Source organism: Crinia signifera, chromosome 8, assembly GCF_055691185.1.
Source record: "Crinia signifera chromosome 8, ASM5569118v1, whole genome shotgun sequence".
NCBI lineage: Eukaryota > Metazoa > Chordata > Amphibia > Anura > Myobatrachidae > Crinia > Crinia signifera.
The window spans coordinates 161,266,896-161,338,984 of record NC_139224.1 but is presented as its reverse complement, the minus strand read 5'-3'; the positions used below and the strand labels follow the sequence as shown (position 1 = coordinate 161,338,984).

Sequence of the window (72,089 nt, the reverse complement as noted above, 5' to 3'; positions counted from 1 at the left end):
GCCCACTCAGAGGCCACGTCGATGGTGAAGTATGTGCAAGTCAAAAAAATGGAAAAAGAATTCTGAAAAACTCATGTCGATTTTTTCATATGTTGACCTTTTGCTCATGTCCACATTTCCTCAGCGTGGACCGCCTGCATGCCGGCCGTTTGGTGGCGACCTATTGTCGGTCTATCTAGGCACTGTCGACATAACGTTCGTATTCCCTTGTTAGTGCGATGTTCCATGCTGAAATATAACCTATTTATTCTGTATAGAATTCTAGGGCGAAATTTAATAGGATGAGAGATTCAGACCGTAAGAGATTTGGATCTCTCATCCTATTAAATTTCCGCCATTTTTTTTTGTTCTGTATATAATTATTATTTTTGTTCTGTATATAATATATTTTTATTTTTTTTCCTGTATATAAATTATTGTATATTGTTCTGTATTTTAATTATTATTTTTATTATCCTGGCAGCTTGTATCTGCATTTATCAAGGTTTTTCCAGACTTAGCGGGGGTAAAGGTTGTCAACTTAAGGTTAGTTTCTGAACTCCATATTATAACTCCCGGGCATACATTAGATATACTTAATACTTAACGCAATGTTTTTAAGCTGTTGTTTTGATAGAGGAATATGCATTTCTTATTTGACTTCATTGAAATGGAAAAACATTCTTCTGAATACATAACGGACCTTATTCGCCTCCATATGCAATGCTGTGAAATTCGCAGCTTTGCTTGTGGATGTAACACCGCGCACCGCTCGCACGGCCGCCTGCACCACCCCTCGCTGACATAGCATAAACATTCATTCGCAGCCTTGGGTGCGGGGGTCACATCATTCGATGGTTGCCGACGGAAGGTGCACGCAAAACTAAGACACTCTCTGGTGCCTTAGCTTTGCGTGCTCCCTGTACAAGGAAGACGGCGGGCAACTGACATCCACTTACGCCAGCCGCCCGTCCCCGGAACCTACGTCACTGCCTAATTTCCATGGGGACACCCAGCGTGTTCCCATGAAACACTGGGCGTGAGCATGAGCGCAGCAAGACGACGACACCCGCACTGCTAGGCGCAAACTGGAATGTGAACTAGCAGTTCGCACTGCCCGCTTGCACATAGTGTCTGCACATGCGCAGAAATAAGCATGCGCCAAACATCACTCCCCCCGTGTTTGGGGGAGCGATGGAATCAGAATAAGGCCCTAGGCGCAATGCTCTGTCTACAATCAATTACATTACAAACTCATTAGATCAATTGGAAACAAATATACAAAGCGGAACATTTCTTATACAAATGATAAAATGTCCAATAATGATAAATAATGATACAGTTCATTTGATTCAATAACAAGATGGGTGCTCTATTGAAGATAAGATAGTTCTCAACTTAAAAATGGTATAGTTTAGAACAGTGATGGTTAACCTTGACTCTCCAGCTGTTTGGGCATGCTGGGATGTGTAGTTCAACCACAGCTTGAATGTCAAGGTTAGCCATCACTGGTTTAGAACATTATTAGGTGCACAATAAAGTCAATACTGGCCATGGCAATGCACCTTTGGGAACTGGTGCTTAACCAGGGGACGGAGCTCACCAGGAAAAGGAAGCAGGCTGGCTGAGGCTTGCAGCATGTTGCGCTGGTGGGGTGCAGTCCGGGCAGTGTGCCGATGACTGTATTGGCGGGTGCGATACTGCTGTGCGCTCCTTAGGGCAGGCGCCAAGCGCGGCCGCTTTAACCGAGTGTGTCTGCCAGCCATGGTCATAGCGCACAGGTGGAGGGCAGCGGGCCAGTCCGGATCTGGTTGCGGGCCACGTCAGGCCCTCGGGCCGTAGTTTGCCCACCCCTGGATTAGAGAAATGGTCAAGGTCATGGCATACCTCCCAACTGTCCCGCTAAACGCGGGAACGTCCCGGTTTTTGGGGACATTCCCGTGTCCCTCCTGCGGCCGGCAGGGTCCCACTGCGGGGGGGGGGGGGGGGGGGGAGTTGGGAGTTCCCCCCCAATCTGACAGAATAGACAATGTACGCATGCGCACAGCGTCTATTCGCGACCGAAAACGGAGGCACGGCTAATTAGCATAAGCCACACCCTAATTTACATACAGCACGCCCCCTTTTCGGATGCTCGTCCCTATTCTGAAATTCACAAAGTTGGGAGGTATGTCATGGCAACTACAGTATAATGCCAAAAAATGCTAAATCATGCACTTGGGTCTCAAAAATCCTAAGACTAAATACAGCTGTGCTCATAAGTTTACATACCCTAGCAGAGTTTGTGATTTTGTGGCCATTTGAATATGAATGATAACTCAGAAACTTTTCTTTCCCTCGTGGTTAGTGGTTGGGTGAAGCCATTTATTGTCAAACAACTCTTTACTCTTTGTAAATCATAATGACTACAGAAACTACCAACATGACCCTGATCAAAAGTTTACATACCCCAGTTCTTAACCCCTTGAAAGGTGGGTTTTGCTGGGGCAGGACAAACCTACCAGGGCAGGTTTATCCTGCCCCAGCAAAACCCACCACAGAAAGCTGGAAAGCCCCCCCCTCCCCTCCGGCGTTAGTACGCCGGAGCTTCCCTGCTGCCGCTCTCACCCCTCTCCTCAGCCGCCTGTCACATTGAGCAGTGACGTGGGCGGCAGGCTGGGGAATGTTCGCGGCTCTGGTGCCTGAGCGCTCCCGAGCCGCTCCGATGCCGACGCCATGAGTGACGGGCTGGCTGGCAGGACAGGGGACCTCCGGCGCACCGATCGCCGGAGGAAAGGTGATGGGGGGACGACGACTGGGGGATTTGTGTGTGTGTAGGGGGGTGCTCCAGAGGTGCTGCGCCAGTGGTGCACACCTGGACACCACTGGCGCACACCTATTCTATATAAGTAGTATGCCCGGAAATTTTCCGGGACAGCCCGCTGCGGCAGCACAGCTGAGCCCGGAAAATTTCCGGGCATACCACTCAAGGGGTTAATACAGTGTATTGCCCCCTTTAACATCAATGACAGGTTGAAGTCTTTTGTGGTAGTTGTGGATGAGGCTCTTTATTTTCTCAGGTGGTAAAGCTGCCCATTCTTCTTGGCAAAAAGCCTCCAGTTCCTGTCAATTTTTGGCTTTCTTGCATGAACTGCACGTTTGACATCTCCCCAGAGTGGCTCAATGATATTGAGGTCAGGAGACTGAGATGTCCACTCCAGAACCTTCGCTTTATTCTGCTGTAGCCAATGACAGGTCGACTTGGCCTTGTGTTTTGGATCATTGTCATGTTGGAACGTCTCTTCTAACATGACTGTTGTTAGTCAGCGTTCCCCATTGTATCATCAGAAAAAGATTTACAGTAATTCCATTCTCCTCATTTCACTGTTTGCTTGAAAAGAAAATGGATGCAAAATCCGTTTAAAAAACATGCTCAGAAAATAAACTAACTTTCATTTAATTTTGACAGACCTGGGTCAGTAACATTCTACGCAGTGCCGCTCTTTACAAATACTCCTCCATCTAACAAGGAAATTGCAAACGCGTTGGGGGAATCTGTGAGAGCAGACAATAATACAATTGCCGGGATGGCGATAGATCCTACAAGTATTCAGTCCGGGGGTAAGTGAATTCTGAAATGACTCAAACAACTTAAAGAGAACATGGCACCTTTATAATGGCTGTGGTATAGCGGGTCGACATGGTTTTGCCTTGTAAGTGATTGTCCATTTGAAAAACGCCCGAGATTGTCCAGCATCCCGCACTGCCGCCAAACTCAGTCGGCATTACATTCCGCCCCTAGTGTTGTTGCACAGATTGTACTGAAGTCAGGAGTCATGGGGGTAAATTTACTAAGATGGGAGTGAAGATGGAATGTGGCTCAGAATCAATCTATTATCTTCTAGATGGTGCAAAATAAAAATTAAGAAGGATCTGATTGGTTGCGATGGGCAACTTCCCATCTTCTATAAAACTCCCTTTTGTAAATTTCTCCCAAAGGCCTATGTTCATATCTAATCGCAGTACAAATTTGTTTGGAAAATGGGCAAAACCATGTGCACTGCAGGAGAGGCAGATATAACAGAGAGAGTAAAGGTGCCCATACACTAGTAAGATTTATCTTCAGATCTGGCTGGTTGGAACAAAAACATGGCTATGGATGAGTGACAGTTTGTCAGTTTTCCAGCATTTCCAAGCAAATGGTCAACTGTCATTTGCTCTCATCCATAACCATGTTTTTGTTCCAACCAGCCAGATCTGAAGATAAATCTGCATGTGTATGGCCACCTTTAGATTTGTGTGAGTTATTTTGTTTCCACCCCAGGCCCCTCAAATAAGCCCAGTGGCGTAACTAGTGTAAGGCAGCCCCCGCTGCTGCTTGGGGGAGCGGGGGCTGCCTGGGCGCCGGAGTGAGTGTGACAGACATTCATCTCTGAGTCTGTCACACTGCACCAGGGATGCGGCCCGCGACGCCATCCGGACCGCTCCGTACTGTGCGCTGTGTTAGGAGCGGAGTGCTCGGCATCCGTCTCCTAGCAACAGCCAGCCCCCGGCAGCAGCCCCTGGACTGTGCGCTCCATCGGCAGACTGACAGCGCGCTCAGCGTATAGCGCAGCTGCGCGCCTTCCCCACTGCCCGTGTCAGCTTCCTCCCGCCTGCAGTTCGACTAGTCTGCAGCGGTTCTCAAGTTATTGCCTATTATTCTTGGCAGCCGGAAGAGCTCGGGGATCTCGTGTCTGGGTAGCGCCACCCTGTGACACTTAACTTGTTGTAGCTCAGGCTGCCGGATAGTGTCCTGCTGCAGATGCTAAGTCCTGATCCATTGCTGCAGGTGAGGGGACATGATGCGGATGTGGGACCTATGCTGTGGGGTGTTTAAAGTTGGAGAAGGAGCAGCAGTATGGGGAGCACTGACCACAGACAGTGGTCAGTATGGGACTTGTCTGTGGAGGGGGAACACACATTAAGCACCCACTGCCTCTTCCTATTCACCTAACGTTACCATCTGCCTCTCACTGACACTTTCTTTTCATCTACCTGTCACGCTCTTCCTCCCCTGACACCCTTTGGGCTATTTCACATTCGCACACTCCGGCTCCTGCCGGACGTGGTCAGTGTGAGGAGCATTATGGTGTTTGGATAATGTGTACTGGGCATTGTGGTGTATTGTGTAATGTGTAAGTGGCATTACAGCATGTGGCATATACTGTAGTGTAAGTGGCATTACGGTGCGTGGCGCAATGCGTAAGGGGCATTATGGGGGGGGGGCGCCCCAAACTATTTTGGCTTGGGGGAGCAAAATTTATAGTTACGCCACTGAATAAGCCCATGACCAGGTAAGTAGTACCTCTTCCCCCTCTTTCTCTTCACCCCTGTACCCATGTCCAAGTTTGTTTGGGGGGTATGGAAGGGGCTCTGACAAGCCTTTAAGTCACACCTACTCCCCCCAATCTTCCCCAGAGATGGTATTTAAATTTTAAAGCTAGCATGGCCACACCCCTGTGTTTAGGAATGCCTTCCCTCTCTTACATCCATTCCTGCAAAGTGTCGCCACAGCCTTGTCCAGATCTTTATATAGAATATCTCATCCCCTAAAAGTCTATGGTCCTCTGTGAGGTGGTATGGTCTATCTGTTGCTACAAGTCCTACACCTAGGCATCACAAAAAAAATGGGTGCCCCTCCGAAATAGTTCTGCGCCCCCGACACAAAAGCAAGATTAATATATGTGTGTGTTTTTCACAATCTTTAAGAATGTGTGGATCCCCATGAAATGGATCTTAGATGCGTCTTGATTTAATCTCCTACTATAAAAACTCAGTGAGTTCTAGAAACGAAACAAGGGGTTATTCAACATATACAACCATATTTCTACCTGTGCGATTGGAAAAAAGTTATTTTTGTGTGCAAAAGCAAGATTATAAATAATAGTAGGTATAAAACACTTCAATATTCCAACAATAATAATATTCTGTGATTATTTTACAGATGCCGCAGCAGATACACCTACAACCACATCACCTCCAGTGTCTACTTCAGGAGCTTCTACTACTACTGCGATAAACACGGGTTCCACCGTCACCTCCAGCTCAGTGTCTAATTCAGGAGCTTCTACTACTATGGGAGTAAACACGGGTTCCACCGTCACCTCCAGCTCAGTGTCTAATTCAGGAGCTTCTACTACTATGGGAGTAAACACGGGTTCCACCGTCACCTCCAGCTCAGTGTCTAATTCAGGAGCTTCTACTACTATGGGAGTAAACACGGGTTCCACCGTCACCGTCAGCACAGTGTCTAATTCAGGAGCTTCTACTACTATGGGAGTAAACACGGGTTCCACCGTCACCGTCAGCGCAGTGTCTAATTCAGGAGCTTCTACTACTATGGGAGTAAACACGGGTTCCACCGTCACCTCCAGCTCAGTGTCTAATTCAGGAGCGTCAACTATTATGACAACACACACAGGTTCTGCGGCCACCTCCAGCAATGGGGTAACAAGCTCTACATCTTCTGAAGGTAACACGGGAACTGGTCATTTAATAACTGTATAGCCTATGATCATTATGACCTGTTATGTTATAGTTGGTAGACAATGTCTAGGTCGACAGTCACTAGGTCAACAGAGACTACTGTAGGTCAACACCTGAAAATGTTTGACATACCATAGGTTGACATTGTCAGCAGGTCGACATTAGTGGTCAATCTAGACATTGTTGTCCCAGGGGCCGCATACCGTTATGACCACCAGAGCATATCCCTGTATGAGATGTTTCCCAATGTAGGCAAGCATACCTCCCAACTTCTTTAGCAGGGAAATAGGGACACTCGCGCGGTGGAGCCACAATCTGAAAAGGGGGCATGGCCTATGCTAATGAGGGCACTGCATATGCAATTGAGCTGCCATTGGGCCACACCCCCATTTATCGCCCTCTGCGACGCCCTTTATTCACTTCAGGCGTGGGGGGGGGGGGCGGCTCCAAACTGCCCCCCCCCCACCGCGGGATGCTGCCGGTCCTGGGCGGGACGCTGCCGGCCCTGGGCGGGATGCAGGACCGTCCCCAAAAAAACAGGATGGTCCTGCGAAAAATGGGACAGTTGTGAGGTATGGGCAGGTATAGTAAGTGGTAAATTTACTAAGATGGGAGTTCTACTGATGGGATGTTACCCATAGCAACCAATCAGTTTCTACTTCTTGTTTATTTAGCACCGTCTAGAAGATAATAGAAAGAATCTGATGCATGCGAGGAGAGGGTGCAGGGTTAGGGTAGTGTAGATGCGGGGAGGAGGTGCACAGCAAAGGTAGTGAAGGACAGTATAGTGCATGCAGAGAGGGGGTGCAGGGCTAGGGTAGTGTAGTGCAGTAGATCGGATGCAGGAAGGGAGTGCATGGTGAGTAGTAGTGTAGTACAGTAAGGTGGGAGGGAGAGGGTGCAGGGTTAGAGTAGTGTTGTAGATTTGAGGAGGAGATGCATGGTGTGTGATAGTGTAGTACAGTAAGGTACATGGGGGAGATGTGCAGGGTTAGGGTAGTGTAGTTTGTAGATCTGAGGAGGAGATGCACGTGAATGGTAGTGTAGTACAGTAAGGTACATGGGGAGATGTGCAGGGTTAGGGTAGTGTAGTTTGTAGATTTGAGGAGGAGATGCACGTGAATGGTAGTGTAGTACAGTAAGGTACATGGGGAGATGGTGCAGGGTTAAGGTAGTGAAGTGTAGCAGATGTGGGAAGGAGGTGCACAGTGAGTGGTAGTGTAGTACAGTAAGGTGCATGATGGGGAGAAGGTGGAGGGTTAGGGTAGTGTAGTGCAGGGGATGAGGGGGGGGGCGCACGGTGAGTGGTAGTGTTGTACAGTATAGTGCATGTGGGGAGAGGGTGTAGGTTTAGGGACAGGTAGTGTAGTGCAATGGATACGGGGAGGAGGTGCAGGGTTAGGGTAGTGTAGTGGATGTGGGGGGGGGGGTGCACGTTGAGCGGTAGTGTAGTACAGTAATGTGCATACGGGGAGAAGGTGAGGGTAGTGTAGTGCAGTAATGTGCATGCGGGGAGAAGGTGCAGGGTGAGGGTAGTGTAGTGCAGTAGATGTGGGAAGGAGGTGCACAGAGAGTGGTAGTGTAGTACAGTAAGGTGCATGCAGGGAGAAGGTGCAGGGTTAAGGTAGTGTAGTGCAGTGGATGTGGAGGGGCAGGGTGAGTGGTAGTGTAGTACAGTATAGTGCATGTGGGGAGAGGGTGAAGGGTTATGGTAGTGTAGTGGATGTGGGGAGGGAGTGCACGGTGAGCAATAATACTGTACATGTGCCAACCTTTTCTGCCTGCAAAAATGCATAAGAAATGACTTTGGGAAGTGGAGGAGGATATCAGCACTGATGAAGGTGAGTAATTATGTACAAATTAAGCTAATTGAAAACTTCCAATTGCATAATTAGTTTTTTGTATTATCTGCAGCAACGGAAGAAAATGATACCTTTAATGTAGATACAAACAATTCATACAGGTGTTTGAAAGGGAAACGGTCACAAGATAAGCATTAGGTCGACACCACTAGGTCGACATGCAGAAAGGTCGAAATGACTGAAGGTCGACATGGGGTTAGGTCAACAGGGTCATTAGGTGGACACAAGCATTAGGTTGACATGGGCAAGATCGACAGTCAAAACGTAGACTCAGGGTTTTTCAGGTTTTTTGCTGTCAGCATGTGCCGACAGGTCGGTATTTCCTGCCCTACCATCCACTAGGGTGTGGCGGTGATTATAATTAGGCACCGAGCATGAAGCATGACAAGTGAAGTTAGCCATGTGAGGGGATGCAATTCACTTTTTCCTGTGTCCATGTTGACTGTGTCGACATTCATGCCAAAAAAAGGTGCAAAACGATGTGTCAACCTTTTGACTGTCGACCTTACATATAGTTACATAGTAGGTGAGGCTGAATAAAGTCTTGCGTCCATCTAGTTCAACCTATGTTTATAGTAGCTTATCCCTTGTTGTATAGTATGTTCCGATATTTTAAAGACAGATTATGTTACTTATTTGTACCCATGGATGTTTTTAACCAATAAATGTTTATCCAACCTTATTTTCAACGTATTTATAGTGTCTGCCGACACCACTTCTCCAGGAAGAGAGTTCCAAAGTTTGACTGCTCTGACTGTAAAGAAATTTTTTCTTCTAGATGAACAAAATCTTTTTTCTTCTAATCTAAACTCGTGCCCTTGCGTCTTAGATTCCTTTCTAGTAGAAAAAAGGGTGTTTGACAGTTCCTTATATTGGCCCCTAATATATTTATACATGTTGAGCATATCCCCCCTTAAACGTCTCTTCTCTATTGTAAATAGTACCAAATTGTTTAATCTTTCATCGTAGCTTAAATTCTCCATTCCCCTAATAAGCTTTGTTGCTCTTCTTTGGATTTTTTCTAATTCTATAATGTCCTTTTTATAGTGCGGGGCCCAGAACTGCACTGCGTATTCGAGGTGCGGCCTAACCAATGATTTGTACAGAGGCATAATTACTTTTGACTCTCTAGTTTCCATGCCCCTTTTAATACATGCAATAATTTTGTCTGCCTTTTTTGTTGCTATATTACATTGAGCACTACACCCCAGTTTGTTGTCTATTTGGACTCCTAGATCCTTTTCGAGTACTGAATTACCCAATTCATCCCAGCTTAGGTTATAACTAGCACACTGGTTATGTCTCCCAAGGTGCATGACCTTGCATTTGTCCACATTGAACCTCATCTTCCACTTTTTTTGCCCACTCATCTAGATTGTCAAGATCATTTTGAAGCGTGGTGACATCTTCTGATGATTTAATAACTCTGCTCAGTTTTGTATCGTCCGCAAAGATGGATACATTGCTGAGTAACCCCATCCCAATATCGTTAATAAAAATGTTAAACAAAATCGGCCCAAGAACCGCACCCTGTGGCACTCCACTTAGTACTGGTATCATATTTGATACGGCACTGTTCACGACCACTCTTTGTTCTCTATTACACAGCCAGTTCCCTACCCATCTACAGATATTTGCCCCTAATCCCATGTCCTCCATTTTATTTATCAACCTCTTGTGTGGTACTGTGTCAATGGCTTTAGCAAAATCTAGGAAAATCACATCTACAGCATTTCCATTATCAAGGTTTTTGCTAACCTCTTCATAGAAACCAAGTAGATTAGTTTGGCATGAACGATTTTTCACGAACCCATGCTGGTTATTACTGAGTAAACTATGAAGGTCTAAATATTCCTGGATACCATCTCTTAAAAATCCTTCAAATAGTTTACCCACTATTGATGTTAAACTAACAGGTCTGTAATTAGCGGGATCCTCCTTTTTTCCTTTTTTGAATAATGGCACTACCGCTGCTATTCTCCAGTCTTTTGGTACCTTTCCTGATGATAGTGAATTATCAAAGATCTAATGTAGAGGGGAAGCTAATTACTACCGTAAGTCCATTAGTACTCTAGGATGAATCCCATCTGGCCCAGGTGATTTATTTGTTTCGATTTTGCTGAGCCTCAATATTATTTCCTCGGTAGAGAAATCAATATTGAGGTCCGGCTTGTTCATCCCATTTTTGGTATGTGTGTGTTCCACAGTCTGCTCTCCCTTAGTAAACACTGATGAGAAGAACTCATTTAACAGTTCTGCTTTTCCCTTGTCCTCCGTAAAACTTTTTCCATTGATATCGGTTAGTGGGCCTATGTTGTCCTTAATTATACGTTTAGTATTTATGTACCGTATTTATCGGCGTATAACACGCACAGGCGTATAACACGCATCTTCATTTTAAGAGGGAAATTTCAGGAAAAAAATAAGGGTAGCTCAGAACTTTTTTTTAATTAATATTATTACCACTTATAAGGTAAATAATGTAAAAGGACAGTAAAAGCAACTGTTTTAACAAAAGAAACTTGGATATTTTGTTTTTACAAAAGTTTACTCAGAAATCACTATCTGGGAAACCAAGAAACTAACCTAAGTTTAAATTTAAAAAAAGAGTAAGGTACCGTAGTATCAGGGGGGTGTAAATTTACATTCTGTACAACGCCAATCATAAGCACATACAGTAAACTTGTACCTGACAGGTACAAGTTCTCCTACCTCAGCCAGCGGTGCAGAGCGTTGCCGTGGTTACGCTCCGACTGCCGCGAGAATTAGACGTGAGGAAGGCGCGGCTTGCCGTTGCCTACTGATTGCCTCACAGGCTCACACTCCACACACGCTGCTACTGATCCACGCTGCTATCGGCGGTGTATACGGTAAAACATGGCTTCTTAACATTATATCGGCGTATAACACGCATACATCATTTGCCCCCTATTTTCAGGGGGGAAAAAGTGCGTGTTATACGCCGATAAATACGGTATTTGAAAAACTTCTTGGGGTTGGTTTTGCTTTCAGTGGCTATGCGCTCTTCATAATCCCTTTTAGCTACTTTGATTGCCCCTTTGCAAATTTTGTTTGATTCTTTGTATTTGGTGAACGCCTCCTCATTTAAGTTATTTTTATAGAATTTAAATGCTCTTGTTTTATTGTTGATGGCTGACCTAACCTTGTCCATGTTGACCTAATGCTTGTGTCAACCTAATGCCTGCCGACCTAACCCCATGTCAACCTTCGGCCATGTTGACCTAGTTGCTGTCTATCCAATGACCCATATCCATTTGAAATAGGACAATTACTTCATTATAAACAACAACAGAATTAGAATTAGATTCCACAGCTTAAAGGAGAAACCATCAAGTACAACTTAACCCTGGGTGATGTAACAAAGTTCCAGCTTCAGGAGCAACAGACATTCAAGCTCCAGAATTGACAAGCCGAGAAGCAGTAAAGGTGCCCATACACGGTACAATTGCTGGGTGCGATGAGATGCGCTCTCCCGTCACACATCTCATCGCACAGATCAGAGAGTATGTGCTGCACATACATTTTGTACAAGATCTTATCTCATTGCATTGCAAAACCTATGCGATTCGATGAGATGCAAATATTGTATACAATCATTGTACAGTGTATGGGCACCTTCAGATAGCCGTTTATTTATTTATTAAAAATATACATATCCCGCAACGCTTTACAGAGTATAGTAGAACATTCACATCAGTCCCTGCCCCAGTGGAGCTAGGGTTCAATTTTGTTGGAAGCTAATTGACCTACCAGTATATTTTTGGATTGAGGGAGGAAACCGGAGTACCCGGAGGAAACCCACGCAAACACAGGGAGAATATACAAACTCCAAACAGTTAGGGCCAAGGTGAACATCGAACCCATGACCTCAGTGCTGTGAGGCAGTAATGCTAACCATCACTGTCCATGATGCTAGGATAGCATAACAGCCTGTATGGAACACGACCCCCCCCCCCATTGACTGCTAAAAGCTAGGAGAATGTCTTATGGACTGATGAACCAAAATTTTTGGGGCGTGGCCTAATTTGGGGCGTGGCCTATAATCGCTGCTCTCCCGCGAGGCCACGCCCCCATTTTGCCGCTATGGGGGCATGACCCAGAGGCTCTGTGAGCCTCTAGCCATGCCCCCAGCCCCCTGGCTGCGGGAATAGACGCTGTGCGCATGCGCACAGCGTTTATTCCCCGCTGCTTAGTTAGCAGCTGACAGGGGGGACCGACCAAATGACGCCTTGTCCCTGGCGCCGGAGACCCCCCCCTCCCCGCACAGTCCTCTCACCGTTGAAGCCGCAGCCGCATCTTACTTTGACTTCGTCCGTCTCCTACTAGCGCTGCGGCGGGAAGCGCTGATGACTTCAAAAAGACTTGCCGGACGCTGATTGGCTGAATTCAGCCAATCAGCGTCCGGCAAGTCTTTTCGAAGTCATCAGCGCTTCCTGCAGCCGCGCTAGTAGGAGATGGACGGAGTCAAAGTAACATGCCGCTACAGCGTCCACATACCTGTCACCGGACCTCACAGCGCCCCTCACCTCCAGCGCCCGGTGCGCGTGACCCCCCAGCCCCCCCCTAGTTACGGCCCTGTAGAAATGATGTATAGAATCTGATTGGTGATTATAGGCAACACCTCCGCTTTTCACTTTGTAGAAGCTGTAGCAAATCTACCTATGGAGAAAGAAGTGTGATGGTCTGGAGATTTTCTGCTGCATCCTGAGATGACAGACCTCATGGGGTGCCTGGTATCCTGAGACAAAATGGCTACCACAGCATGATGCAGTACCCCCTAGTCTATGCTTAGTTGGTCAAAGGTTCGGGTCATGGAATTTCGGCATAGTAGACTCAGGCTGGTATAGAAGGAACTGGACGGAAAGATGTAGAAAAGCAAATTTAAACCCCTTACGCCCTTGGGCGACTGCAGTATACACACGGAGTGATCCATGCTTTATTTCTAACCAATCTCGTGTGATCGTTCAGAAATAGGGCTAACACCGCTCCGCCCCGTGTGTAAATGTGCAGCACGTATGTGGGAACTTTTGGTACAGTGTTGTGAAGAACTGCCCATGACAATATTTAATTCCATTGTAGAAAGCATGCATGGGTTTCATCAGTTACATCTGCAAAATGATCTGGTCTGTTCGTTGTATACTTGCATTTCAGAGTACAATAACAGATCATTTCATGAAGTGGTGAAAAGAGCGGGAAAGTCAGGCAGTGGAGAAGTTTGCCACGGCAACCAATCAGCTGCTACTGTACAAATAATTTTATAAGATGCACTTGATAAATGTTATGTCAGAGCTGATTGGCTTCTCTTTTTCCTCTTTGCTTCATGAAGACACCCATAAGTCATTAAACGGCAATACAGGGGGTGTTCTAAAGGTTTTGAGCCAGATAATAATGATCAGTGCACATTTATAGCACTTCTCCCACTCCCCCACAAATATATATTTTTGTGTGTGTGTATAGAGAGAGAGAGAGAGCAAGACAGTTAAGGCCCCCATACACTAGCCGATTTTGGTCAGATTTCAGCCAGATCAGTCGGATCTGGCCAAAATCGGCTAGTTTTGATGTCCCCTCAGATCCGATGCGCGGTCCCGTGCGCATCGGATCTGCGTCGGGTGGTCGGACCTGCTGCACGTCCGACCACCCGACTTGGGACCTATTGGGGCGGCGCGGCGGTAGAGGGAGCAGGGGGGGCTGGGGACGCTGCGAGGGACACAGGCGGCATAGAGCCGGGCAGGGGGAGCCGGTGGGAGCTGTCAGTATTGAATAAAAAAAAAAAAGCCCATACAATGCATGGGCTGCCTGTGATTGGCTGAGCGCTCTCTCAGCCAGTCAGCAATTGGCTGAGAGAGCACTCAGCCAATCACAGGCTGCCCATTCATTGTATAGGCTTTTTTTTTTCTAGCACTGACAGCTCCCGCCGGCTCCCCCTGCCCGGCTCTATGCCGCCTGTGTCCCCCGCAGCGTCTGTGTCCCCCGCAGCGTCCCCAGCAGCGGGGGACACAGACACTGTCCCCCGCAGCGTCCCCAGCAGCGGGGGACACAGCTGTCCCCCGCAGCGTCCCCAGCCCCCCTGCTCCCACCAGCTCCCACCTCTGTAGCCCCCCCCCCCCCCCCCTGCTCCCTGGGTTTTTTACATGTGATAAATCGAGACGATTTATCACATGTAAAAAATGGGACATCAATGGGAGCAGCCGGGGTAGCTCAGGGGGAAGTCGGGGGCGACTTGTCCTAAGGACAAGTCGCCCTAGTGTATGGGGGCCTTTAGAGAGCAAGAGAGTGAGAGAGCTTTGTTTGGGCCCCCACACCCTTACATTTAGACGTACAGATGGAGCCATCCTCATCTAGCCCTTTAATAGGATTAAGTGAGTAATGGGATTACTCTGCTGATCCCCTACTGCAGTGTTTTTCAACCTTTTTACCTTGGGGCACACTAAATAAGTTTTAAAAAATCCCAAGGCACACTATGATCCCCACAGGGCAAAACACATTGGCCCCCACAAGAAAAACAAACAAACCTATTGGTCCCCATATAAAAAACAATCATATTGGTCCCCACAGGTAACAAAAATAAAATACATTGGCCCTTTACATGAAAAGAAGAGACCAGTTGAACTGGTGGTGACTGTAAACTGGTTTAGGCATCTCTAGATCTGGGGGCACACTTGAGAACAGCTCAAGGCACACTAGTGTGCCACGGCACAGTGGTTGAAAAACACTGCCCTACTGTATTGTATTGCAGCTGAGAACAATAGGCCTTGTATAGCTATGGCTCACCATGGCTATCCAGGGATGGCTAGATGAGGATGGCTCCATCTGTACCGTTCATTTCTTCATAGATTACCAACATTGATGAATTATGTGAAGGTAGATATCGTATATAATTTTACTGCATTCCCCTGTAGAAATTAAAAGATGAATTTAAGATGGTCAATATACAATTATTGGTACTTATATGTTAGTTGGGCGCCCAATTAGCATACGGACGGTAACGTAGGGAAATCGCATCGCATCGCATGGACCATTTTAAGGGCATGCGATGCAATTTTTTCATGTAATTATTTTTTACAATATTTTACAATAGCTTTTACGCACCCCCTCACTATTCACGCCACCCCGAAGCGTGGCGAGCGGCGTCAGAACGCGTCCTCCGACCTTTTCATACCCCCACTATCCACGTCGGCGTGGAGTTGATTTTATATAGTGTGGCGAGCGCAGCGAGCAACCGAGCCCAAAGCGTGGCGAGCGAGCCCCACGAGGGAACGCGGATTACTTTACATGTATTCCGCATGCACTCGCCACACTTCGGGGTGGTGTGGATAGTGGGGGGTGCGTAAAAGCTATTTTTAGGACATACAATCATATTATTGTATACCGAATGTCATGGCATCGCACACCCTATAAAATCGCGGCAGATGCAATGCGATGGCCTGGGGCTGAGAGAGCAGTGAATAAATTACATAGGAAAATCGCATCGCACATCGCATGGCCCTAAAATGGCCCAAGCGATGCGATGCAATTTCACTATGCAGAATAGCCCACTAAGAAAATTGCTTAGAGGGCGCCCAACATATATATAAGTACCCAATTATTTTATTGTGATGTTGGATATACCCAATTTACAACTTGTATATCTTGTCTCTATCTCAGAAACAGCAACATCTGCTGCAATAAACACAGGTTCCACAGCCAGCGCTAAATCTGGACCAACCAGTGTATCTGAAGCTCCTTCAGCTGGAGGAAACACAGGATCTCCTGCAACTGGAGCTTCTACAACTGGTTTAAAAGTAACAGGGACACAGACAACCGAAATAAAAACAACTTCTCCAACAGACTCAGGAAAAATGACAACCACAGAAGCAAATACTATATCTGAAGCTGTTATTGTGCCCAAAACATCACTACCACTCGGTTCTGCAACCGGCGCTTCTACAAGTGGACCAGGGACAACCAAACCTAACTCAAAAGTAACAGCTGTTTCTACAGGGACAGGATCAAAAATATCAACTACTGCTGCAATAAACACAGGTTCCACAGTCAGCTCTAAATCTGAACCAACCAGTGTATCTGAAGTTCCCTCAACTGGAGAAAACACAGGATCTTCGGCAACTGGGGCATCTTCAAGTGGATCAAGTGTAACAGGCACAGGAACAACCAAACCTAACTCTGAAATAACAACAGTTTCCATGGGAACAGGATCAGAAACAGCAACTACTGGTGCAATTAACACAGGTTCCACAGCCAGCCCTAAATCTGAACCAACCAGTGTATCTGAAGCTCCTTCAGCTGGAGGAAACACAGGCTCTACTGCAACTGGGGCTTCTTCAAGTGAATCAAGTGTAACAGGCACAGGGACAACCAAACCTAACTCTGAAATAACAACAGTTTCCATGGGAACAGGATCAGAAACAGCAACTACTGGTGCAATTAACACAGGTTCCACAGCCAGCCCTAAATCTGGACTAACCAGTGTATCTGAAGCTCCTTCAGCTGGAGGAAACACAGGAACTTCTGCAACTGGGGCTTCTTCAAGTGAATCAAGTGTAACAGGCACAGGGACGACCAAACCTAACTCTGATATAACAGCAGTTTCTATGGGAACAGGATCAGAAACAACAACTACTGGTGCAATAAACACAGGTTCCACAGCCAGCCCTAAATCTGGACTAACCAGTGTATCTGGAGCTCCTTCAGCTGGAGGAAACACAGGAACTTCTGCAACTGGGGCTTCTTCAAGTGAATCAAGTGTAACAGGAACAGGGACAACCAAACCTAACTCTGAAATAACAACAGTTTCCATGGGAACAGGATCAGAAACAGCAAATACTGGTGCAATAAACACAGGTTCCACAGCCAGCCCTAAATCTGGACCAACTAGTGTATCTGAATCTCCTTCAGCTGGAGGAAACACAGGAACTTCTGCAACTGGGGCTTCTTCAAGTGAATCAAGTGTAACAGGCACAGGGACAACCAAACCTAACTCTGAAATAACAACAGTTTCCATGGGAACAGGATCAGAAACAGCAAATACTGGTGCAATAAACACAGGTTCCACAGCCAGCCCTAAATCTGGACCAACTAGTGTATCTGAAGCTCCTTCAGCTGGAGGAAACACACGATCTTCTGCAACTGGGGCTTCTTCAAGTGAATCAAGTGTAACAGGCACAGGGACAACCAAACCTAACTCTGAAATAACAACAGTTTCCATGGGAACAGGATCAGAAACAGCAAATACTGGTGCAATAAACACAGGTTCCACAGCCAGCCCTAAATCTGGACCAACTAGTGTATCTGAAGCTCCTTCAGCTGGAGGAAACACAGGATCTTCTGCAACTGGGGCTTTTGCAACTGGATCAAGCGTAACAGGCACAGGGACAACCAAACATATCTCCGAAATAACGGCAGTTTCCACACAGACAGGATTAACTGTAACTAAACCAATGTCTATTACCGGTAAGATTATAGCGGGCAGAAATTATAAAGTTCATTGTCTACCACAGCATCAGTTTTAACCAGATTTCCATTTGGTGATAGAAAACAATATCGATGTACCCACATGTAGATGTGCAATTTGCACTTGGTTAGCGGGCAACATAGACGCATACAGTAAGGCCCGATTTAGCATTGCATTCAATGCAGATGAGCAATGCTACAGTATGGTACATAGGTTATACAGTGCATACGCACAAAAGCATAGATGCACGGTATCATATGTATTGGAAAGGGTCTGGAACTGGAAGATCCTGGGAGGTGATAATGCGCAACAATGGTCTGTCTAATTGGCATATCACTGTCTTATACAGTATTTTCAGTAGAGCAAGAAATTATAAATGTAAAATAGGTATAAAAATACATCTGTGATTATTTTGCTGATTTTAGACAAAAAGTGTCACTATTAACAGTTCTGTAACTAGACTTTTTGGTGCCCTGTGCCAGATAGAGAACTGGCACCCGCCCCCCGCCCTTTTTTTTTTCCCATGGAGAAGTGGCATGACAAATCAGATCCCAGAGAAAGCCCAGCCAATGCTATGATGCCCCTTCACACACACACACACACACACACACACACACACACACAAACACACACAGATGGAGCCCTCCTCATTTAGCCTTTTACTTGGATTAAGTGAGTAATAGGATTACTATGATAATCCCTACTGTATTGGTCTATGTATTGTATTGCTGCTGAGAACAATAGTATAGCCTTGGCTAGCCATGGTGAGCCACGACCTAAGGAACAAAGATGACAGGGGCTCCAACTGTACATATATATATATTTATATATATATATATATATATATATATATATATAGCTGTAGTCACACTTATGCATATGCATCACAGCATGGATGGCTCCGCCAACAGTGCCTCTTCCCTGTAGCGCTGCGTGTGGTGGCACAACCCGCACCACCATAGTTGTATATAGCTGAATATTACTGTAACAACACTACTTTCTATTTCAGAAACACCATCTACTGGTGCACTAAACACAGGTTCCACAGCCAGCCCTATATCTGGACCAATCACAGGATCTTCTGCAACTGGGGCTTCGACAGGTGGACCAAGGGTAACAGGGACAGGGACAACCAAACCTAACTCCGAAATAACATCAGGTCCTAAAGGGACAGGATCAACAATAACTAAGCCAATGTCAGATACTGGTAAGTGGAAAGAAGACAGATAATGGCAATCATTGCAAAAAAAAAAGTAGCATAAAATTTCAACAAACATTAAGCTATCTTATCCTGTGAAAAAAACTATGGGGTTTCCAGTTACAGTATATGAAGCTACTTGTACTTTGTATAAAATGATCAGCATTGCAGTTGAGCAGATCTATGTCGTGTGCAGCCAGCCACACACTACATAGATCTGTTCAGCTGAAACACAGATCATTCATACATTTTTATCTACAAGGTGAGCTCAAATAGTTAGAATTATCAAGCCTTTGATGCAAGACTAGATAGCTTAATGGATAGAGTGTATAGCTGTAATGTCACAGGCGATGTGTTCGGATCACGGGTATGTCAGCATTTTGAAATGTAATAAACTACCATGTGACTGAGTAACAAAGAGCTCTGAAGTTAAGTTCATAAATGTTGTAAAGGAATTAGCTATAGAAGGGATAGGGGAAGGAAACAGGGGCAGCCAACGGAATATGCTGCACTATATAAGAAACTGTTAACCCCTTCACGACATATGACGTATATATACGTCATATGTCGGTTGCGGGGGAATCAAGCCAGCTCACGGAGTGAGCTGGCTTGAAAGAGAGCAGGTAATGGCTGTATATTACAGCCAGGTCCCTGCTCTCACGGCCACGAGCGGCGAGTTCGCCGATCGTGGCCGTTTAACCCTTTAAGCACCGCGGGCAAAGCGCCCGCAGTGCTTAAATAGCTGATCGGAGGGGGGGCGCCCCCCTCCGGCGCCGATCGGGGCCCCCCGCAGCGAGATCGGAGGGTGCCGATCGGTTGCCATGGTAGCCAGGGGTCTAATGTAGACCCCTGTGCTGGCCGTGTATGCATACCTATTACATCCTGCCTCAGGCAGGATGTAATAGGAAGTGCATAAAATCACTACGTTCAGCCATAGAGCTCTATGGCTGAACCTAGTACAGGCGATCGCGCCCCCTAGTGGTCAAGTACACTAGGGGGCCTTGTAGTAAAAGTAAAAAAAAAAATAAAGTTTAAAAATAAAAAAAAAATAAAAAAATATTAAAAGTTCAAATCACCCCCCTTTCCCCATTTCCCAAATAAAAATAAATAAAAAATAAAAAAAATAAACATATTTGGTATCGCCGCGTTCCTAAAAGTCCGATCTATTAAAATATAACATTAGTTATCCCGCACGGTTAAAGGCGTAAATGGAAAATAATCCCCAACGCCAAAACTACGTTTTTTGGTCGCATCGCCTACCCAAAAAAAAATAGCTAAAAGAGATCAGAAAGTCGCCCATATCCCATAATGGTATTAATTAAAAAGTACACTTCAGCCCGCAAAAAATGAGCCCTCACCCAGGTCCGTAGGTGGAAAAATAAAAAAGTTATAAGCCGCAGAACATGGCGACGTGACGCAAATTCGAAAAACCGTAACATATTCTATTTTTTTTTTTAGTCGTAAAACGTAACGAAAACTATATAAGTTTGGTATCACCGGAATCGTAACGACCCATAGAATAAAGATAACCCATCATTTTAAACGAACTATGAACTCCAAAAAAACCGTAACCAGCGCAAAATTGTGGAATTGCGTTTTTTTTTCTTTTTACCCCACATTGAATTATTTCCTGATTCCCCAGAATATTATACGGTATAGTAAATGGTACCATTAAAAAGTACAACTTGTCCCGCAAAAAAAAAGCCCTCATGTGTCTATATAGCCGGAAAATTAAAAAAGTTACGCTTATTTGAACGCAAGGAGGAAAAAAAAAAAAAATTACCTTAAAAGGCAATGTCGTGAAGGGGTTAATAAATAAATAACAGGTGTTGGACCCCAAAGAGGAGGGAAGATACAAGAGAAAGTAACAAAAAAACAGATTGACAAGCTCCCCCAACAACGCCTCTTACCCTTCAGCGCTGTATGTGGTGGCACACTCCGTACCATCATATTTACGGCCCTGACTATTAACAACCCCTTTTTCTATTTCATAAACACCATCTACTGGTGCAATAAAACACAGGTTCCACAGCCAGCTCTATATCTGGATCAATCACAGGATCTTCTGCGACTGGGGCTTTGACAGGTGGACCAAGGGTAACAGGGACAGGGACAACCAAACCTAACTCTGAAATAACATCAGGTTCTAAAGGGACAGGATCAACAATGACTAAGCCAATGTCAGCTACTGGTAAGTGGAAAGAAGGCAGATAATGACAATCATTGCAAAAATGTTGCATATTATTTCTTCTAACATTAAACCTATAACATGTTGCATTCCCAACACCCTACTCATTGAGCTATTTGATTCTGTGTAAAAACTATGGCATGTATAGCTAAAGTACATGTAGCTACTTCTACTTTGTATAAAATAATCAACATTACCATTGAGCAGATCTATGTGTTATGCACCAACACATCCAATCCTATGCAGCCACACACTACATAGATCTGTTCAGCTGCAACACTGATCATTTTTTCATTTCTATATACAATGTGCGCTTCAAATAGTTAAAATTCTCAAGCCATCAGTGCAAGACTAGATAGCTCATTGAATAGAGTGTCTCACTGTAACATCACAGGCGATGTGCTTGAATCCTGGGTATGTCAGCGTATTGAAATGCAATAAAGGGCTGTGTGGCTGAATAACAAAGAGCTCTTAATGCTTTGTGTGCCAACATCTCTGTGAGAGATGTGCAAAATATTTGCTAAAAATACCAGAGTTGCTCCAATTTGTTATATAAATTCAAATAAAAAATATTATACTTCCTATATTAGTTAACATTACAGGTCATTATAATGAATACAAATGTTTGCTTGGCAAATTTCACAACTATATTGAAGAATTCACTTGGCACTCAAAGGGTTAAGTCCATGAACGTTGTATAGGTATTAGCGAAAGAAGACATAGGAGAAGGAAACAGGGGCAGTCAGGAGGTGTTGGACCCCCCCAAAAAGGGAAGCTACAAGTGAAAGTAACTAAAAACAGATAATTGACAAGCTCCGCCAACAGCGCCTCTTACCCTGCAGCGCTGCATGTGGTGGCACATTCCGTACCACCATAGTTCATACTATAGTTCATAGTTAAAGCCCTGACTATTAGCAACCCTTTGTCTATTTCAGGAACACCCTCTACTGGTGAAATAAACACAGGTTCCACCGCCAGCTCTATATCTGGACAAACTAGCGAATCTCATGTTACTGCACCTGGGGGAAACACAGGATCTTCTGCAACTGGGGCATCCCCAAGTGGACCAAGAGTAACAGGGACAGGGACAACCAAACCTAACTCTGAAATAACATCAGGTTCTAAACGGACAGGATCAACAATGACTAAGCCAATGTCAGCTACTGGTAAGTGTAAAGAAGGCAGAAAATGACAATCATTGCAAAAATGTTGCATATTATTTCTTCTAACATTAAACCTATAACATGGTACATTCCCAACACCCTACTCATTGAGCTATTGGATTTTGTGTAAAAACTATGGCATTTATAGCTACAGTACATGTAGCTACTTCTACTTTGTATAAAATAATCAACATTGTCATTGAGCAGATCTATGTGGTATGCACCCACACATCCAATCCTGTGCAGCCACACACTCAGGGCCGCACTGGCCATCTGGCACTTCTGGCAAATGCCAGAAGGGCCGATGGCCTTGTGGGCCAATTTTGTGAGCTGAGCCGGCCGCTGCCTCGATTACTGGGCTTCAATCACTGTGCGCCGTGCCACCCCCGCGTGACGTCATGATGCCTGGTGTGGCTGAGCCCGTCCTGCTGCCTCCTGGCCGTCACTATCTAGGCTGTGCTCGGGCACATGCAAGCGCTGCCTGGGAAACGTGGAAACACAGATCTGCTGCCGAAGGGAAGGCGGAAGTGCGGGCGGTGGTTGTAGCACTGGGACTCGGGAGGATCGCAGCGACAAGCGCTGCCGGGGAAGTGTGAAGACACAGAGCTGCTGCCAGAGGGAAGGCGGAAGTGTGGGCGGAGATTGTAGCACCGGTACTCGGGAGGATCACAGCGACGTAGGGCAGCTGTCAGCGATCGGCTGGAGACGAGTGGCCAATATGCAGAACCAAAAGCCTTCCCAAAGGTCAGTGTGATGCCCGGCACCTGCTGCTCTGCCTGTCACCTTGGGGCTGGCTCAAAAAGCCATGGCTGGGGCTTAACACTGCGAGCATGACATGGCCGCACCTGACCCGCCGGCACCACCGCCATCCAGTCAGAGGGGGGAGCTGAGGGGCTGGCAACATGAGTCATCATGCATCAATAATTTCCCCATGCATTACGGTGTGTGCCATAATAATGTGTAACGGGCATAAGGTTTGTGTAATATTCTGTAATGGGCATTACGGTGTGTGCCAATGCCAAAATGTGTAATGGGCATAACTGATTGTGTCGAATTCTGTAATGGGCATTACGTTGTGTTCCATAATGTGTATTGGGCATTACGGTGTGTTCCATAATATGTAATGCCTCCTTTTTCTGATGCCACGCCTCCTTTCCAGGAGGCAACATCCCCTTTTCTCTGCGCAAGGGTCCCACCTAGTACAAGTGGGCCTGTGTGCTGAAAATGCCAGGGCTGAATTTTGGTTCCAGTCTGGCCCTGCACACACTACCTAGATCTGTTCAGCTGCAACAATGATCATTTTTTTATTTCTATCTACAGTGTGAGCTTCAAATAGTTAAAATTCTCAAGCAATCAGTGCAAGACTAGATAGCTCATTGAACAGAGTGTCTCACTGTAACATCACAGGCGATGTGCTTGAATCCTGGGTATGTCAGCGTATTGAAATGCAATAAAGGGCTGTGTGGCTGAATAACAAAGAGCTCTTAACCCTTTGTGTGCCAACATCTATGTGAGAGATGTGCAAAATATTTGCTAAAAATACCAGCCCATTTGTTATATAAATTCAAATAAAAAATGTTATGTAAAAAAAATATTATACTTCCTATATTAGGTAACATTACAGGTCATTATAATGAATACAAATGTTTGCTTTGCAATTTTCACAACTATATTGAAGAATTCACTTGGCACTCAAAGGGTTAAGTCCATGAACGTTGTATAGGTATTAGCGAAAGAAGACATAGGAGAAGGAAACAGGGGCAGTCAGGAGGTGTTGGACCCCCAAAAAAGGGAAGCTACAAGTGAAAGTAACTAAAAACAGATAATTGACAAGCTCCGCCAACAGCGCCTCTTACCCTGCAGCGCTGTATGTGGTGGCACATTCCGTACCACCATAGTTACAGTCCTGACTATTAGCAACCCTTCTTCTATTTCAGGAACACCATCTACTGGTGCAATAAACACAGGTTCCACCGCCAGCTCTATATCTGGACAAACCAGCGAATCTCATGTTACTGCACCTGGGGGAAACACAGGATCTTCTGCAACTGGGGCATCCCCAAGTGGACCAAGGGTAACAGGGACAGGGACAACCAAACCTAACTCTGAAATAACATCAGGTTCTAAAGGGACAGGATCAACAATAACTAAGCCAATGTCAGCTACTGGTAAGTAGAAAGAAGCCAGAAAATGGCAATCATTGCAAAAATTCAGCATAAATATACGTCCAACATTGATTGTTTCTTTACCGATGTGAGGACTGCATAAGCCCGGGAATAGTTCCCAGGCTTCCAAAACAACAATTTCTGGAGATAGCCATATTTGTGTAACCACACTTAAGGTGCCCATACACTGAGGCGATTTGGTCCGATTTCGGACGATTCCGACCAATCGGGCCGTTATATCGGACCAACTCTCCTCTCCCTGACATGCAGTCGGGTCCGATGCGAGGTCCCATGTGCATCGGACCCCACCAGGTGGTCGGACCAGCTGGCCATCCGACCACCCATTCTGGGACCTCCCTCCAGGCGGCGAGGCAGGCAGGAAGCAGGGACACATGCGATTCATCACAACGGATTGCATGCGTCCCTGCTGCCGGAAAGGTCCCGGCGGCTTGCAGGGTATCGGGTGTCCGAACACTGCTGTGAGACGTCGCAGCAGTGTATGGGCACCTTTAGATGTGGATATTACACTTGGTTAATGACCAACATAAACACACATACAGTAGGGCCTGATTCTGAGTCGCACACTATGGTGACAATGGACAATTATTTTAATCTATGTCTCCATGCATTCCCTGGTATCCCTTCTTAAAAGACCTACCCTTGCATCTATTACTTTCTCCAACTACTGATACATCTCTCCCTTACCTTTTGCCTCCAAACTCCTTGAGCATATTGTCTACCGGCACCTAACCTTTCTTTCCTCCCACACTCTTCTTGACCCATTCCAGTCTTGATTCTGTCCTCTCCACTCCACTGAAACTGCCTTCACAAATGTCAGCAATGACCTCCATGTTGCCAAATCTAAGGACCACTGCTCTCTGCTTATTCTCCTTGACCCCTCTGCTGTTTTTAACACTGTGCAAATTCTTTACTCCCCTGGTTTGAATTTTGCTACCCTCTCCTGGCTCATTGACAATCCTACCTCTTTGACAGTTCCTTCTCTGTCTCCCCACATGACTCCACCCCACCCCCCCTAATTCCACAAGTTCTAGTATTTTACCTCACCTATCCATCCTCTATCAATCCTCTTTATGCCAATGATAATGAGATCCACCGTTTTTCTCTCACCTCTCCCTTTCACTCCTATCTCCAACTGTCTCTCTGCTGTCTCTTGCTAGATGTCCCTGCGTTTTCTAAAAATTAACATATCAAGAAGGCCGATCATCTTCCCACTCTACTGGATAACCTCACCTCCAACAACTTTGTTATATATTGACAGCTCAGCTATCATCTCTAGCCCCCAATAACACTCTCGTGGAGTTATGTTTGATGCCTCCCTCTCCTTCAGACCATACATTCAGTACCTATCACAGTCCTGCCATTTTTCTCTCAAAAATATTTCCAGGATCAGACCCTTTCTCACCCACGATGCTACTAAGATCCTCGTCCACTCACTAGTTGTTATCCCTAGATTGGATGACTGTAACCTTATCCTATGTGGCCTCTTTGACTAACACCTATATCCACTCCAACCTGTCCTCAGTACCGCTGCCTAGCTCATCTTCCTCTCTAAGCATACAATGTCCACCTCCCCTTACCCACACAGGCTCCTCTTCCCCTTCAGAATCCAATTCAAGCTTCTCTCACTGATAAAGCATTCCTCTCCCATTTACATCTCTCACTTTATCTCCCTTCATACTCCCATCCATCATTTTTGGTCCTCAGATGCATGTTGCCTTTCCTGCCTACTGATTACATCCTCCCACTCCTGCTTCTGAGATTTTCCCTGTGGTGCTCCCTATTTCTGAAATTCTCTCCTTTTCCATATTAGATGCTTCACCTCTACAAAACTTCAAATGGGCCCTCGAGACCCATTTCTTCATCAAGCTCAGCCACCTTCCATATTAACTCTCTGTTCCATTCTCCCTGTCTACCCCATCTGTATCACCCCTGTCTGTCTGCCCCTCTCCTTTTATAATTCTTGCTCTCACGAGCAGGGCCCTCTTCCCTCAGGTGCTTCTTCTCTCTCTTACCTAGACTATCATCTGCTCCTTATAATGGCACTTAACCCTTAGTTTCTGCCTCCCTACTGCTTATTTCAAGGTCATAACCACTTATGGTACTGTAAGTTGCTGTTTTCTTGTTTTGCGTCTTAGTTTATGTACTTTTTAGGCAATGTATAACCCCTATGGTGCAATATATATATATATATACAATATAATGTACATTTGAAAAAGCCGCGCCACGGTAGGATGGACCTGCTCTGAGACAGCCAGGTTTCCCACCACTCTGCCTGGCTATCTCCTTTAACGAAACAGGCAGGGCACAGAGTAACTCCCCCTGGCACTGTGCATGTAACCCTTGGCACTGAGCATCTTACCCCTGGCACTCTGCATGAAACCCCTGGCCAAAGAGCATGAAACCCCTGGCATCAAGTATGAAACTCCTGGCATTGAGCAAGAAACCCCTGACACTGAGCATGTAATCCCTGGCATCGAGCAAGAAAACCATAGCAATGAGCATGTAGGTAAGCGGCACTTATGTGCCATAATATGTAATGGGCATTAAGGTGTGTGGCATAATGTGTAATGGGCATTAAGGTGTGTGGCATAATGTGTAATGGGCATTACGGTGTGTAGCATAATGTGTAATGGGCATTACGGTGTGTGGCATAATGTGTAATGGGCATTATGGTGTGTGGCATAATGTGTAATGGGGATTACAGTGTGCCTAATCCAACGCCATTCCCTAAATTTTAGGTGTTGGGTTGTTGTGCACTGTGGGGCATCATTTGAATTAGGGGTGGTATTATGTGGCCTGCATTATTCTTGACATGGGTGTGTGGGATAGGCCATAAATTTAAAGCTTGCAAGGGGCCCTGAACACCATAGAACCCACCCTTGCTGTGACATATGGGGGGAGAGGCGGGGGTAAGGGAGTTCGACCACCTCTCCAGGACCACTTTAAGCACTGATAAATTATCTGTATGTGTGTTTTAGTTGCATCCCGCTTGTGTGCCCACATAGACACTACAGATTCAGACACCTGGTGGCATGAGTGTTCCTGGACGGCGATTGGGTGGTAACATGGGGGGAGGATAATCTGACACATGTTTTGTCTAATGGGAATGTCACGGGCATTCAGCTAAACAATCAACCAGACAAAGATACCTACAGCGTGGAAGCATGAAATTAAAAGAAAGTAAGGGAGACTATCTGCATGTGAAAGAACAGTGTCCAGAGTGAAAAACTGCACTACAGAGATTGCTGAGACTGGTGGCACCAGAGCAAGCATCCCAGTGGAAAGGAAAGGTCCAGTCATCCCAGAGTGACAAGAACTGGAGGACACCATTGATTTGGTGAGAGAGAACCATGCGGTACTGTATTGGCATTCACCATCCTTAATGTATGTGCTAGACATTGTTCCCAATACATAATAAACCGCTACAATGCTACCATTTAAATCCAGATCTATTTGTATGCAGGTAAGGGTCCCAGCTATGCACATGAAGATCCCCCCCAAACTGGTTTAAAATGAATAAAGCTACTTATTTGCCATCTAGTGTGAGGGACCATTCATCTGTTTAAGGAGAACTGATCGTTCATTGCTACGTAGATATGATTGTGAGCAGTTATGTAGAAATGTTTGGGAACCATTAAGCTGGCATCAGTGGAACCTGTATTTTGATAGATTTTAAAAAATGTATGCCATCTGTACCCTTGATTAATGTGACTCATTCAAGCCTTTATTTGAGGTCTTTAGTAATATGTATAAAACCCATTGCATACTGTAGATTCTGTCTAACAATTTGTCTGTCTAGATAAGAGATAGGTTTCCTTGCCACTCTTCTGTGGTGTGAGGGATCGAAGAAGCATCAATGCTACTGAGGACACAATGCCGGACGAACTATGGATTCCTGCCACCAACCCAGGAACATCAGACCTGTGATAACCAGGAAAACTTTGATATCTGCTATAAATGTATTTACCACAGCTGGGAAAGGCTTTGTGGCATAAAGTCACAGATATGACTGAGGCAAAATAAGCAGTAGAAACTGTGTATGACTCAGAATCAGATCCACAATGTGAGAGTAGACAATTATTTTACTTTATTCTATTTTTGTTCGACCAGGAAAAGATAGGGGGAAGATATCAATAAATGTATAACGATGTGATTATTTTGCAGGTTTAACAACTACCAGTAATTAACCATGTTTGTATTTCAGAAACAGCAAATACTGCTGAAATAAACACAGGTTCCGCAGCCAGTCCTAAATCCGGACCAACCAGTGTATCCGAAAATCCTTCAGCTGGAGGAAACACAGGATCTCCTGCTTCTGGGGTTTCTACAAGTGGAACAGGAACAGGGACAACCAAAACTAACTCAGAAATAACAGCGGTTTCTACAAGGACAGGATCAGAAATACCAACTACTGCTGCAATCAACACAGGTTCCACAGCCAGTACTAAATCTGGACCAACCAGTGTATCCGAAAATCCTTCAGCTGGAGGAAACACAGGATCTTCTGCTTCTGGGTTTTCTACAAGTGGACCAAGTGGAGCAGGAACAGGGACAACCAAACCTAACTCAGTAATAACAGCGGTTTCTACAAGGACAGGATCCGAAATATCAACTACTGCTGCAATCAACACAGGTTCCACAGCCAGTACTAAATCTGGACCAACCAGTGTATCCGAAAATCCTTCAGCTGGAGGAAACACAGGATCTTCTGCTTCTGGGGTTTCTACAAGTGGACCAAGTGGAACAGGGACAACCAAACCTAACACAGAAATAACAGCGGTTTCTACAAGGACAGGATCGGAAATACCAACTACTGCTGCAATCAACACAGGTTCCACAGCCAGTACTAAATCTGGACCAACTAGTGTATCCGAAAATCCTTCAGCTGGAGGAAACACAGGATCTCCTGCTTCTGGGGTTTCTACAAGTGGACCAAGTAGAGCAGGAACAGAGACAACCAAACCTAACTCAGAAATAACAGCGGTTTCTACAAGGACAGGATCAGAAATACCAACTACTGCTGCAATCAACACAGGTTCCACAGCTAGTCCTGGATCTGGACCAACCAGTGTATCTGAAAATCCTTCAGCTGGAGGAAACACAGGATCTCCTGCTCCTGGGGTTTCTACAAGTGGACCAAGTCAAACAGGAACAGGGACAACCAAACCTAACTCAGAAATAACAGCGGTTTCTACAAGGACAGGATCAGAAATATCAACTACTGCTGCAATCAACACAGGTTCCACAGCCAGTACTAAATCTGGACCAACCAGTGTATCCGAAAATCCTTCAGCTGGAGGAAACACAGGATCTTTTGCTTCTGAGGTTTCTACAAGTGGACCAAGTGGAACAGGAACAGGGACAACCAAACCTAACTCAGCAGTAACATCAGTTTCTACAGGAACAGGATCAGAAATACCATCTACTGCGGCAATCAACACAGGTTCCACCGCTAACCCTAAATCTGGACCAACCAGTGTATCTGAAGCTTCTTCAGCTGGAGGAAACACAGGAAAAGTGGCAACTGCAGCTACAAAAACTATAACTACATCTGAAACTGGTATTGTGGCCAAAACTTCGCTACCACTCTCAGGATCTGGTAGTTTGGGAACTCCAGCAAGTTCTGCAACTGTGGCTTCTACAAATGGACCGAGCACAAGAACAGGTACAGGTACAACCAAACCTAACTCAGACATAACAGCAGAGTCTACCAGGACAGGATCAAAAACACAAACTACTGGCATAGGAAAAACAGGTTCCACAACCAGCTCTAAATCTGGACCAACTAGCAAATCTGAAGTTCCTACAGCTGGAGGAAACACAGGATTTTCTGCAACAGGGGCTTCTACAACTGAAGCAAGTGTAACAAGAACAGGAACAGGGAAAACCAAACCTAACTCCGAAATAACAGCAGTTTCTACAGGAACAGGATCAGAAACAGCAACTTCTACTGCAATAAACACAGGATCCACAGCCAGCACTAAATCTGGTCCAACCAGCGTATCTGGAGCTACATCAGCTGGAAGAAACACTGGATCTTCTGCAACTGGGGCTTCTGCAAGTGGACCAAGTGTAACAGGCACAGGGACAACCAAATCTAACTCCGAAATAACAGCAGGTTCCACAGGGACAGGATCAAAAATACCCACTACTTCTGCAATAAACACAGGTTCCACAGCCAGTTCTGAATCTGGACCAACCAGCAAATCTGAAGCTACTACACCTGGAGGAAACACAGGATCTTCTGCAACTGGAGCTTCTACAACTGAACCAAGTGTAACAAGAACAGGCACAGGGACAACCAAACCTAACTCCGAAATAACAGCAGGTTCCACAGGGACAGGATCAGAAACAGCAACTTCTAGAGCAATAAACACAGGATCCACAGCCAGTGCTAAATCTGGCCCAACCAGCGTATCTGGAGCTACTTCAACTGGAAGAAACACAGGATCTTCTGCAACTGGGGCTTCTGCAAGTGGACCAAGTGTAACAGGCACAGGGACAACTAAACCTAACTCCGAAATAACAGCAGGTTCCACAGGGACAGGATCAAAAATATCCACTACTTCTGCAATAAACACAGGTTCCACAGCCAGTTCTGAATCTGGACCAACCAGCAAATCTGAAGCTACTTCACCTGGAGGAAACACAGGATCTTCTGCAACTGGAGCTTCTACAACTGAAGCAAGTGTAACAAGAACAGGCACAGGAACAACCAAACCTAACTCCGAAATAACAGCAGTTTCCACAAGGACAGGATCATCAATAACGAATCCAATGTCTGGTAAATCAAAAGAATTCAGAAATTACAGCCATCTCAGGGCCATATTAGCAATGGGGCAGACTGAGCTACAGCTCCAGGCCTCCACATATCAGTAGACCCATCATGATGGTGGCATGATAATGACCAGCTGTTTAACTGGCCACACAGTCAGCTATAAATCACTGTATTGTATTACAATTGTATTTCTATGTTTCTTATAAAATTATGACATATTTATATTTGTATTTAAGGCAATATTGGGGGGTGGTAGTGCAGGGAGTGTGTACACACCCATGTGGCTCTGGCCACAACCAAACAACACTGGTCACTCTCTTCTCTGTATAGGCCCTTGAACATTTTTGTTTATCTTCAGGCCCATGTGGCTCTTAATTTGGTCCCTAAAAACGTCCAGAAAATCCTCTCAGCTAAAAATTGTTGCTGTATCCACATTTTGGCTTTGAGAGTTCTAAAAAAAATTTGGGGTGATGGAGAACCATATTTGTAGACCACATTTAAATGCACAGTTGGCAGGTGGTTAATTACTTTCAGACAGATTATGTGATGGTAGATTGTTATTCTAAAAACAACATAAATGTAAGCTGGTTAAGAAATAAACCGATCCTTCTGTGATTCCTTTGCTGAGATGAAACATGAACATCTACCAACTGTAAAGTGTCCCTGTTTCAATTTCAGGAACACCAACTACTACAACAATAAACACAGGTTCCACAGCCAGCTCTAAATCTGAACCAACCAACGTATCTGGTGGTCAGACAGCTGGTGGAAACACAGGATCTTCTGCAACTGGGGCTTCTGCAACTGGATCAAGTGTAACAGGGACAACCAAACCTAACACAAAAATAACTTCAGTTTCTGCAGGAACAGGATCATCAATAACTAAGCCGATGTCTGGTACTGGTAAGATAATAGAGGTCATAAAATTACGACACACTCAAACATTCAACACCTCATTTCCCCTAACATCAGTTGTTGATATATTCATCTCAGTGCCTTTTAAGGCCGGGGATAGTTCCCAGAGTTCCAAAATAAACAACTTTTGGTAACAGAGCCATATTTGTGCGGGTGCCGGACGACGCTCCGACAGGGAGGATCCCGACAGTCAGTATCCTGACGTCGGGATCCTGACTACCGGTGCTCCAACAAGGAGGATCCCGACTCACAGGCACTAGTCTTCCTTGTGGAGAACCAGGCCCGCAGTATCCCGACGTTGGGAAACTGACTGTCGGGATCCCCACTGTCGGAGCCCCATACTACACCCTATTTGTGTATCCACAATTAGATGTACATTTGGTGCATGGTAAATATTTAACAAACTGTAGACCACCTTTTTGGGGAGAAGATGGTTTCCATTGACTTGTCAACATTCAGAAGGGTGAGAATATAAACCATTTCTGGAATATCGACATGAACCATTAGCTTGGCAACCAAAATATCAGTAGTTTGACAATACGACACCAAAATGTTAGAATTGTTTTGTTTGTTGGTTTTCAGTGTTAGGCGCTAGTAGTCATATTATATAGTATTGCTACAGTATTGTTGTCATCATTTTAGCCACTAAGAGCAGGAAACCTACTCTTACTGTTCAGTTTTCAAATTCATTTTCCAATGCGAGATGGATGTAAAGTTTTCCTTCTGTCATAAATGATGCTATTCCCAGACTTTCGGGCACACAATATTTTTTGTCTTCTCGCCTCCATTTTTGTCATTTATCTTAGTTCATTGATTCAAATCAATTAAATATGGTCATACCTGCCAGTTAAAGATTTCATCCAAATCTGAAATGGCCCAGAACCGATTGTGTGTGAAAGTATACAGTTTACACCAATGGGAAGTTTGACCGCACTCCAACCCCCCCCCTAAACCCTCCTAACATGTCAACTGAGATCCAATGTTACCACTCTGAAGGTTTTATCCAAATCCATCCAGTGAAAGGCCCAGAACAAGCTCCTGGGGTCAAAAAAAAAGATAACTGTCAGCTGGTTAAGAAATAAACCGATCATGCTGTGATTACTTTGCCGAGATGAAACATGAACATCTACCAACTCTAACTGTCCCTGTTTCAATTTCAGGAACACCAACTACTACAACAATAAACACAGGTTCCACAGCCAGCTCTAAATCTGAACCAACCAACGTATCTGGTGGTCAGACAGCTGGTGGAAACACAGGATCTTCTGCAACTGGGGCTTCTGCAACTGGATCAAGTGTAACAGGGACAGGGACAACCAAACCTAACACAAAAATAACTTCAGTTTCTGCAGGAACAGGATCATCAATAACTAAGCCAATGTCTGGTACTGGTAAGATAATAGAGATCATAAAATTACGACACACTCAAACATTCAACACCTCATTTCCCCTAACATCAGTTGTTGGTATATTCATCTCAGTGCCTTGTAAGGCCGGGGATAGTTCCCAGAGTTCCAAAATAACAACTTTTGGTAACAGAGCCATATTTGTGCGGGTGCCGGACGACGCTCCGACAGCGAGGATCCCGACAGTCAGTATCCTGAAGTCGGGATCCCGACTGCTGGTGCACCAACAACCAATGGGAAGTTTGACCGCACTCCAACCCCCCCCCCCCCTCCCTCAACCCTCCTAACATGTCTACTGAGATCCAATGTTACCACTCTGATGGTTTTATCCAAATCCATCCAGTGAAAGGCCCAGAACAAGCTCCTGGGGTCAAAGTTCAGGTCAGCATAAACCAACAGGGACCCCAACTCCTAGTATGTATACTGGTATCCAATATTACCACTTTGTGACGTTTTCATTTAAATTCATCCAGTAACAGGCCCAAAACAGACTTCTTGGGTCACAGTTCTACTGTTGTATTCCACCGTTAGGTCTGACCAACACCAACCCCCTAGTACAGTATGTCTTCTGGAATGCAATTTTTCCACTGTGTGAAGTTTTCTTTCAAATCCATCCAGTGTCTGAACCAGAACAGGTTCCTCAGGTCTAAGTTTTGGGCAATATGCACCAATAGATGAGAATTCATAGAATCTATGATAAATTCATGGACTTCAGTGTTTTTTGCAGCCCTGATTGCGGAAACAGGGCACTTATTCAAGATTTTTACACTGGAAAAAAACAAGATATTCCGTGATAAGTGCCGGGGTCTGGCTGACTTTGGGGGTTATTGGATATCCCTGGGGATCAATTAACCTACAATAAATTATGGCAGGCAATTTTATTTAAAAAAAAAGAAAACTGTCAGCTGGTTAAGAAATAAACCGATCATGCTGTGATTACTTTGCCGAGATGAAACATGAACATCTACCAACTCTAACTGTCCCTGTTTCAATTTCAGGAACACCAACTACTACAACAATAAACACAGGTTCCACAGCCAGCTCTAAATCTGAACCAACCAACGTATCTGGTGGTCAGACAGCTGGTGGAAACACAGGATCTTCTGCAACTGGGGCTTCTGCAACTGGATCAAGTGTAACAGGGACAGGGACAACCAAACCTAACACAAAAATAACTTCAGTTTCTGCAGGAACAGGATCATCAATAACTAAGCCGATGTCTGGTACTGGTAAGATAATAGAGGTCATAAAATTACGACACACTCAAACATTCAACACCTCATTTCCCCTAACATCAGTTGTTGGTATATTCATCTCAGTGCCTTGTAAGGCCGGGGATAGTTCCCAGAGTTCCAAAATAACAACTTTTGGTAACAGAGCCATATTTGTGCGGGTGCCGGACGACGCTCCGACAGGGAGGATCCCGACAGTCAGTATCCTGACGTCGGGATCCTGACTGCCGGTGCTCCAACAAGGGGGATCCCGACTCACAGGCACTAGTCTCCCTTGTGGAGAACCAGGCCCACAGTATCCCGGCATCGGGAAACTGACTGTCGGGATCCCCACTGTCGGAGCCCCATGTGTGAAGGTTATGCCCAGTTTACACCAATGGGAAGTTTGACCGCACTCCAAACCCCCCCTCCCCTCCCGCCCTCAATCCTCCTAACATGTCTGCTGAGATCCAATGTTACCAATTTTTTATCCAGATCCATCCAGTGAAAGGCCCAGAACAAGCTCCTGGGGTCAAAGTTCTGGTCAGCATAAACCAACAGGGACCCCAACTCCTAGTATGTATACTGGGATCCAGCATTACCACTTTGTGGAGTTTTCATTTAAATTCATCCAGTAACAGCCCCAAAACAGACTTCTTGGGTGACATTTATTAGGATGTGATTTTTTCGCACTTTCAAAATCGCCCATTATCGCACTTTTTGAAATCAAAATTTTTTGCTGCGAATTCGCATATTTAATGAGGTGCGTATTCCGGAAAAAAAGGGCGATTAAGTGCAATAATGTGCGATTTTTAGGCATGAAAATGTGCGATTTTTAGGCATGAAAATGTGCGAATTTGATGTAATGTGCAAATTTGTGTTTATAAAAAAAAAAAAATGGCGTGAGGTCCCCCCTCCTGAGCATAACCAGGCCCGGGCTCATTGAGCCGGACCTGGTTCCAAAAATACGGGGGACAAAAAGCATAGGGTCCCCCGTATTTCTGAAACCAGCCCCGGACTCTTGGACAGGTCCTGGTTCCAAAAATACGGGGTACAAAAAATCTGTGGGTCCCCGTATTTTGAAACCAGCACAAGGCTCCAACAGCCTGCGGTGTCATGCCACAGCCGGGGGACACTTTTTATATAAGGTCCCTCAGTCGAAACATGAGCACCGTGGCTGGTCAACCTTGGACGGGGTACCTGGAGGAGTGGGGAACCCCCCCAATAAAGAGGTTGCGGAAACAGCGCACTTATTCAAGATTTTTACACTGGACAAAAAAAGATATTCCGTGATAAGTGCGGGGTCTGGCTGACTTTGGGGGTTATTGGATATCCCTGGGGATCAATTAACCTGCAATAAATTATGGCAGGCAATTTTATAAAAAAAAAAAGAAAACTGTCAGCTGGTTAAGAAATAAACCGATCATTCTGTGATTACTTTGCCGAGATGAAACATGAACATCTACCAACTCTAACTGTCCCTGTTTCAATTTCAGGAACACCAACTACTACAACAATAAACACAGGTTCCACAGCCAGCTCTAAATCTGAACCAACCAACGTATCTGGTGGTCAGACAGCTGGTGGAAACACAGGATCTTCTGCAACTGGGGCTTCTGCAACTGGATCAAGTGTAACAGGGACAGGGAAAACCAAACCTAACACAAAAATAACTTCAGTTTCTACAGGAACAGGATCATCAATAACTAAGCCGATGTCTGGTACTGGTAAGATAATAGAGGTCATAAAATTACGACACACTCAAACATTCAACACCTCATTTCCCCTAACATCAGTTGTTGGTATATTCATCTCAGTGCCTTGTAAGGCCGGGGATAGTTCCCAGAGTTCCAAAATAACAACTTTTGGTAACAGAGCCATATTTGTGCGGGTGCCGGACGACGCTCCGACAGCAAGGATCCCGACAGTCAGTATCCTGACGTTTGGATCCTGACTGCCGGTGCTCCAACAAGGGGGATCCCGACTCACAGGCACTAGTCTCCCTTGTGGAGAACCAGGCCCGCAGTATCCCGACGTCGGAATACTGACTGTCGGGATCCCCACTGTCGGAGCCCCATTTGTGAAGGTTATGCCCAGTTTATATCAATGGGAAGTTTGACCACACTCCAAACCCCCCCTTCCCCTCCCTCAACCCTCCTAACATGTCTGCTGAGATCCAATGTTACCAATTTTTTATCCAGATCCATCCAGTGAAAGGCCCAGAACAAGCTCCTGGGGTCAAAGTTCTGGTCAGCATAAACCAACAGGGACCCCAACTCCTAGTATGTATACTGGGATCCAACATTACCACTTTGTGAAGTTTTCATTTAAATTCATCCAGTAACAGCCCCAAAACAGACTTCTTGGGTGACATTTAATAGGATGTGATTTTTTCGCACTTTCAAAATCGCCCATTATCGCACTTTTTTAAATCAAAATTTTTTGCTGCGAATTCGCATATTTAATGAGGTGCGTATTCCGGAAAAAAAGGGCGATTAAGTGCAATAATGTGCGATTTTTAGGCATGAAAATGTGCGATTTTTAGGCATGAAAATGTGCGAATTTGATTTAATGTGCAAATTTGTGTTTATATAAAAAAAAAAAATGGCGTGAGGTCCCCCTTCCTGAGCATAACCAGCCCCGGGCTCATTGAGCCGGACCTGGTTCCAAAAATACGGGGGACAAAAAGCATAGGGTCCCCCGTATTTCTGAAACCAGCCCCGGACTCTTGGACAGGTCCTGGTTCCAAAAATACGGGGTACAAAAAATCTGTGGGTCCCCGTATTTTGAAACCAGCAAAAGGCTCCAACAGCCTGCGGTGTCATGCCACAGCCGGGGGACACTTTTTATATAAGGTCCCTCAGTCGAAACATGAGCACCGTTGCTGGTCAGCCTTGGATGGGGTACCTGGAGGAGTGGGGAACCCCCCCAATAAAGGGGTTGCGGAAACAGCGCACTTATTCAAGATTTTTACACTGGACAAAAAAAGATATTCCGTGATAAGTGCCGGGGTCTGGCTGACTATGGGGGTAATTGGATATCCCTGGGGATCAATTAACCTGTAATAAATTATGGCAGGCAATTTAATTTAAAAAAAAGATAATAAATAAACCGATCATTCTGTGATTACTTTGCCGAGATGAAACATGAACATCTACCAACTCTAACTGTCCCTGTTTCAATTTCAGGAACACCAACTACTACAACAATAAACACAGGTTCCACAGCCAGCTCTAAATCTGAACCAACCAACGTATCTGGTGGTCAGACAGCTGGTGGAAACACAGGATCTTCTGCAACTGGGGCTTCTGCAACTGGATCAAGTGTAACAGGGACAGGGACAACAAAAGCTAACACAAAAATAACTTCAGTTTCTGCAGGAACAGGATCATCAATAACTAAGCCGATGTCTGGTACTGGTAAGATAATAGAGGTCATAAAATTACGACACACTCAAACATTCAACACCTCATTTCCCCTAACATCAGTTGTTGATATATTCATCTCAGTGCCTTGTAAGGCCGGGGATAGTTCCCAGAGTTCCAAAATAACAACTTTTGGTAACAGAGCCATATTTGTGCGGGTGCCGGACGACGCTCCGACAGGGAGGATCCCGACAGTCAGTATCCTGACATTGGGATCCTGACTGCCGGTGCTCCAACAAGGGGGATCCCGACTCACAGGCACTAGACTCCCTTGTGGAGAACCAGGCCTGCAGTATCCCGAAGTCGGGATATTGACTGTCGGGATCCCCACTGTGGGAGCCCCATTGTGTATCCACAATTAGATGTACATTTGGTGCATGGTAAATATTTAACATAGACCACCTTTTTTGAGCGTAGATGGTTTCCATTGACTTGTCAACATTCAGAAGGGTGAGAATATAAACCATTAGGTTGGCAACCAAAATATCAGTATAGAATGTCAAAGTTTGACAATACGACACCAAAATGTTAGAATTGTTTTCTTTGTTGGTTTTCAGGGCTAGGCTCTAGTAGTCATATTATATAGTATTGCTACAGGATTGTTGTCATAATTTTAGCCACTACTGTTCAGTTTTCGAATTCATTTTCCATTGCGAGATGGATGTAAAGTTTTCCATCTGTCATAAATTATGCTATTCCCAGACTTTCGGGCAGACAATAATTTTTGTCTTCTCGCCTCCATTTTTGACATGTATCTTAGTTTATTGATTCAAATCAATTAAATATGGTCATTCCTGCCCCCGGCTGTGGAATGACACCGCGGGCTGTTATAGCCCGGTGCTGGTTTCAAAATACGGGAGACACCCAGATTTTTTGTCCCCCGTATTTTTGGAACCAGGACCAGTCCAAGAATCTGGGGCTGTTTCAGAAATACGGGGGACCCCTATGCTTTTTGTCCCCCGTATTTTTGGAACCAGGTCCGGCTCAATGAGCCCGGGGCTGGTTATGCTCAGGAGAGGGGACCCCACGCCGTTTATAAAAGAAAAAAAACAAACTTGGTACTTGTGTAATAACTGGGCGCCCGATTTTAAGATCGGGACGGAAAATCGCACCGCATCGCATGCAATATCTTATATCGATGCGATTTTCCATAGGATTCACTGTTAACATGGTCCTGTTCATTTCCCCACTATCCAAGTGGGCATAGAGTTGATTTTATATAGCGTGGCAAGCACAGCGAGCCACCGAGCCCGAAGTGTGGCGAGCATAGCGAGCCCCGCGGGGGGCCGCGGATTACTTAAAATGTATTATGCGTCCCCTCGCGGGGCTCACTGCGCTTGCCACGCTACGGGCTCAGTGGCTCGCTGCATAATAAAATTAACTCAACGCCGACATGGATAGTGGGGGTATGAAAAGGTCGTAGGACGCGTGCCACCGTTCACGTTTATAGTGGGGGGTGGCGTGGGGGTGCATTTAACATTGTAAGCACCCATTAGGGTGCTTATACAATTTTTAATCGAATAGGGGTCTAAAATCGCGTTGCATCGAATGCCATCGGTTGTATGGCATGCGATGCGATAAAACCATTGTGCAATCGATATCGGGGGCGCCGTGATAATACACAAGTACCCATTTTTTTTAACACAGGACCATGCACAGATCACAATGATCTGTGCAGGGTTCTGGCCAATTCGCATATCAGAACCTGGTCTAAATGTTTGGCGATTTTTAGACACATTTTCCCGAATTCGCATTTCATTAAATATGCGAATTGTATACTGAAAACATCTGAATGCGAGTTCCGGCGCGACTAAAAATCGCACTTTCAGAAAGTGCGATTTTGCGGCAAAATCTGCGTTTTTTGCCGTTTTCGCATCTCATTAAATATGGGAATTCGGGGAAAAAGTGCGATTTCGCCCGTTTTTGGCGAAAATATCGCAAAAATCACATTTTGCATCTCATTAAATATCAACCCTTGGGTCATAGTTCTATTGTTGCATTCCGCCGTTAGGTCTGACCGACACCAACCCCCTAGTACAGTATGTCTTCTGGAATTCAATGTTTCCACTGTGTGAAGTTCTTTCAAATCCATCCAGTGTCTGAACCAGAACAGGTTCCTCAGGTCAAAGTTTTGGGCAATATGCACCAATAGATGAGAATTCATAGAATCTACTGTATGATAAATTCATGGACTTCAGTGTTTTTTGCAGCCCTGATTGCGGAAACAGGGCACTTATTAAAGATTAATACACTGGACAAACAAAGATATTCCGTGATAAGTGCCGGGGTCTGGCTGACTTTGGGGGTAATTGGATATCCCTGGGGATCGATTAACCTGTAATAAATGATGGCAGGCAATTTAATTCCCCACATAATCACCTACTAACTATAAATATCCCTGTGTCTATTTCAGGAAAGTCAACTACTGTTACAATAAACACAGGTCCCACAGCCAGCTCTAAATCTGCATCTAATGCATCGAATGCTCCTTCAGCTGGAGGTAGCACGGTATCTTCTGCCACCGGAACTTCTATAACTGGTTCAAAAGTAACTGGGACACAGAATACCGAATCAAAAACTACTTCAGCAAACTCAGGAAAAGTGGCGACGACGACAACAACGACGACAACGACTACAAGTGGTATTGTGGCCAAAACTTCGCTACCACTGTCAGGTTCTGGTAAGCCGATACTTTCAGCAAGTTACAACCATTCTGCAGCTCAGTCACACAAAGCTTTATCTCTGCTCTTGTCAGGGTTTTGTATGGGCTTAGATAAGTCACATTTAGAAATTACACATGATAGAGTATAATGCTTCAACACCCACTACCACCTATCTATACAGGTCCCTTATTAGTTGTAGTTACAGATCCCCATCACCTCTGTAAAGGCCCCCATACACTATGCGATTTGGGTACGATTTCACCCGATTCGGATGAATCGGGTCGTGAAATCGGCCCAAATCGCACTTGCAGACACCCCGTCCGATCCGATGCGCGGTCCCGTGCGCATCGGATCGGGGTCGGACGGGCTGCACATAAGATTTGCTAAATCTTATGTGCAGCCCAGCCACAGAGCCATGCGGGGGATGACAGCGGGCGGGGGATGCCGGCTATTGAGAGCCGAGCAGGGGGAGGCTGCATAGGGAGCCGGGCAGGAGGCACTTGAAGCTGTTGTGGTGGGGTGACAGTGGGAGCAGGGCGCCGGGCAGGGAGGATGACGCTGGCTGCCTGGCTGCGGCGGGAGCAAGGAGGAACACAGATAACTTAAAAAAAAATAAGCCCATACAGATGACTAGCAAGCCATTGATTGGCTGAGACCTCTCTCAGCCAATCGCTGATTGGCGAGAGAGATCTCAGCCAATCAATGGCTTGCTAGTCATCTGTATGTTTTTTTTTTTTTCAAGTTATCTGTTCCTCCCGGCTCCCGCCGCTGCCCGGCAGCCAGCGTCATCCTCCCTGCCCGGCTGTCACCCCACCGCAACAGCCTCCTCCTGCCCGGCTCCCTATGCAGCCTCCCCCTGCTCGTCTCTCTATTAGCCGGCATCCCCCACCCGCTGATGTCCCCCGCATGGCTCCCTCCTCCTGCAGCTCCCCGGGGACTGCATATGATAAATCCATGCGATTTATCATATGCAAACCTTGGCACATCAAGTGCCTAATCGTGTGTCCCCCTCCCGGGGAGCTGCAGGATGAAATCAGGTCCGACTTGTCCCTAGGATCGTCCCTTTTGCCAGGTTATTGTTGGCACAGTGACAATTCGTCATAAGCGCCCCCCCCCCCATCTATATCTAAATATCCAGAAATAGGATTCCCCCTAGAAACTTACTCTACCCTGCAGTGTTAGTTTACCCCTCCTGCAATCTGATGTTTCTGGACCCCATCCTAACTCAGCCCGGACCCCTGCAGTCTAACTAAGCCCCTCGCTGCCAAGCCCCAATCACCTCTGTGGTAACACATTCCTCTAATCAGCCTTGCAACAATATATGGGCATTCACACAGGGGAATGATATTTGCATCTGTGCAGGTGCAGGGTGCGAGCAGTGCGGCCGGGTGGCATGGGGTGGCGGCAGCATTCCCATAGTAATCGCCTGGTAACGCAGGGGGAGAGCAGCTTACATCACCAAATGTCACTAGGGTGCTCGGAGTACAAAGACACCAGATCTTTGATCTGGAGAAATCATTGGATGGTCACCGGCCATCGAATGATTTGTCCCCGGCTGCAAAATGGACGATTATGCAAATCATCCATTTACAGCCTGCTGGATTGTGGGAGGAAACCGGAGCACCCGGATGAAATCCGCGCAAGCAACATTCACATCAATCCCTGCCCCAGAAGAGCTTACAATCTATATTCTAGGGTAATTTTTTTGTTAGAAGCCAAATAACCTACCAGTATACTGTATTTTTGGATTGTGGGAGGAAACCGGAGCACCCGGAGGAAACCCACACAAGCACAGGGAGAATATACAAATTCCAGACAGTTAGGCCCATGGTGGGAATTGAACCCATGACCTCAGTGCTGTGAGGCAGTAGCGCTAACCATTACACCACCCGTACTGCCCTTTTCTGTTATAATAACACTGATAAGTGGTAGTAGATTTTTACACTTTATTTTTTATTAGATTTTCTTTCTAAAAGGAAATTTACAAGAAAAAAAAAATACAGAAAATGTTTCTTATATCTATGTAGGCTGAATGAAATAACTAAAAACTATGCATCAACAGGTTTTTTAAGAAGTGTATTGAAAGGGGATGGGAGAAATAGTGTTATGAAGAATGTAAAAGTATCTATCTGTTTATCTAATTTTCCTCTTTAACAGATACGACTGCAGGAGATGGCACGATGCCTCTCTACGCCAAAGTGATACTCGGGTTATTAGTGACAATAATGGTCCTGGGTGCCCTGGTCATCTGTGTAGTAAGTAACCTGCTACAATAACTCATGTATAATATATGACATACTATATTGATATAGTATAGATACTGCATTTTATTATTACCATTCCAGATTAGAATTCTAATAACCAGTGAATAAAGGTATGCATTAAGCAATGGTTCTCAAACTCGGTCCTCAGGACCCCACACAGTTCACGTTTTCCTGGTCAACCTACTCATTACTGGCTGCCACTTTTTAAAAGATCCACAGGTGGAGTGAATTATTTTCACTTGATTCTGTGAGAAGACCCGAGGATCCTGTGCATTAAGGTCACAAAAAAGGCATGTATTCCACTAAAAAGAAAAAACAACATGCAATAAAACACATATTCCCTCATATAACGGACCTGGTTCAGAGTTGTGTGATACTCAGGGTTGCCTGCCCTCCCGGAATGGAAGGGAGGCTCCCTCTCCCAACCCCCCTGGAAAGCTGGGCAACCCTCCTGGATACCGGGGAAACACCCCCCCCCCCCCCCTACACCTCCTTGGATGCAGTGGAAAATTACCACCAATCGCGGCTTTTCGGCGAGGGGCTAAAGATGTAAATTGTGTCTTTTTGCCTCTTCACCTCCTCGAAGACCCGGAATTTGCAGTACTGGGGGTGGGGCTTGATGACATTTACATCAGGCCCCGCCCCCTGAAGTGCTGCTGACAGTCTCCTGTCCAGGTTTCTCCCAGACAGGAGATTTTGAAATTAGGCATGGCAAGGATGTCCTTAAACTGCGTGGTTCACCACAAATGTGCATTTTGAGGCGAGCCCCGCTGTTTTAATGGACACACTCGCCTTTCCACCTCGCCTCAGGGAGCAGGCGAGGTGGAAACAGCTAGTGAAGGGGTGTGAATTGAATACACTGACGTCGAGCTATCGGCACTTGTCGCCCTCAGGTCATTGAATATACCCCATTTTATTTGCCAAATTCCCTATTAGCAATCAAAAAAATCTCAGACCATCCACCGCTCTGTCTTGTGTACATAAAAAAAATAAAAAGAATTAAATGTGGCTAAAACATGCAAACAAATCCATAATATACACATTAGGAATCAGCCAATCAGCAGCTGATCGCTAGCGCTGACACTCATCAGTACATTAGCATGTAAATCATATGGGTTTGTCAGTCATATATACACATCACATGCTTTATATTTAATATTGATAAGTTTAGCAAGTCCACTTGTAGTATGTCTATATACACAATGTCAACACTTAAAACTTAACTGTAAATGTAACTCCATACCTCCCAACATATGTAAAGTTAAAATGAGACACTCGCGCGGCAGGTGTGGCCTAGGGAAAAGGGGGCATGGCCTCATCCCCACCTGCAATGCTGAATAGACACTGCGTCTATTCCGTTCAGGCTGGGGAGATTTCCAACCCCCCCCCCCCCCCGCCGAGGGACACTTGCGGCCACGGATGGGAGGCGGGACCACCCAAAATACAGCGAATCGTGGAGTGTGTGTGTGTTGTGGGGGCGGGCTTGGTGACGTCATCCTTGTTCCCTTCCCCCGCAATGTGTGATACCTGGTCTCCTTTCCAGGCTTCACCCACATAGGCAAAGGCAGGCAACTATGAAATAAAAGTGTTGTCACTCTGGCTGTCGACCTTTACAATATGGACATTCTTTAGTAATTATGCCCCTTATTCTAAAAATGCCGGCTGTCTTCTAAAAAATATACAGCATTTACATTAACAAAGTGCAACATATAGTGGAACATGCAGATGGCTAATAATGTGTCCTTCTTTTGTAGGTCTCATATACTGGAGTGTTCTCTTTTGGTTCATAAACTGGGTGAGTACAGAACCTGCAGTGTCAGCCTGTGTTGTTGTGAGGTTGCAGTGTTAAGGTGCCCATACACTGCCAGCGATGTCTCGCAGCCTATACGGACACCCGACAGAGTGCGAGCTGCCGGGACCTTCCCAGCGGCAGGGACACATGCGATCCGTTGTGATGGATCGCATGCGTCCCTGCTTCCCGCCCGCCTCGCCGCCTGGAGGAACGGGTGGTCGGACGGCCTGCCAGTCCGACCACCTGGTCGGGTCCGATGCAAGGGACCGCGCATCGGACCCGACGGCATGTCAGGAAGAGGCGATTTGGTCCGATTTAACGGCCCGATTGGTCGCAATCGGCCGAAATTGGACCAAATCGCCTCGATGTATGGGGGCCTTTAGCCTGTGTTGTTGTGAGGTTGCAGTGTCAGCCTGTGTTGTTGTGAGGTTGCAGTGTCAGCCTGTGTTGTTGTGAGGTTGCAGTGTCAGCCTGTGTTGTTGTGAGGTTGCAGTGTCAGCCTGTGTTGTTGTGAGGTTGCAGTGTCAGCCTGTGTTGTTGTGAGGTCGCAGTGTCAGCATGTGTTGTTATGAGGTCGCAGTGTCAGCCTGTGTTGTTGTGAGGTTGCAGTGTCAGCCTGTGTTGTTGTGAGGTTGCAGTGTCAGCCTGTGTTGTTGTGAGGTTGCAGGGTTAGCCTGTGTTGTTGTGAGGTCGCAGTGTCAGCCTGTGTGGTTGTGAGGTCGCAGTGTCAGCCTGTGTTGTTGTGAGGTCGCAGTGTCAGCCTGTGTTGTTGTGAGGTTGCAGTGTCAGCCTGTGTTGTTGTGAGGTTGCAGTGTGAGCCTGTGTTGTTGTGAGGTTGCAGTGTCAGCCTATGTTGTTGGGAGGTTGCAGTGTCAGCCTATGTTGTTGGGAGGTGCCAGTCCGACCACCTGGTCGGGTCCGATGCAAGGGACCGCGCATCGGACCCGACGGCATGTCAGGAAGAGGCGATTTGGTCCGATTTAACGGCCCGATTGGTCGCAATCGGCCGAAATTGGACCAAATCGCCTCGATGTATGGGGGCCTTTAGCCTGTGTTGTTGTGAGGTTGCAGTGTCAGCCTGTGTTGTTGTGAGGTTGCAGTGTCAGCCTGTGTTGTTGTGAGGTTGCAGTGTCAGCCTGTGTTGTTATGAGGTCGCAGTGTCAGCCTGTGTTGTTGTGAGGTTGCAGTGTCAGCCTGTGTTGTTGTGAGGTTGCAGTGTCAGCCTGTGTTGTTGTGAGGTTGCAGGGTGAGCCTGTGTTGTTGTGAGGTCGCAGTGTCAGCCTGTGTGGTTGTGAGGTCGCAGTGTCAGCCTGTGTTGTTGTGAGGTCGCAGTGTCAGCCTGTGTGGTTGTGAGGTTGCAGTGTCAGCCTGTGTTGTTGTGAGGTTGCAGCAGCAGTGTCAGCCTGTGTGGTTGTGAGGTTGCAGTGTCAGCCTGTGTTGTTGTGAGGTTGCAGTGTCAGCCTGTGTTGTTGTGAGGTTGCAGTGTCAGCCTGTGTTGTTGTGAGGTTGCAGTGTCAGCCTGTGTTGTGAGGTTGCAGTGTCAGCCTGTGTTGTTGTGAGGTTGCAGTGTCAGCCTGTGTTGTTGTGAGGTTGCAGTGTCAGCCTGTGTTGTTGTGAGGTTGCAGTGTCAGCCTGTGTTGTTGTGAGGTTGCAGTGTCAGCCTGTGTTGTTTGTGAGGTTGCAGTGTAAGCCTGTGTTGTTGTGAGGTTGCAGTGTCAGCCTGTGTTGTTGTGAGGTTGCAGTGTCAGCCTGTGTTGTTGTGAGGTTGCAGTGTCAGCCTGTGTTGTTGTGAGGTTGCAGTGTCAGCCTGTGTTGTTGTGAGGTCGCAGTGTCAACCTGTGTTGTTGTGAGGTCGCAGTGTCAGCCTGTGTTGTTGTGAGGTCGCAGTGTCAGCCTGTCTTGTTGTGAGGTTGCAGTGTCAGCCTGTGTTGTTATGAGGTCGCAGTGTCAGCCTGTGTTGTTGTGAGGTTGCAGTGTCAGCCTGTGTTGTTGTGAGGTTGCAGTGTCAGCCTGTGTTGTTGTGAGGTTGCAGTGTCAGCCTGTGTTGTTATGAGGTCGCAGTGTCAGCCTGTGTTGTTGTGAGGTTGCAGTGTCAGCCTGTGTTGTTGTGAGGTTGCAGTGTCAGCCTGTGTTGTTGTGAGGTTGCAGGGTGAGCCTGTGTTGTTGTGAGGTCACAGTGTCAGCCTGTGTGGTTGTGAGGTCGCAGTGTCAGCCTGTGTTGTTGTGAGGTCGCAGTGTCAGCCTGTGTGGTTGTGAGGTTGCAGTGTCAGCCTGTTTTGTTGTGAGGTTGCAGCAGCAGTGTCAGCCTGTGTGGTTGTGAGGTTGCAGTGTCAGCCTGTGTTGTTGTGAGGTTGCAGTGTCAGCCTGTGTTGTTGTGAGGTTGCAGGGTGAGCCTGTGTTGTTGTGAGGTCACAGTGTCAGCCTGTGTGGTTGTGAGGTCGCAGTGTCAGCCTGTGTTGTTGTGAGGTCGCAGTGTCAGCCTGTGTGGTTGTGAGGTTGCAGTGTCAGCCTGTTTTGTTGTGAGGTTGCAGCAGCAGTGTCAGCCTGTGTGGTTGTGAGGTTGCAGTGTCAGCCTGTGTTGTTGTGAGGTTGCAGTGTCAGCCTGTGTTGTTGTGAGGTTGCAGGGTGAGCCTGTGTTGTTGTGAGGTCACAGTGTCAGCCTTTGTGGTTGTGAGGTCGCAGTGTCAGCCTGTGTTGTTGTGAGGTCGCAGTGTCAGCCTGTGTGGTTGTGAGGTTGCAGTGTCAGCCTGTTTTGTTGTGAGGTTGCAGCAGCAGTGTCAGCCTGTGTGGTTGTGAGGTTGCAGTGTCAGCCTGTGTTGTTGTGAGGTTGCAGTGTCAGCCTGTGTTGTTGTGAGGTTGCAGTGTCAGCCTCTGTTGTTGTGAGGTTGCAGTGTCAGCCTGTGTTGTTGTGAGGTTGCAGTGTCAGCCTGTGTTGTTGTGAGGTTGCAGTGTCAGTCTGTGTTGTTGTGAGGCTGCAGTGTCAGCCTGTGTTGTTGTGAGGTTGCAGTGTCAGCCTGTGTTGTTGTGAGGTCGCAGTGTCAGCCTGTGTGGTTGTGAGGTTGCAGTGTCAGCCTGTGTTGTTGTGAGGTTGCAGCAGCAGTGTCAGCCTGTGTGGTTGTGAGGTTGCAGTGTCAGCCTGTGTTGTTGTGAGGTTGCAGTGTCAGCCTGTGTTGTTGTGAGGTTGCAGTGTCAGCCTGTGTTGTTGTGAGGTTGCAGTGTCAGCCTGTGTTGTTGTGAGGTTGCAGTGTCAGCCTGTGTTGTTGTGAGGTTGCAGTGTCAGCCTGTGTTGTTGTGAGGTCGCAGTGTCAGCCTGTGTTGTTGTGAGGTCGCAGTGTCAGCCTGTGTTGTTGTGAGGTTGCAGTGTCAGCCTGTGTTGTTGTGAGGTTGCAGTGTCAGCCTGTGTTGTTGTGAGGTTGCAGTGTAAGCCTGTGTTGTTGTGAGGTTGCAGTGTCAGCCTGTGTTGTTGTGAGGTTGCAGTGTAAGCCTGTGTTGTTGTGAGGTTGCAGTGTCAGCCTGTGTTGTTGTGAGGTTGCAGTGTCAGCCTGTGTTGTTGTGAGGTTGCAGTGTCAACCTGTGTTGTTGTGAGGTCGCAGTGTCAGCCTGTGTTGTTGTGAGGTCGCAGTGTCAGCCTGTGTTGTTGTGAGGTCGCAGTGTCAGCCTGTCTTGTTGTGAGGTCGCAGTGTCAGTCTGTGTTGTTGTGAGGTCGCAGTGTCAGCCTGTGTTGTTGTGAGGTCGCAGTGTCAGCCTGTCTTGTTGTGAGGTTGCAGTGTCAGCCTGTGTTGTTGTGAGGTCGCAGTGTCAGCCTGTGTTGTTGTGAGGTTGCAGTGTCAGCCTGTGTTGTTGTGGGGTCTCAGTGTCAGCCTGTGTTGTTGTGAGGTTGCAGTGTCAGCCTGTGTTGTTGTGAGGTCTCAGTGTCAGCCTGTGTTGTTGTGAGGTCGCAGTGTCAGCCTGTCTTGTTGTGAGGTTATGCAGAATAAATCTGCCATTTCTGACTTGTCTTTGCATGTAGAACTGAAGGGCAGAGACTCGTTATTACTTGTTATGAATGATACTGTAAATGGTGCTAAAGCCAATCAACTCCTAATTGTCATGTTTTGAATAATGGCAGTGAGGGGCTGATTGGCTGGAGCACAATGGGCAAGATGTAATAGGGTTCGATTTTTTTAAGGTGTCTAACAAAATCGCACCAAATCGCATCTCTCATTTGCGATTTTCGGCCGATATAAATACCGGCTGCTTTATTTTAAAAATGCATTATTTCCCTCCAGCCATTTTTGACCTGAATCCCCATGTTGCTATTCAAGGGGAGCAAATACATTTATATTGTTTCTGTGCAGGGTAAATACTGGCTGCTTTTGCATGAGACCCACAGATGGTAGACAGCTTTATTTTTACACTGTAGCTTATATTTCTTTTTGAATACACCCTGCCCAAATCAACTTTCCCAGCCTAAGTTACATCTACCCCACCAGCCGCACAATGGCTTTTGCCTATTTGTGCACTTTTTTTCCTAACAAAGCTGAATCAGGCCTACTGTAAATGTTATCTGCTTTATAAGATATAGAAACACAGAATGCTGATTAAGCAATGAGGTGAACATAAACCGGTACTTGTTTCCTAGCACGGCGCCCACGATATTAAGTTGTATGACATCGCATCGCATGCCATATGCCCGCATGCTATGCGATTTTAAATTGTATAAGCCCCTATACGATTTTTAATTGTATAAGCACTGTAATGGGTGCTTACAATGTAAAATGCACCCCCACGCCACCCCCACTATCAACGCCAAACCGAAGCGTGGCGAGCGCAGTGAGCCCGCGAGGGGCGGCGGTACGCGTCCTCCGACCTTTTCATACCCCACTATCCACGTCGGCGTGGAGTTTAACTTATATAGTGTGTTGAGTGCAGCGAGCCACCGAGCCCAAAGCGTGGTGAGCGCAGCGAGCCACCGAGCCCAAAGCGTGGCGAGTGCAGCGAGGGGACGCGTATTACTTTACATGTATTCCGCGTCTGCTCGCAACGCTTCGGGCTCGGTGGCTCGCTGCGCTCGCCACACTATATAAAATAAACTCCATGCCGAAGTGGATAGTGGGGGGTGGCTTTGGGGGTGCTTTTAACATAGCAAGCACCCATTACGGTGCATATACAATTAATTATCTTATAGGGGGCACATTTAACATTGAAAACACCCATTAGGGCACTTATACAATTTTAAATCGTATCGCATACCATCGTATGCCTTATGGTCTACGTGCTAGTAAACAAGTACCCATAAACCACTGAGGGGTTCCTGCAGGCTGCACTTTGTAGCTAGTCAGGTGTTATGTTAATGAAGGTGGGCATAAGGCCTATCAGTGCAGGGGGAGGGTTTTGGCAGGGGAAAGATCACGTGTTATGCTGGCCACACATCAGACCAACTTTCCTCCAACCATCCAACTAGTTGGTTGGTTGGACTGAAAATCTGGTACTGTATGGGGGCAAATGCCAATAAGCAATTTGCTCACAAACTCAGGAGAATGGACAAAAACATTCAGTGAAATTGTTTAAATCAAATAGCTCCAACTATAGTACATGGTCTGAGTGACAGTTGTGTGTGTGTGTGTAGATAGTGGAGTGCACTCTCCCTTGACATCAATTGTCATGGGCCATGCTTCTGCACAGGGGATGGGTGGCTGACCAGGGAGAGTGATCACCAGTGACGTGTGTATGCATAGTGATCTTTAACCCCACTTTTCCTCTAGTGACCGTTCTTTAGTGCCGCCACCATTTAGAGTCATATAGTTTAATTGTCAAAATAAATTTGACATTCTTTTCGAAACGCCAGCATTTGTGTCCGTGTCTTTATTTTAGGTTAAGTCAGTTAAGTTAAGGTTAAGTTATGGTTAAGTGTGTTTAATTTGTAAAGTGTGGGCCTGGGGATACCCGATGGTGAGTTTAATATTTTTTCAATATAATTTAAACTATACATAAATTTTCTTTACAGAATAACCGGATGGCCTTCAGGTGAAACCAGATGCTGAGAAATTACAGGTCATTCAAATAAGGATTTCAATTTGTTCACCCGGTCCTAAATTAAGCACAACGAGGCTCTCAGGTTCCCGAATCTAGATCATTGGTGCTTTGTGCAGCGTGTAATTATAGGACAAGATCTAGATGCGTTATTCAGCCAGAGGAGGCATGAATCAACCTCAGTGCCAGTGAGTCCCATCGGTGCACAAAATGCAAGGCAAGGAGAGAGCTGCAGAAGTAATGTACCTTCAGGACACTGTGGGAATTAGTCACTGGCATCCGGCCAGAATGAACATTCATTTTATCTATGCAGTTTTGTGCATTTATTTTAGTTACCAATGATCAGTCTGTTCTGGATATGGTCACTAAGTCCACATACATTGGGTTGACCATACCTCCCAACATCTGGGGCTTGGAAAGCGGGACACTTGTGCGGCTGGAGCCGTGCCCGCGTGCCCAGAAAGGGGGCATGGCCTAGGGAAAGGGGCAGGGCCTTGCAGGACGATGCTTCCTAAGGCCACGCCCCCAATTTCCGTCCCTCTGCAGCGCTGAATAGACGCTGTGCGCCTGCACACAGCATCTATTCCCTTCAGGCTGGGGGGACTCCCAACTGCCCCCCGCCGCGGGATACTGGCGGGCCTGGGCGGGACGCGGGAACATCCCCAAAAACTGGGACATTCCTGCGGAAAAAGGGACAGTTGGGAGGTATGGGTTGAGCACTGAAGGTTGACATCTGAAATAGGTCGACATGACTAAGTTCAACAGGGAAAGTCAACAATGGCAAGGTAGACAGTTAAAAGGTCGACATGAGTTGTTCATGGTTTTTTTTCTTGAGCCGACATGTGCCGACAGGTGGTATTTCATGCCCTACCATCCACTACATCATGGTGGGAGAATAAAGTAGTGTGTCCGAAGCATTTGCGAGCTCAGCGAACCATGCGAGGGGACGCGGGACACTTTGACAGTGTCCATGTCGACATTTGGAACAAAAAATCATGTCGACCTTTTGTCTGTCGATGTTGCCATTGTCGACCTAATGCTTGTGTCGTCCTTCTAACCCTGTTGAGCTATTTCAGGTGTAGACCTTCCTTCAGTGGTCCTCCCAATGCATGTCAATCTAAATTTGGTCGACTCAGTGACCTATGCCCGTCTGTTCAGTGTTATTGTAATCCATGAATCAGTCTCCGCTCGTAAATTCAGCCGTTAATGGAAGGTGTGACTGTCACGGAATCAGAATTGCTACAGTATCTTGTTCAGTTATAGAAGCTATTTTATCGTGTATTATATATAAATTATTTTATTGCTATTCGTTTTAGCTGTGGAAACAATAATTATATCTGTTGATGCAGATTCTAATAATAAAAAGAAAAATCTAATAAATAATGTCTGTATTTGTATTGGGCATCAATTTGTTTAAACAATGCTTAGTCCTGTTGATGCTGCTGAATATATATATATTTATTTATATACTGTACACTTGTGTAAGGGTGTCCCATTTTCAGCTGTGAGATGCAGCCAGGGCCGGATTTGTGCCTAGGCCCGTGAGGCACCGGCCTCAGGGCGGCACCAATTAAGGGCGGCAGGCTGAAATTCTGTTAAATAGCAGCATGGCAGAGCGGGTGGGTAGCGGCGAGTGACGAGCGCCGCCGCCGCAGACATGAATCATATGTCGGCGGCAGCGCCGCTCGTCACCAGCCACTGCCCACCCACTCTGCCATGCACATTACATCACCGCTTAGTGGCTGGGTCCGAGGGTCCCCCTGCGCGTCCGGAAATAGCTCCGGCTCACTGCTGCCGGCTCCCGCCCATTGGCTACTCTACACACATACACACACACACAAACAGTCTATTGGCTGCTGTGTATCCAGCAGCTGAGCTGAGCGGCGCGCAGATCCTCCCTGCACTCAGTCAGTCACAGTGTGTGAGCCGGAGAGAGACTGATGGAGACACTGTGCTAATCACTGTACTAATAAATGCCTCCCTCCCTCCAGGTCCTCCGTACAGTGAGCAGTCCAGAACGCTTAAAAAAATATTAAGGTGGGCTACAGTTACATTTTAATGAAATATATAAATGTATATACATATATGATTACATATATGATTACATTAAAATAGGGTTAAAGAGGGGGGGGGGGGGCACAAAAATGTTGTGCCTAGGGGCGGCCTGAACCCTAAATTCGCCCCTGGATGCAGCCTCTCAGGATGAGAGATTTGGTAAGAAATCCCCAGTTTTTTTAAAGCGGCAATCATTTACACTACACAACCAGTTGGATTTTACGGTGTAAATGATTGCCGCTTTAAAAAACCTGGAGAGGTGGAACTTGTGAGTGGTTGCCACAGTGCAAATGTATCATTTAGGCCCCCATCCTCCACACCAAATCAAGTGTATGATATACCACACAGCAGTGGGTGGCAGCAGTGGGCCCCTTAGTCCCCAGGGGCCCCAGTGCAATGCACCTGCTGCACCGATGGTAGATCCACCTCTGTAACCTAGCATAGGTCAGTTCCTAGGTGTACAATATAAACCAGCAGCTGCCATAGTCACATTCTGTGTGAGGAGATACAGTATGACAGCATATTACATTCACCTCAGCTGAGATATGTGTACTGAAGGGCTATACAGCTTTTATCAGCACCAGACATAAATAGCATCTGTCTGATATGCAGCAATAAATCACCTGTCCTGTCTATGGAGCCAAGTCCTCTGTCAGATCTCAGATCCCCTGTACATGAGATGGAGGTGTGAGGCTCACTGGCCACTCCTCCTGGCTGCCTTCGCTGACAGCAATCACTGCACCTTTGTGTTTCCTCTTAATTCCTCTTTTTTGAACAGGACCAATAACACAGAGCTGTATCACTCCGCCCCTCTCCCTGACAGGACTAATTACACCTAGCTGTATTACTCCGCCTCTCTCCCTTACAGGACCAATATCACAGAGCTGTAACACTCCGCCCCTCTCCCTGACAGGACTAATAACTCCCAGCTGTGTCACTCCGCCCCTCTGCCTGACAGGACTAATTACACCCAGCTGTGTCACTCCGCCCCTCTTCCTGACAGGACTAATTACACCCAGCTGTATCACTCCGCCCCTCTCCCTGACAGGGCTAATTACACCTGGCTGTATCACTCCATCCCTCACTCTTAAGGGGCTCATACACTAGATTTGGACCGATTTTGTCATGCAATTATCTGATCCCACACACAGACATACATCTGATGATACATGCGATGTGCGATAGATAAATTGCATGCAATGACTCCGCCCTCTGGTGTATCTTATTACACCACTGTTTTGAGGATCAATGGCACTGTGTACATCGGTCACCCAGGAATCAGTATAACCCCTCACAAGATCTTTCTAAGCCCAACCCCTCACAAGCATAGGCAAATCTAGGGGGTGGTCCGGGGGTGCACAGGACCACCCATTAGCCCATTTTGTAGCTGAGGGATGGGGCTTTCGAACGAGCCCAGCCCTGTGTCCCTAGCCCTCTGGGAACCAGAAATACTGCCAGGCAAAGCTGGAACGTTTTCCCTATAGGATAACATGGGACCCGCTAATTCCGACCCCCACCCAGTTCAACGGCTGCCAGTTCCCCCTTTGGCATCACTGAAGCTCAGTCGAACCCAAATCGCTGGGCCTTCAATCTGATACCAGACTGGATCCATATGGGTTAATTGGTTCTAGGGATATTGAGGTTAAACCGTTTTTTTTTTTATTTCTTAAATGTAATTTCATTACTGTTTATGTTCTTTGAGGGCAGATTTCTCTGGAACCAAATAGCCCAGTTTCACTGGACCAAAATCATTTGAAGCCAACTCAAAAGTTCTTCAATATGATACTGGTCTCATGTAAATGGGTCAGTTGGTTCTGAAGATATAGCTGGTTGGTTAAAGGGGGGTAGAGAGAGGGCAGTGGAAAATGCAGGGACTAGGCTGGTATATAAGGGGGCAGCCTGGGAATGTCCCTGCATGATCCTGGGACCATATTCCCGGGTAAATCCCTGCATTTTCTGTTGTGAAAGAGGTATTATTTCAAACAGCCGTGACCTGCAGTGCTCTGAATACAGCCGGGCCGCCCCCTGCTCTCTGCTTAGCTGTCAATAACTGTCACCCCTGCAGCTTCCGCTCCAATTCTTCTCCCCACTTTCACCTCAGCCCCCCCCCCCCCCTTTAATCATGTGGTGCCCGCGCCCGGCGTGCTCCCCCGACGTCACGCACAACAACAACAACGTGCACAATATTTCAAATGTCCACTCGGCTAGAGGGGACACCAGGAGGGGAGTGGGAGCGTGCCCTGCGCTGCACTCGGCTCCTCTCCCCATAGATGCAGCTGCACCGCTCTCCATCTCTCCCTGCAGCAGCAGCGAAGGCTCATATAAAAATTTACAGTAAGTGGCACTTTTGGGGACATTGCTTAAGGGACGCTACAAGTGGCGGTATGTGGGGGCATTACGCATAATGTGTGGCTTAATGTGTAAGGGCATTACGGTGTGCAGCATCATGTGTAAAGGGCATTATGTGTGCAGCATCATGTGTAAGGGACATTATGTGGTGCGCGGCATCATGTGTAATGGGTACTATGGTGCGCGGCATCATGTTTAATGGGTACTATGGTGTGCGGCATCATGTGTAATGGGTACTATGGTGTGTGGCATCATGTGATGTGTAATGGGTACTATGGTGCCATCAAGCAAGAACCCCCTAGCAATGAGCACGTAGGTAAGCAGCACTTATGTGGCAAATATGTAATGGGCATTACGGTTTGTTATATAGTATGTAATGGGCATCATGATGTGTGGCACAATGTGTAATGGGCATTATGGTGTGTGGCCTTATGTTTAATGGGTATTACGGCGTGTGGCTTTATGTGTAATGGGTATTACGGAGTTTGCTAAAATGTGTAATGGGCATTACTGTGTATGGTCTAAAGTGTAATACCACACCCCTTTTTGTGATGCCACGCCTCCTTCCCATGAGGCCATGCCCCCTTTTTTACACGCGGCTATGCCGCGCAAAGGTCCCCCTGCTATTATGACTAAATCTGGGACCACCCATTACCATAATTCTAGATTCGCCTATGCTCACAAGATCTTTCTAAGCCCATCCACCACAGTCCTGCATAGTACAATCATTTCAACAGAAAATCCTGGCAGCTATACTATGGTCCATTGTGATGTTTGAGGTAACAGATCCACACATAGGCCATTTTGTAATCCATTTTGATTTGCCGCCTGTTCCACTGTGCACCCTATTCAACGCCTCAGGGGCTCGCTGCCCCTGACAGCGAATGTCACCCAGAGTGGCGACACGGCGGCAGCAGGTATGATGGCGCACCCGCCAGCGTGCAGAAAAGCAGGAGGGGGACAGGGCAGGGGGCGACAGAGGGCTGCAGGGACCCCCTGCCTGCTGGTGAGTGGCATGCAGTGGGTCTGGCCAGGGCCGGATTAACAATGGGCCTGATGGAGCTACAGCTCCAGGCCCACTCTCCAAATAGGCCCATTTTGTAGCTGAGGGCCAGGGCTTTCCAACGACCCCAGCCCCGCGTCGCTGACCCCCGGGAACTGGAGATACCACTAGGCAAATCTGGAACGTTTTCCCCATAGGATAACATGGGACCCGCTAATTCCGACCCTCACCCGGTTCCAACGGCTGCCAGTTCCCCCTCCAGCATCACAGAAGCTCAAGGTTGATCTCAGACTAAATCAAATCGCTGGGCCTTCAATCTGATATGAGGCTGGTCCATATGGGTTAATTGGTTCCAGGGATATTGAGGTTAAACCGATTTCCTATTTTATGAAATGTAATTTCATGGCTGTTCATGTTCTTTGAGGGCAGATTTCTCTGGAACCAAACGGCCCAGTTTCACTGGACCAAAATCATTCGAAGCCCATTCAAAAGTTCTTCAATATGGTATCATGTAAATGAGTCAGTTGGTTCCGAAGATATAGCTGGTTGTTTAAAGGAGGGGGGGGGGGGGGGGGGTTCTATTCCCCTTACACCAGAAAATGCAGGGACTAGGCTGGTGTAAAAGGGGCCAGCCTGGGTAAGTCCCTGCATTTTCTGGTGTGAAAAGGGTATTATTTCAAATAGCCAGGACCTGCAGTGCTCTGAATACAGCCAGGCAGCCCCCTGCTCTCTGCCCAGCTGTCAATGGCTGTCATTTCTGCGTGGCGGCGGCTGTCCCCCAGTTACTGCGAGCATGTATTCCCCCTCGGCAATGAGCATGTAATCCCACATGGCAACGATCATGAAACCCCTGGCAATGAGCATGGAACCCCTGGTAAAGAGCATGTAGGTAAGCTGCACTTATGTTGCATAATTTTTTTATGACTGGAATGCCGCCTCACCCCGCACGTATCTAAGGACATCGGAGTCCTGCGGGTGCAGCTTTGGAGGGCACCCGCCAATATATCTCCCTGCATTTTTCCTATGCCAACCCCCTGCCTTCTTCAGGCATATATAATTAGTTGAAAGTATTTACACAAATAGAGACACAGTAGTGCTGGTGGGCAGGGGGTCCCTGCAGCGTATGTGAGATCAGCGGCGGGGTCCCTGCAGCGTATGTGAGATCAGCGGCGGGGTCCCTGCGGCGGATGGGAACTACTAGGGACCGCCGCAGGGACCCCGCCGCTGACTGCACATACGACACAGGGACCCCCTGCCCACAAGCGCTACCCGTCCCTGCGCTGCCAGACCCCGCTGCATGCCACCCACCAGAGGGCAGAGGGTCCCTGCAGACCTGCCCGCTGGTGGGTGCAGACTTTCAGGGAGGAGAAGGAAGGCAGGTGGGGAGACAGGCACAGAAGCTGCCGAAGTGGAGACAGGGCAGGCAGGGAGGTGCTGGGAGCTCTGTGCTGGTACTGCTCGTGCATATGCAATGAGCGGGACCAAGCGCAATGAATATCTAATGAGCGGGTCCCAAGCCCCCCCCACCTATGTCATGAAAAAAAAATAATTAAAACTTTAAAATATTTGTATGTGCTGCATGTTTTTTAATAAAAATAGCAAGATCCTTCAAATAATAAAAAAAAATATTTTTGGACACCAAAAAATTAAGACAAACCTTTATTTTAAAACACATTACAGTTCGCCAAAAAATCAAGGCAAAATGGAGAAACTCTGCGAAAATCTCAGTGAAAGCAGTTCTCCATTCTAGCATTGAATACACCATTCGGCGAACAGTGACCGTTGAATACAGCGAAAGTCCTTTTCAGTGGAAAAATGTGCCGCTTCTTCGGAAAACAGCACGATTCACCGAAAACAGCGGCGAATCAAGGGCATTGAATACTGGCCATTCAGTAAATGTGGTAGAAGCTGGTACACTAGGCATTTGCATCAGCTCTGCTCTGTCCATACACTGCATGATGTGGTGGCAGCTCTACAGATCATATTACCATACCTCCCAACTTTGGCCGAGCCGGAGGCGGGACGTAGTTGCTGCACGCCGTAGGCGCGTTGGAAATTTCGGGGGCGTGGCCTAATTTGGGGGCGTGGTCTATACTCATGGCTCTACCGCGAGGCCACGCCCCCATTTTGCCGCTATGGAGACATGACCCAGAGGCTCTGTGAGAATCTAGCCATGCCCCCAGCCCCCTGGCTGTAGGAATAGACGCTGTGCGCATGCGCATGGGTTTATTCCCCGCTGCTTAGCAGCCGACAGGGGGGACTCCCAACAGCTCCCCCTCACGGCGGGACACTGCCGGCCGCGGGAGGGACAGCGGGACGGGCCCTGATAATCTGGACTGTCCCGGTGTAATCGGGACTGTTGGGAGGTATGTATTACATACCAGTGCTATTGTCATAATTTACTACTGCTGTGGGCATTATAGGGGTTATTTTGGTTAATTCGGTCCCCTGCGCATTCGCACGGAGGACTAATGTTTCAATATTGCGCATTCCATGGAAATTCGGCAGTGACATCACCGAATGTCCGCTGCCTGCCCTCTTCTCGTACTGGCAGCGCACAAAGCTAAAAGAGTGTCTTATTTCTGCGTGCTCCTTCCAAATCATTCGATGGTCGGTGACCATCGAATGATTTCCGCCACGCACCCGTGGCTACGAATTTGCAGCCATGCGGGGAAGTTGCCTAGCTAGGGGGAAGGCGGGCAGCTGTGCGAGTGGCGTTAAATCCACATGCAGCACTGCTTGTGGACAAGAGTAAGGTCCAATGTATATAAGTGGCAATACTACTGTGGGAATTCTGTGTAAATGATACTACTGTGTGGCATACATGTATAAGGAGAAATACAACTGTGTAGCGTTACTTGAATAAGTTGCACTACTGTGGGTCATAACATGAATAAGGGACACTACTATGTGGTGTAACATGAATCAGGGGCACTACATCTGGTGTAATGTGAATATTATTGTGCTACTGTGTGGCGTAATATGAATTGGGGGTACTTTTGCGTGACCATATCCCTTTCTTGTGAGACAATTGTCCCTTTATAAAGTATGAGAGGTAGGGCACAATTGTTGCAGTTTGCAGGGGATGCAGAACACCCTGGAACTGGCCCAGGCTCCACCTAATGGGAAAGGGGTTAGCTGCAGGGGAAATGTGTTCCACCATGACTGTAAACTCTGGTCCCTGGACTCCTATTGGTTCACAAGAGTCTAGAGGGGGCGGGCTTTAGAGTGTGAAGGCTTATGCCGATTCCCAAACGCTGCATGGTGATGTGTACAACACTGCTGGGAGATCCATCTAGCACATAAAGGGCCAGATTCTCTAAGCTTCAAAAGTGATAAAATGGAGAGTGATAAACAGCCAGCCAATCAGCTCCTACCTGTTATGTCACAGACTGCGTTTGAAAAATGTCAGACAGGAGCTGATTGGCTGGCTATTTATCACTCTCCATTTTATTACTTTTGAAGCTTAGAGAATCTGGCCCACAGTATATTACATACATTATAAAATGTATTATTCCGGGTTGCCGACTTTTGAAAGCTCCCGGAGAGGAGACTGTGAGCTGGAGTTCGGGGGCGGGGCTTAAACGTGACATCATGAAGTTATTATGACACATAATGACACATTATGACACTTTAGTCCCGCCCCCTCCCCAGATATCTGCAGATTAGGCCATTCAAACTTCGCGGTCAGGGGGGGAGCCGCAATCAGGGGGGGGAGCGGGGGTCCCCCAGAATCCGGGAGGGTTGCCCACCTTTCCGGGGGGCCCGGGAGGGTGACCCGATTTTCGGGACCCTCCCGGCCATTCCGGGAGGGTAGGCAACCCTGGTATTATTATATGTGCTTAGCAATCCCCCCGTGCACTACTTGGTTGATGTTGCAGTCACCGCTCACAGTATATGGTGAGCGGTGGGTATAAGGAATGCATATAAAGATACATATATATATACACACATATATTATTGGAATATAAAAAAAATGCTGAGATTTTAATAACTGCACATAAAAAATATGTATAAAGTCAATAGCATCTTCATTGTGGCAAAAATAAAGCCCCACAGATATCATTCAAGTCTGACCTGCTGGGTAAGCTACTGTATACATGCTGATGCCAGGTGAACATCGGAGGTGTCAAACAGAAGATAATATTCCAGCAGCTGACACTCTCAGAGGGAACTATGGCCTCTCTGCTTCCTTGTTACCTCCCCTTGTGTCCACCTGATGGCGCCAGACGGAGCAATTCAAGTGTTGCTCTGTTTGACTGCGCACAGCCACGTGGGCTGACATTACTGTTATGTCATTCCATCATTTTGACAGGCTGCTAACTAGTATTAACATAATGCAAATATTAACATATTAACCAATTTTAAACTTCTCATTAAAAGATCAACAGGCAGATTAAAAGGGTTACAATGCATGATAAAGAGGTGCATAATGCATTATTACAACATAGCATATGAATAATTTTAGTTTCACCTCAATGATGACCTGACAACATTCCATTATGTCAAAATGTACAAGAAAATTAACATATGCATTACATGATGGATGGATGGAATGGGTGAAATTTACCAAAATGGGGTTCATTTTCACATGGGATTATTTTTTTAGCACCTTCTAGAAGTATGTGTGTCTGTGTGTCAGCATCTGTCAGTAGTCAGTGTATTTCTGTCCGTGTGTTAGAATTCACAGATACTGCATATAAGTATGTGTTTCAGCGTCTGTGTGTCAGCATTTGTGTGTCAACTTGCATGTGTGAGATTGATAATGCCTTCCTGCATCTGTGTGTAATGTGTCAGTAGCTGTCTGTATTACAGTGTCAGCATCTGTCTATGTGTCAGTGTCACCACCCCAGTCTGCCTCACCGCCCCTGTCAGCTTAATGGCAAGCCCCCTTTTGAGCGACCACACCCCCTTTTCAGGACGGTTCTCTGTACTTGCTAATATCTGACTGGTTGCCCATAGCAACCTCCAATTTAAAATAGAACTCCCGTACGTGGGAGCGTCTCAAGTTGCGTGCTGCCTATATATATATATATATATATATATATATATATATTGCAGTACTTGAGATCTTTAGGCTCAGATGCGATGATCACGGGACCGAGCATCTCATCAGGCCTGAGGTCAAACACAGAGCCGAATTTCCCATTAGGCACGTGAGGCACATGCCTAGGGGCGGCACATGTTTGGGGGCGGCACTTGGATGTGCCTGTGATAGTACTGTCAGCCCAAAATGTACCAATACCTGCAAAATATACACTGTACTTTACTATATTCCATCTTAAATAGAGTGTAAATGGATAGGACATGCAGATACTGCCCCTATAAACTGTCCTACTTAGTAATATGTATACATAATAAAGGAACATGTCACAGTTAGTGGCTTTTTTTATAAATCCATTACAGTATATTGGCTATTATCAAATGAGGGCTTATAGGTTATCAATAAAAATAATACAATTAGGCAGGGGGGGGGGGGGGGGTTGCGGACATTATTGTTGTGCCTAGGGGCGCCCTCATCCCTAAATCCATCCCTGGTCAAACACATGCGAGTAATCGGATGAAAAGTGACCCAAACACAGTGGAATTGCCCTTGTGTTTGCGCACCTTAAGGATCGGGCAGCAATGCACAAATACAACCACCAGAGGGCACTATGCAATGAAATATGGGTACTTGTTTCCTAGAACGGCCACAACGATTTAGATCGTTGTGGTCGTAAGATAAAAAATCGGATCGATCGCATCGCATGCGATTTGGTCGCATACGATGCGACCGATCCGATCGACCGATTTTTCACCCGATTTTTTTTTTTTTTCAACAGATTTGTTTAAATTGCCCCCCCAAATGTTAATAAGTGTGCTAGACCCCACGATAGACGTGAACCCGAAGCGTGGCGAGCGCAGCGAGCCCGCGAGGGGCGGCGGTGCGCGTCCTCCGACCTTTTCATTCCCCTACTATCCACTAGGGCGTGGAGTGAGAATATAATAGTGTGGCGAGCGCAGCGAGCCACCGAGCCCGAAGCGTGGCGAGCGCAGCGAGCCCCGCGAGGGGACGCGTCTAACTTCACAGGTATACGCGTCCCCTCGCGGGGCTCGCTGCGCTCGCCACGCTTCGGGCTCGGTGGCTCGCTGCGCTCGCCACACTATTATATTCTCACTCCACGCCCTAGTGGATAGTAGGGGAATGAAAAGGTCGGAGGACGCGCACCGCCGCCCCTCGCGGGCTCGCTGCGCTCGCCACGCTTCGGGTTCACGTCTATCGTGGGGTCATGGCGGGCACATAAAAAATGTGAAATGGGTCATATTGGCCCATTTCACCTTTTTTATCATTTTTCCCTATGTGAGATGGACTTAATCAAGTCCATCTCATCTTGTGCCATTATAATGGCACAAGACCGACCGATTTCAATGTTAAAAGATTTTTTAACATTGAAGTCTATGGAAAAATCGGGTCAATCGGTCGGTCGCATCGCGGCCGATTTTAATTGGTCGCGACCGACCGATTGACCCGATTTCTGTCAATCAAAGTGAAAAAATTGTAAAAAATCGGCCACATCGTGAGGATCGTGTCCCTTAATTAAGAGCCACGATCACTCACGATTGTGGCCGTTCTAGGAAACAAGTACCGAAATATGTACATATAAAAGCAATAAAATAAGATCAAAGAGTCATCTATGCTGCGTCTTCAAGTCCTTTCCACTTGGATCCACCACGGTGTAAAATTGTAAAGGCTGATCTGTCCAGGACTGTATTACATACAGCGGAGGATTGGCCCTGGCGGGAAACCGGGCCACTTTCAGGTGGGCCGGTTCATATAACATTATAAATGACCACTCCCCCCCCCCCCCCCCCCATGGCTGGGCCACCCCAATCTTAGCGATTTGCCCAAATACAAAATGGCTGCAGGAGGGCTGCTGCACATGCGCTCCTTCCATGGACCTTTGTGGAGCTCATGAGTGGTGGCTCACAACTTCATCCTCCTCCTGGCTCCCTCTAATCTGTGGCAGGCTGCACACGGAGTATAAACAAGGTGACAAAGTATCCACAATCTACTGTATAAAGCTGAGGTGATAGTATATTCCTGCTACCATCCTAACGGGTGTGAGTTCAACTGGCAGGATCCACCCGCTTAGTGTATGGACACGGCCTCAAAGACCTACGCATTTCATCCTTAAATAACCACTTTTAATGGTAAGAAATAAAAAATGATAATGCAATGAAGTAACTGATGTACTGGAAATCGTTCACAGGTCATTCAGAGCAATAACCCAACTAGGAAAATCGGTTGGTTACACAATCACATACAGGTGGGATTCACATCCAGCAGATAAGTGTATCCTATGGACTGGATTCAAGCAATCATTTTGAACAATATGAAAGTGCCCCCAAACATGTTTGGCCTTTAATTCCACTGGGAGAACTATTTGAAGCTGGCGATCGCACCACTGATACCTAAGTTAACTCACGTTGAACTTTTCACACGTCAGCCTTTTCCATTTCGATCTTTTGAGCATGTCGACCTAAAACCATGTCAACCTTTTGTGTCCGACAACACCCTTTTCTTTTAGCACTGGTGATGAGAAAGGTGCAGAGTCTTCCTCGACCCCTCTTTACACTCAGAGGTTAATGTAACAGGCAAAAAATGTCATTAAGGATGTTTTTTTCATTTTGCCCTATGTAAAAAGTCAAATTAGCAGAGAATCACATTGACGTATTACAAAATCAAAACATGTTACATTGTCAAAATATATAGCATTTATGTGTAATGTTTTTAACCCTTTCAGGTCCAACGTCTAGTCAGGCTCAACAGCCCTAGCGCTAGTAGCAGATCCAGTGGTGAGCCTCTTTAAAATAAGAACATTAACATCGTTCAACATTCAATGTAGACCATTTTTGAGTTTAAAAAATTACAAAAAATTGGACTGCAAAAGGTTTAAAAAAAATTCATATAGATCACAATTTAACTGAGTGCTAAGGAAATGTGTCAACATTGACAAGCAAACATTTGCAGTCATCATAGTGAATTGTTATATTTACCTTATGTAGGACAGATCTTTTTTTTTTTACACATTTCTTATTTGAATTGACATAACAAATATGAGCGATGCTGGCATTTTTAGTGGATACAGTATTTTGCACATCTCTCACACAGATGTTGGCACTCGGAGGGTTAAAGACGGTGAAACTGCTAGCTGAGATTTGCAACTTTGCAGCCCATGTGTTAGGGTTACCCCTATCCAGGGATTAAAGTGTGGGGGGGGGGGACAGGGTGGAACGGAGTTCCACCACCTCTAATGGTGAAATGGAGCTAGTTCAGCTCTGCCTTGGCCCTGGCACAGTAATTCTAGCAGAAAAGCATTATAGTTTGCATGGGGGTACTGAAAACCCTGCCACTGGCCCTGGATTGGCCTAGTGGGGGGGAGGGGGTTATTAGGTGGTAGATGGAAAGGAGTTCCCCCACCACTCCAGGAGCACTTTTAGCCCTGCCCCTATCACTCCTGGCCAGAGTACCTGGGGCAGTTCATTTTTGGCATTACTGCCCTGACAATATTTCCTTGGCAAATTTATGGCTTGTACACACAGTGCGACTGCAGCCCGGTGTTCTCTGGTGAGAACACTGGATATCTGACTCGATTTTGACTGCACGCAGTCAAGATCTAGTCAGGCAATAGCGACTCATGGGACCGCGCATTGCTGTTGCTATGGAATGTACACACATGGCGATGTGTGCTAAATTTCTAAGCGATCTAGACCAGCGGTTCTCAAACTTGGGGTCCTGACCCCAAAGTGGGTCCTGGCCTTCTCAGCATGGGGTCGAGACTCCATGTTGCTGACCATCAGGCTGATGACTTTTCTAATCTCAGTCAGGGATTCAATGAGTCTGAAAGTCTGTTGAATTGTCTGTTATTTTAGACTCCTCCCATCATTCTGTGCCTCCACAATGCTGCCATGTATGTGCTGTCTGCTGACTTCACGTGTGATGTGATGGGTTAGGGTATATTAGACTCCTCCCATCACTCTGTGCCTCCACAATGCTGCCATGTATGTGCTGTCTGCTGACTACACTTGTGATGTGATGGGTTATGGTATATTAGACTCCTCCCATCACTCTGTGCCCCCACAATGCTGCCATGTATGTGCTGTCTGCTGACTACACGTGTGATGTGATGGGTTAGGGTATATTAGACTCCTCCCATCACTCTGTGCCTCCACAATGCTGCCATGTATGTGCTGTCTGCTGACTACACTTGTGATGTGATGACCTTCTGAATTCACTTGCTGTGGTCTCGAAATTATTTTTATTGTTTGATGTGGTCCCAGAGCAAAAATAGTTTGAGGACCCTTGGTCTAGACAGATCGTTTAGAAATAGCTATGCCCCATGTATACGGGCCTTAAGGCAATAAGGACATTTTTAACAGTGATAAACTATTTGTTTTCTCCACATAAACAATATCAGCCTTATTGCCAGTGAATTACATCAGTACTAGGGAAATTGATGGAAACACTCTTAAAACAAAGAGTTGTAGAATATCTCAAAACCAGCAATTTACAGGATCCAAAACAGCATGGGTTTACTGGGGGAAGATCATGTCAAACAAATCTTATTGACTTTTTTGACTGGATGACTACAGTAATAGATCAAGGTGGGGCTGTAGATGTAGCTTATCTAGACTTTAGTAAAGCTTTTGACACTGTCCCACATCGCAGACTGTTAAATAAACTTGAAAGCTTGGGATTGGATTCTAAGATAGTTGATTGGATAAGAGCGTGGTTGCAGGACAGAAAACAGAGAGTTGTAGTAAACGGAGTACAGTCAAAGGAGGGAAAGGTTACAAGTGGAGTACCCCAGGGATCTGTACTTGGACCGGTGCTTTTTAATATCTTTATTGGTGATATTGCAAATGAAATTGAGGGTAAAATGTGCCTTTTTGCAGATGACACAAAGGTATGCAACAGGGTAGACACACCAGGAGGGGTAAAACAAATGATTGAGGATCTAGGCAGATTAGAGAAATGGTCAAGAGAATGGCAACTACAGTTTAATGCCAAAAAATGCAAAATCATGCACTTGGGTCTCAGAAATCCAAAGACTCAATAAAGTATAAATGGCACTATAATGGAAACTACTGGGGAAGAGAGGGATCTAGGTGTCACTATTTCAGGGGACTTAAAAGCAGGTAGGCAATGTAACAAAGCAATGAAGAAGGCAAGTCAGATGCTTGGTTGCATAGGGAGAGGTATCAGCAGTAGAAAGAAAGAAGTAATAATGCCCCTGTATAGGTCATTGGTACGACATCACCTAGAGTATTGTGTTCAGTTCTGGAGGCCATATCTCCAGAAGGATATAAATACATTAGAGACTGTACAAAGAAGAGCAACTAAAATGGTGCATGGCCTACATCACAAAACGTACCAGGAAAGACTAAAAGATCTTAATATGTATACTTTAGAGCAGATAAGGGAAAGGGGGGACATGATAGAAACTTTCAAATATATCAAGGGCTTTAACAAGGAACAGGTGGGAGACATTCTTCACAGGAAGAGGAGCAACAGAACACGAGGACATGCACTGAAACTAGAGGGAGAAAGATTCAAGGGAAATGCGAGGAAGAATTTTTTCACAGAAAGAGTAGAAGATAAGTGGAATAGCCTCCCAACAGAGGTGGTAGACGCAAATACAGTAGTACAATTTAAACATGCTTGGGATAAGCATATTGATATCCTTACAAAAAAATAAGGATCAAATATGGTTTGAGGTAACATGTTTAAAAAAAGGGGCAGACTAGATGGGCCAAGTGGTTCTTATCTGCCGTCAAATTCTATGTTTCTATGTTTCTAAAGTTATTTCGTTGTATACCATGCTAGGTTATAATACTTGCCCATTGAAGCATTGATACAGCCTCTTATGTTAATAAGCAGCAAAACTTGTTTTTCTTGAGATGTTGGATTAAGAATCATTCCAATAACAGCTGTTCATTTGGATTTATTTATATACAAATATACTTTATGTTTTTTCAGAAATTTATCAGAAAAAGATAGGGCTTGGATCTTTAAATATGGAAATAAATTTCTATGTATCTCTTATATATTTAGCCAGATCTGTCACTTATCCCCTGTGTAGCTAACGTTTCCGCCCAGCGGAATACACAAACCCGCCCCCCCCCAGGGAAAAGTGTTCTATGTGTATAACGTTCTACACATCCCACCCCCTTGACATCACCTCCCCCCGACCAGCCAGGGCTACAGCCCACCATCCACCATTACTCCCACACCCCCCCTCCCCTCTGCCAGCAAACCCCCCCCCCCCCGGACAACCACGACCCCCCTCCGGCGATTCCCGGCAACCCCCGCGACCCCCCTCCCCCCCATTCGCGGAACCCCCGTGACCCCCCCGCGATTTGTGGGACCCCCGCGACCCCACCTCCCGCGATTCGCGGCACCCCCGCGAACCCCCCTCCAGCGATTCACGGCGCCCCCCCCCTCCCGCTATTCACGGCACCCCCGCGGACACACTCCCGTGATTTGCGGCACCACACAACCCCCCCACTGCGATTCATGGCACCCCCGCGATTCACGGTACCACCGGGCCCCCTCCCGTGCTTCGTTGCGCGCCCCTCCCGCGATTTGCAAACCCCTGCCCCCTCAAGCAATTCATGGCACCCCCCTCCTTCAATTCTAGACCCCCGCACCCCCCCTTCCGCGATTTGCTGCCCCACGTGACCCCCCCCCCCTCACGGTACCGCCGCGCCCCCTCCTGCAATTTGCAAACCCCCGCCCCTCCCGCGATTCAAGGCATCCCCCTAACGGTACCCCCCCCGTGATTCGTGATTCACGGCACCCCCCGCACCCCCTCCTGGCTTTGCGGACCCCCTCCCGCGATTTGCAAACCCCCGCCCCCTCCTGCGATTCACGGCAACCCCCCTCCTGCGATTTGCGCCCCCACCCCCGCTATTCTAGCCCCCCGCACCCCCCCTCCCGCGATTTGCAGCACCACGCCCCCCCCTTCCACGATTCATGCCACCCCGCGATTCACGGTACCACCTCGCCCCCTCCTTCGCTGAGCCCCCCTCCCGTGATTTGCAAACCCCCGCCCCTCACGCGATTCACGCCCCCCCCCCACCGGAATTTGCGGACCCCCTCCCACGATTCACAGCACCCCCGCACCCCCTCCCGCGATTCACGGAACCTCCGCCACCCCTCCCGCGATTCGCGAACCCCCGTGACACACCCCCCACGATTCACACACACCCTCCCACGATTCGCGCCCCCCCACAACCCACCCCTCCCGCGATTCATGACCCCCCGCGCCCCCTCCCACGATACACGGACCCCCGCGCCCCCCCCTCCCTTCATTCACGGCACCCCGTGCGCCCCTCCCGCGATTCACGGACCCCCACAACCCCCCTCCCACAATTCACTGACCCCCACTCCCCCCTCCCACAATTTGCGGACCCCCCCTTCCAGCAATTCAAGGCCCCCCACTGCCAGAAGTGTACCCACGGTCCTCTGCACCAGCGCCACAACTTTTATCAATGTCTTGCCCACATACCACTATTATACAGCCTCCTGCTCTCATACACCCTCCCAGTGTGAGGAGACGCTCACCCACTGCCGGGAGCTGCATACTGTCCCCCACCTTCCTCCAGTTCTAGGGATGCCCATCGACCATAAATGATTTCAAATCCCATCCCGTGGGAGGAGACACTGACTCAGGGCCACCGTCTTGTACTCCTGTGCTGCCACGCTGGACCCTCACCCACTGGCAGAAGCTGCACAGTGTCCCTCACCCTCCTCTTTAGTCTCCCTTATGCCCACACACCCCTATCACTACCCAGCCTCCTGTTTTCCTGTGTCGTGACCTCCGCCAGTAGGGAGCCGCTGGCTCAAAAACACCCTACTATACTGTTGCACACACACACACACACACACACACACACACACACACACACACCTAAACAACATCTTTCATACAATTTTTACCATATTTCTCACAATACAAACTTTCACAAATTAAGGGGGCGCAGCCCCTTCCGACGGTGTGAAGAGTGCCCGTAGGGCGCGATGATTCAACTAGTAAATCATATAAACCAAGGGGTAAATCATAAGCCATGTAGAGACAAGACATTAACCTAGCCAGTAATGTTTATTTTTTTATAAATATTTATACATTAGATTCCATCTAAATTAATTTATCAGTCATTGTTGTTGGGGATGATGTGTGTGCTGCTGTTTATATTGCAGAGTTATATACAGTAGACACACACCAGCAGATGACTCACACTATGAACAACCTGGTCACGTAGTCAGTGGTTTATTGATAGATAGCAGATACTGTATAGCCGTTCTCACTGTTTCACACCTGTTCTCATAGGGGTATATTCAATGCCGGGGGAGAGCTGTGACAGTGAGCAGGGCTGCCTGTATTCAACTGACCACCCCACATACGCCGATTCCCCATCGCTCCATTTTTGTAGCAAGCGGGAATCGGCGTATGCGGCCGCAGAAGCAACGAGACTCGTGGCTAAATGCAGCGGTCTCCCTGAATTAGCCGCAAGCCTCGCTGTTTGGGGGAATCCTCGCCGTCCTGTGACAGCGAGGATTTCCTCGGAACATAGAATAGGGTGAGCAGCCGACAAGGGGGTTAAACAGTGAGGATCGCTGGTTTTCGGCAATCCCCGCATTTAACCTCCTCATCGGCCGCATTGAATATGGGCCAAAGAGTGGAGTAAGTGTATGTAGGAACTGGGAAAGTTGCAAAAGCAGGATTACAGGTAGGGGATCTGCAAAGTTTTGATTTTGGAGTGATTGTTGCCAGTCTATGAAACCCTCCCCCCCCCCTACAGTCTCCAATGTGGGTAGTGGTGCAGGAACGCTGGAATCGTTGTGGATTACAGTCATTCTCAGGTCTGCTAACGGAAAGGGGTTCTAACACTGATACTCTTAATCCATCTCAAGAAGATTTCAGTGGCCATATTGGAATAGGGCATGAAGCTTCCCTGGAGAACAGATAGATTGGAGTATGCGCAGTAGCGCACTCTTCTTTCAATAATTGTTACATGGAGAAGAGTTATTTCTTTCATATCTTTCTCTGACCCCAGCTGCCACAAAATACTGCGTACATTAACCTGCTAATAAGCTGTAGAAAAATAATTGAATTAGTTTCTGTCAATTACACCACAATTTATATTGAGGGCCGCTAAGTGATTAGAATAGTGTGCTGTGGTCGAAGATAATGACAAATCAATGCAGAGGATGACATCAATCGATAAGTATGATATGACCAGACAACTAGGAAGAAAGTACTGGAAGTGCACTATGCTATCAAGATATCATTTCACCTGCCCCTTAAGCCCCCGATCTCACAAATGGAAGAAAACTAATCAATCTACCTAGCGAACAGGTAAACACAGCTCGGCCGAACGTCCATCCCCAACCCCTCACCCCTGGCACCTGCTTATGTAGAGATGTACAGTAGCACCTGTCATCCTTGGCCGAGCGCCGGCGGACAGGGGCTACACTAAACTGGGATGCGTGTGCCAGTCTCACACTCACGCGCGTCCTAGTCTCTCGACTGCGGCGCTGCAGGTCCCTGTTGTCTCCGATTCAGGTTAGGGGGGGGGGGGTCAGGGCGGCGAGGGAGATTGGCGGCGGGAACCCGGGGCAAGCTCCGTTGCCACAGGGCGCGCTAGCGTCTCGTGCACACGCGCCCCCTGGCAGGAGCCGGCGGCTGGCTGTTTGTATGTGAACACATCCCCTTGCAAGTGGCAGATTGGAGGATAAATCATTTCATGGTCACTGACTGAATGATTTCTGTAGCCTTCGCTCTGAAAAGTACAGTGTAAGTCGATACTTTTTTTAGATGCCCGCTTTGCCACGCCTGTGTTCTCCAGGGGACGACCAGCGTTTTTATGGGGACAGCTATAAAACTACTGGGTATTCCCTACTACCGTCCCCGGCCTTCCCTTTCCCAAAGCGAACTGTTCTGCGAATGTGAAACTCGCCAAAGCCATTCGTTCCTGGGGTTTAGGGACGGATTCCGCTCATAACGAATGGATTTGAATTAGCCCCTTCCCCTTTATTAATAACATAGAAGTAAAGATCAAGTTTTTAGGTGTAACGTAGTGGGTGACCATACTCCTATCGCTACTGCAGTAATATACAGGTAAAGCCCCTCTCATTTAGCTCCAGCGCTCACCAGAATGTCCCCACTGGTGAGCGCTGGCTGAGAAGGACTCCATCAGACTGGGTCGCACGCACGTCCTAGTCACATGGCGGCGGAGATCGGAAACCGTACCTGTCTCTGCATCAGGGAGACAGGCAGGGTTAGGGGAGGTGTGGGGAGGCGGCGACCAATGGTGACTGGAGACGAGGAGGCGGGGACTGACTGGAAGCTCTGTCGGAGCAGGGCATGCTTCCGGCGGCAGATGGCGTAGGCTGGCGATTCCAATGCCAACCCCAGCCTGAATGAGCAGGGTTCCATCTGTAGGTGCAGCGACATCTTTTGCGATGTACGTTGTGTACTGCAAGTCTGCCCAGTATTCTATCTTGGCGTGGTATGAAAATTGCTCCCAGGTAGAATGCAGGTCTATAGATAGAGTAGATAAAGCTGCTGAACAGGTGATTGATCAATCGCTACCTCGTTTGGAAGAAATCTACTTAAAC

At 46.8% G+C, this 72,089-nt stretch overlaps 1 long non-coding RNA gene across 1 annotated transcript; it reads left to right on the top strand.

Annotated features, from left to right (window-relative positions):
- The first annotated feature begins 44,732 nt into the window (after positions 1-44,732).
- Positions 44,733-52,360, top strand: LOC146026699 (uncharacterized). Its single transcript, XR_014454524.1, has 3 exons — positions 44,733-44,845; positions 44,969-45,009; positions 50,993-52,360. It is a non-coding gene; the product is annotated as an uncharacterized LOC146026699 (long non-coding RNA).
- The last annotated feature ends 19,729 nt before the right edge of the window (positions 52,361-72,089 follow it).